We start from the raw sequence: 72,089 nt of genomic DNA on the forward strand, positions 1-72,089 counted from the left end.
GTAGCACCTTAGAGACCAACTAAGTTTGTCATTGGTATGAGCTTTCATGTGCATTCACATACCAATGACAAACTTAGTTGGTCTCTATGGTGCTACTGGAAGGATTTTTTAAAATTCTGTTTCAAAAGGAGCAGGAGTTAACATCTGAGATTAGGATTCACTGACCTCTTGCAAGCTTCCATTTAAACACAGCTTTGTCCATCAAAAGTAATCATCACATTGTACCTCATCCTTTAATCCTACAACAGCATCAAAACTGCAGACATACTCTTTTAAAGTGTCATTCTGGGCACCACACAGGAATATAATCTTTCCACAGTCTCAGCTGAATACATTTTTCAAATGCGTAGCCTAGAGATTTAACATAATAGAAGTTCTTAAAAAATATGTTATATTGTTAGAAGCTAAAATCTTAAGTAGCAACAGCAATTAAGACAAAGGTATGCAATAATTTGCATAACATTTACAAAATATACTGAAGTATTTAAAAAAATACCTTAAAGATTTTAAATATATAATACCTTTTTGGTGTCTCATCGTGTCTCTGTATAAGGTAAAAACTATCCAAACCCTGTTTTCTTGTGCACAATCAAAAATAAAAGAAAACATTTTAAGAACTTGTTTGCACTGTCTCAGCCTTTTCCAAGCTTCTCCTTTGTTGGCATCCTATGTATGGAACTTTGGTGTTGAAAATAAAATCTGAAGCCAAGTGCCTGCCTTCACATGGAAAAAAAATAAATGAAATGGCAGATGACAACCAGTTCAGGCACCTAGCATGTTAGTGATGAATGGGCATATTTACAACAACAAGCATAATATAAACTATGGTCACCAGACTAGTCTGTCTAAGTGACAATCTGCATTTATATTCATTAAACAATATACATCAGCAAAAGTATTTAAGTGAATATGAACCTAAGTTAGTAGATGGATTAATTTTGCTGAAAGGGAAAAGTTACTATGAACACTGGAAGAAAAAGAAACATGATTGTAAAACATAAATAAACCCACTTATAAATAACATTGATTTTTAAGAACTGACAATAATTTTAGGTTCACAAGCTATTTGGTGAATAACACAAGGACCCATCACGTCATATTTCATAACACACATAATCACTCATAATATTCTGGCGTAAAATAAAAGCGCATCACAGAACAATATAGGAATACAGGGCAAAGTCATTGTAAAGGAGCAGGTTCTGTTATTTTAAAGCAATGGTTTTTCACAAGTGAGAACAAACATCCTACATGCTGAGCCTCACTGTAAGGTTCTGTGTTGTAAGGCTCTCTTAGGCTATTTCACCATGATCCCAAACACAATGAATCACATTACATAACTCAGACAGTAATACTTGTTTCTAATGGGTAGAAATGTTGGCTCACCAAAGCAGCCTCCTAGGGAAAGTTCAAGGTATTGCTTTTACTTTCGGTAAAAAGATATACAGGGAAGTCTACAGTACATCTGCCTAAGACAAGACAACTGCAAAACATGTCTATAAACATTAAGCAAAAAGGTGTCAGTAACATGGCTCAGTGCTGGTTGCTTAAGTATTGAAAATTCTGATCACGTCAAGGAGAGATACATGTTTATTAGGATAAGGATTAGTGTCTTCTTCTAAATAAGAAAAAACCAGCCAGATAAACACTTGATTTAAACAGAGTTTTACAAAACAACAATATTTTTTCAAGTATTTTTCTCCTTATCACAGTGAAAATGTAAGACCAGATGTAGAAGTGAATGTTCCTTAGATGAGTAAAAGGCAAAGTAGTAAATCAAAACATTTATAAAAATGCTTCAACGCATTTCCTTCATGTGGTATGAATAGAAAGATTTGTAAAAAGTTAGAAAAATTAAAATAAATTACATATTAAGTACACTTTCCCTTCAATATATTGTATAAAAACTTGGAATAGCATACCATTATCTAAATATACACAGATTACAAATGCATCAGGTGCTGTTAGTGACTGGCACCTCTGTACAATATGTTATCGGTATAATGTTTATGATGTGCAGAAACCCCAGTTAGGTGCTTACACCAGTCTTCAAAAAGAACTGTCAGTATACCCAGCTAATTGGAACCCACTGTGGTTCCGTCCTCAGCTTCTCTGTAGCGGTTTGCAACTTTTCAAAGGCTTTGTCTAGATTGTCATTCACAATGATCAGATCAAAATAGTGGCTGTAAGCTCTCTGGATCCGTGCACTCTCATCAACTGTTTTCTTCAAATCAGTGTCCTGTTTGAAGATTGAAACAAATAAAAACATGATCTTAAAAGCAAAGGGAACTATAAATTCTGCTTTTGTTTTTGTTCAGTTAAGGTTTTAAAACTGGCAGCCAGATTTTAAACATAATTTATTCAGAAGACATTCTTGAGGATCTCAGTGGGAATGCTTCTTAGCAAAATGTGGTAGAGACAGGCTTAGAAATGCAATGATATCCTAAAGAGTACAAGTTTTATTCAATGCATGAATATACTATATTTATTATATGAAGGTCTAAAATCCTCTTGATGTCCATAATTACATATAAATACTCTAGAATAGTATTTGCACGTTAGTAAGTTGACTATAGCTCTGAATCAGCCAACTCTGAAAATATTTTTTTAAGCAGCACTCTTGCCTCCAGATCAGATTACAGCAATACAATGCATGTGCACTTGAAAAAGCCCCAGAAAACTTTAGTTAGTAACACAGTGAAGCAGCTGCATCTGTACCAACATATCTCACCGCTAACCCTACAAATGATGCCAGTTTGTTGCCAAATACATTTCAAAGAGCTAGTGATTATATACGTATAATGCTCTAAAAAGCCTGGGACCCAAGTACCTGAAGGACAGCATTCTACCACACAAAGCTGCTCAAATTCTGGGATCATCATCTAAGGCCCTCCTCTATCTGAATTTATATATGAGTGGTGACTTGGGAGATGCCCCACCTGAGAAATATACTTCCCAGGGAGCCTTTACTCTTCAAGTTCTTTTTATGTAATTTTAGCACCAGGGAAATGCCTTTTAATTTGCCTAGCTGTTTTTAACATGTAAAGCAAGTCATCCTGATTATGGTTTTACTCATACAGTACTGGTGAATTTATGGGTTGATTTCATTGTTCTTCCTGATGTTTCATTGCGCAGCTTTCATATACTTTCTATTTTCATTGTTTTAATGCATTCTACCCCAAGTGATTTTATTGAGGGATGGAAGAAAAAAACCCAGGTGCCATGCTAAGATAAGTAGATAATATAATGCATCTTTAAGATCACATCCTTTCACAAAAATAAGGTGTATGGCCATCTTTCAATTAAACAGCCACATTTCGTGGAAATGCTGCATTAACTTTACTTGCTGCATTAACCTTATCCACACACCCCAATCCTTGTGTATTGGGAGGTTTTTAAAAACCCATTATGAACATCACTCAGGAAAGCCATGAACCTACCTAGACCTTCTGGAAGGCAGCAGTTATCAGGGGGAAGGAAAAGTACCACCTGCAGCAATTCATGGAAGCATTCATGGTGTAAAAACCCAGGAAAGGTAAGAAACACAGGGATTGAAGGTGCCCACCAAGTACACAAGGCATAGAAATGTTAGTTTGTTCATATATACATTTTTAAAAGTTAGATTTGCCTTACTGTAAGCAGTTTGGTTGTAATCCCTGCATCTACCACGGCTTTGTGCATGGCACGCAATGTCTCAAGTTCTGGAGCAGCAATGAACACTACGTAGGGCATAAACTCTGAAGTCCGCAATATTTTAAGCGCCTAGAGAAAGAGAGCACCAGCTAGATCACACAACATTCTGAGATTAATTAGAAAGGAGCATTAGTGCAAACAACTTCATACACTAAAAGCAGGAAACTTTAAGATGATGGCAGTGTGCAAAAGTGCTACCTTACTAATACATAATATCCACCTCTCCCATTTAAAATATTAAAATTCAGCCTTGCATGGTTCAAATAAATTAGCAAATAGTGAGAAGAAATTATGTAACGTCATAACTGAGTGTTACTTGCTTCTCTAATGATGGCCAAAGGCTGCGGCCCTGGAGTACAGTATCTTTAGCTGCACTTTTAATGAGAAGGGTTCTGCTATGCTTTGGCATCTGTAAATCAAATGTTCCCTTCACTGCTTAGTTAATGGGATTATAGTCACTATCTGTAATGCAGAGGCTCTCTTAAGGTTAAAATTGCCTTCATATGGTCAGCTATACAATCTCTCCTTTTGCTTCTCTATTTGAATATAGTATTACTCCGGCATACCTGTGGATTTACATCCAAGATGCATGTCCTTCCAGTCTGAACCACTTCAAGGATAGAATCTATTTTGGTGCCATAAAGGTTTCCTTCATATTCTCCATGTTCCAAGTATCTTCCAGCTTTAACATCTGCCTCCATTTCAACTCGGGACACAAACCTGTAGGCTTGACCATCTTTTTCATCGTCCCTTGGCTTTCGTGATGTAACTAGATAAGTTTGACAAATGCACAACACATCAAAAGTTAGACTGACATCGCCACTTGTGTATTCATGCAATTGGATCTTACAGGGCTCAGATCCAAAACGTGTCCTACATGAGCGGAATGGCATTTCATCCAAGGGTGGGGTCCCCATTTTTACCAATTTGTATTCTCAAATGTTGGCACCAAAAATCTGAGAAGTTCCTGAACAGAAACATCAAATGTCACTTATTATAAACAAAATTGTCAAGGTATTTTTAAACCAGAACTGCAGACATTCTTACATAACATACAGCCCAAAGTTTAATCAGAAATAAATCCAAGCTCCATGCAGCTTATTCTCCCCAAGCGAGTGTGTTTTGGTATGCAGTTTGCTGGCACTCAATTACTGCTAGTCAGACAAAGCTACACCACCACCCCAAAAGCACTGTAAAAATGTTTACTTACAAAATATAAGCCAAGTTTATTTCTAGTGTTCTAATCTGCAGTTACTCTAGCTTTCTTCTTGCATCACAATATATAATACCAGCCTGAATCTAACAGCATCCAAGAGAAAGAAGGGAAAGATCAGAATCAAGGGTGACGGTACATACAACTTACATGGCACTGTGGTTCCAAACTTTGTGGGATTTAGTACAATAAACCTGTTTTTCAAACTTCTTCGGCCCACTCCCTGGGCTCCTATTAACACCAATGTCTTTCTTTGAAACGGAGGCATTTTGGCTACTTCCTCATATATCTGAATTTCATGGCGGTCAAATTCTGGACACATTTAACATAATAAAAACAAGACAGTGGAACATTATACAGTTTCGACACTGTTCAGCACTCTTGCTATACCTTAGGATACAGACAATTTCCTCCAAGACAGAACTTTCCCAAGGATTCTAACATCCTTGCTGGGCTTTTTGTGGTCTACATACACATACTGAATCATAACATCCATGCATTGTGAAAGGGGTTCATTCCTTCACACCAATTGGGAATAATAAAGACCCCATGGTTCCCAATAGAATGGAGGAACCTATGCACACGGGACTCCTTGCCCACTAGTGCTGAATGCAGACACAGAGCAGAGCCAGTGGGTATCCTCCCACTCCCTACACCACAACACTAAACAATATGGGGAAAACACTTTGGAGTTTATTATTTTTATTATGGGTTCTGCATTTCATTTGTTATGTCCTGTACTTTAATACTACATAGAAGCCATTGGGAAGGCAGCTATCATAAAAAGCAGCAAAGAAATATTGTAAATTTCAAGATTAATATAAAATATTCCAAATATGATTTGGAAAACACGACACTAGATTGCAAGAATATACCAATGGAAATAGAGAAAAGCTAAATTTCGCCAGGAGCCATTTTCTGGACTGGCATGGATAAGAACAGGTGATCAATATATAAGTATCATAACAGGAGGAAATGAAGATAAAAGTGCCTTTTTCCAAATTAATATTCTCCTTATGTTGAAAATTATAAATTAAGAAACAAAACACAAATCAAGCATGATTCAAAATGTTCCTGCTGGGTTTGTTCTGTTGTGATGCTAAAATTTCATATACCTGCATTTCTAGTTGTGAGATACATCATCTTTTTCTTCTTTTTACTACTTATTGTTCCACAAAAAGGACCTGAAAATTAATGGGGAAAAGTAAAAACAGAAAGTTTTAAATACTCCATTGCAACTCAGAATAAACCTTCTGCTAGGAAAGATTGGAATGATCTTTTACAAGCAAAAGCTATGCTACCCTTGAGTAAACTGGGTTTGTGCAGCTGTAGCAGACAAATTCTTGTGTTTATAAAGTGAGTTTGCTTTCTACTTAATATTGCCTGTGTACCAGCAGGTGGCAGAAAGGTCTCAAATTTGCAAGGGAGTGAATGTTTTAATTCTTGCTTTTTATTTTATCTTGGGTCAAATAATTTGTAATTGCCAAAACCACTGATGCACTTCCATTATTCATACCTTCTTGATCGTGCAGATTCAGAAATGATGCAAAGAACTACACTGCTGTGCTCCTTACCTGAATTGTCCCAATCCCGTCGAACAAATGCTTTCCTCTTTTCTTCCAAGAACTGGCTAGGAATAAGTCCTGCACTTCCTCCTTCTTTGACATGACTAGCCTGGAATCAAATTAAACATATTTTGGCACCAACCCATAGTAAAACAACAATAACAACTAATAATGTTACAAAGATCTTACTTAATATGCTGCAGTTTTGCTACATCAACATGTTTGGATTTAAAGCAACACCACATACTGCTACTAGTAGTTCAACATTTAGTTCAATGTGGGTGTCAGAATAGATGGATCTTCTGAAACAGTGATTTGAATTTTCTCCCCTGCACTCCACCCAAAAAACCCAACTACAACTTACTCTTCATTGAACATCCCTAGAGTGTAGTTCTACTGGTTTATTACCAGTTAAATGTTTAAGCATTCATTTCATAGTCTTATTTCTAGTATGAAAAGTTGACTCAAGTGGTTCATAAACAATTTCAAACATTTTATAGCCAGATTTAGACTGAGGTCTACATGAATCTTCCGATTTCTTCAGAAATCTCCCAAGAACTTCATTTGTTGTTATTTTGCAAACCAAAATGTCATCCCAACACAAGGAAGAGCTTTGCAGAATCAGATCAAAGATCCATTTATTACAGCATCCTGCTTTTTGCTGTGACCCAGGAGATGCATTTGAAAGCCCACAAGCAAGAAATGAGAGCCACAGCCTTCTGCTGCTGTCAAAATCAGCTGCTGTGGCATATTGTCTCTGATCCTGGAAATTGCATCATGACAAGTACTCCATACTAGACTTATCCTCCATGAATTTGTCTATTCTCTAAGAAGCTAGAGGCCATCTATCTAGAGGTCATCTCCAGAACTTGTGGCAGCAAATTTCACAATTTAACTGAGCACTGTATGGAGTCCTTCCTTTTTCCTTTTTCCCTTTTTTGTCTCTCCTTTATCTCTTTTCAATCAGCTTCATTAAATTACTTCAGAGTACAAGTATTACGGGAGAGAGAGAGAAACCTTTGACCATTTCCCCCCCACCTTAGACATAATGTTCCTTTGTTCATCTTCCCCCCTCACCTTACTCACCCTTTTTCTAAACTAAAAAGCCCCAGATGTTGGAGCCTTTTCTTGCAAGTTACATCCAATCCCTGTTCATTTTGACTGGCTTTTTCTACACCTTTTCCAGCTGTGGGGTATCCTTTTCTGAGATGCAGCATCCAGAACTACACAAAAGATTCCAAGTATAGGTGGACCAACAGAGCACACCATAGATTTGTATAAAGGCACTACAATGCTGGAGGTTTATTTCGGACCTCTTTCCTAATCATTCGTAGCATGGAATTCACTTTTTTTACAGCTGCTGCACACCACAGCTTCTTTAGGAGCTATCCACCATAACAAAGATGTCTTTCCCGATTAGCCACCACCAGTTCAGACCCCAATGTGAAGGTATGATTTTCTGCCTCATGTGCATCGCAGGAGAGACAACACAGAAGCCTACAGGATCTGATAGCATTAGTGACAAGGAGTCAGACAGTAACTACCATAGCCCCCTTCTTGAACCATTGCAAAACCCTCTTATTGCCTACATCATAAAGCCTATACAGAAAGAAACCATGGTCAACAGTTATCAAAAGCCACTGAGAGGTCTAGAATGGTTTGCTCTCCTTCTGTTTTTCTCCCAGCCTAGGAAGGACAAAGCAGTCTCAATAGCTTGCCCATGCTTCAAAAGCCAGACCTGAACCCTGACTGAAGAAGATCTAGAAACTGTGCCTGACCCATGTGCCTGAAGTTCTATAGCAACTTTGTGCTTGAATATTCAGCCCGGACAGGAATATCAGCAACCAAGCAATAATTAAGAACTTCTGGGCCCAGAGTAGGCTTATTCAGTAGTAGTCAAGCCACTGTCTCTTTTAAAAGTGGGCCACTTTGACTATCAAGCAGATGTTTAACACCTTCCTGGACACAGCTGATGAATCCCTGGCTGTTTGTAATGAATCAAGATGGGCAAGGGTTGAAAAGACACAAAGTGGGCTGTACTCGTCCAAGTAGCTAGTCCACATTCCTCAACCTCAAAAACTGAATCCAACTGAATCAAGACCACAGGACCAAGTAATGTTCTTATCACTTCATAGACTGACATGATTAAAATTGTTGCATCTGATAGACAGCAGACACAAGTGCCTTTATCCTTGAAGTGCTTTGCATACAAGTCCCATTGGATTCCTTATCATCACCATATGGGCCAAATTGCAGGCCCTGAACCACACAGAAAAGTTCCATTGGAAAGCACTCCAAAGCTTTCTACCAATTTATTTAGAACAGAAAGCAACACAAACCACAACTATTTCCTCTAATTTCAGTAGATTGTGCTCTTAGAAAGATAAACAAGCTTGACTTTTGTAACCCAACCATAAGTGTTGAAGATAGCAGGTGTCGTTCTTTCTCCTTATACTTATTCTTTATACTGGTGTATAAACTTAAATCCAGTTCAAATTCAAAAACTTGCATATGTTGCCAACAGCCCATAAATAATGTCAGAAAATGCAAACCAATGTAATCCAAACAACTTGAATAAAACCACAATATTCACATGAAATTCATATTCTGGCAAGGGGTGGGAGAGTGAGGAAAAATGGAGCAAAAACAGAGCAAAGCTGCTTATTGTACTAAGCTATATGGAAATAAGGCAAATAATTCCATAGGAAGTGTTTCTTCCATCTCCATTTCTCTTGAAATATCTGGGCTGATCTCCACTTACACAGCAGGATCCCCAGTCACGCTCTGGAAAGAAAGCTAGAAAAAAAAATAGAATGTACTGGACAGAATGCTAGGATGAACCACAGCTACTAGAGCATGGCCAGCAGTGAGCCTAGTGAAATGAGATGGTTTGAATCACAGAGCCAAGGGAATATCAAAGTTCTATCACATCCTTTTTTGCTCACTAAAATACACAAAATCTGCCAACCTCACTAGCCTAAATTTATATAAGAAACCTACCACCTCACACATTGTTCCTCACTAGGTTTTCTATGAAACATTCATGCTATATTCAGATTGAATAAAGCAGCCTCAGGTAACCTGTCTCCCTAGAAATCAGCCGTGGACCAATTTAAATCATTCCTGTATCTCTCATTCCATTATTTTTCTTGATATAAAAATTCATTGCAACCATTTGAAATGAATGGTCTAATTCTGACCATGAGGGGATGTACGGTGCATTAAAAATAGCTGCCTACAATTGAAGTTTGAAAGCAATCCCTTAAGACACTGAATCATAGGCAGATCAGTCTTGGATAGGAAGACTTTGCAAAACGATAAGTTATGCAATAAATGAATGAATAAAGCTTAGGAATTGACAAGTCTAGAGAAGATTGAATTAAACTTATTGTCTTCTAACCTGCCACCAGTTTGGGTCTTCACGATTCACAATTTGAAGAATTTCTCCTTTAGAAAACTTGAGCCCTGCTTCTTTGCATGGAATCAGGTTGTCGTTATATGGATTATAATCAAAGTGACACTTAACAAATACCTGTAATGAATAATGAAAGGGCTTAGCAAGTTCACATGATGCTTACTGCTTAACTCCAGACAATGCACAGAGAAACAATTAGGTTTCTAGCAAGTATAAAAGCAGTTAGCACAAATGGGCACAAATTGCTGACATTGGCCTGCTTTTCACACCACTTACCCCGACCATGGCTAATCATGGCTTAGCCCAAATGAGTAAGTGTGTGGGCTCCCAGAGAGCAGAGCACAGCCAGCTTGGTCCTCCCTGGTTGTTTTGTTGTTGTGCTTTGCTAAGCCATTGTTTTGCTGAACTTGTTGTCTGAACCCAGACCTGTGCTTTATCTCACTCCAGACAAATCACAAGCTGTACACCATAGGGTAAACAGTGGTTAAAGATTGTGGCTTGTCTAGAGAGAGCTGACGCACAAGCCTGGGCTCAAACACACTAAGCCAAACCATGAACTTGTCTTAGCAAAGCACAGTAATGAAACTGGAGAGCAGCACAGCAGCTCCAATTTCCCCTCTGAGTGCCTACACATTCACTCATGCACATTTGACTTGTGTGATGTATGAATGAGGGCATTAAACTTAGTGACTGCATTAACTATGTTTTAAGTGTTTAAAATATTTCCCAAACATTCGCTAACAATAATCAGAGGAGGTGAGAGCAGTGATTAATTTTTAATTAAGAAGGGTGCACGACTGAAACTTGTGTCTCAATCCCTGCTATCTACCATGAAAAGAAACCTGCTCCTTAGTTCCAAGTGAAGAAAGGCTGCAGATGACCAACGGAATGAAGAAATGTACTCTTTACATGCTCAGCTAATATGCCCTCCTTGCTCCTCCTACTACAACCACCTCAGTTATCAATGGAATAGTAAGCCTTAAGAGACTTCTTTTTGAATGCATTTAAAGTTTACATTTATGTGGTGTGTTTTATTCCAGTTTTTCTGCAGGTTAGCAGAGCATACATAGGTGGTTCTATACGTTATGCTGCATATTGCTTTATTTTATTTTTTTATAAAATGCAAACTGCCAAGAGCCTTTTTGGGAGAAAATACTAGGGGAAAATCAAAACAAAAATGTAAACGCTAGTCAGATACACATTACCGAAGAAATGAGAACACTTTGAATGTCTACCAACAACTTACATTTGATGACAAAACTAATACTTTCCAAACATTTCATCAGTATAGTTTGTTCTGTGCTTTTCAAAGAAAAATATCCCTTTTGACATAACAAATTGATCCAGCAAATCCTTCTTCTGTAAAGATGGGCTCACTTCTTATGCAATGAGGTTTTCTTTTCTACTCTGCCTATTTGAGAACTGGATCAGAGCCCAGCCAGCCAAATGTAGCTTCCCAACATGTTAGTACTGTGTAGACTTAATATTTTTCATAAATATGAAAAAATATATTTTAAATATAGAAAGTTGTAATCTTGAGCAAAAACAAAATGCTAACCTAAGAATTTATAAAAGACTAAATGTAGCTCATTTTTTTGTTTTAGCTATAAACTGTATATAGTTTAAGCATATGTTGGACACAAAGGTATCCAAGTAAATGATATACTTTTTCTCATTTAAGAGGAATTCACAAAAATAGAACTCCTTCAGGAAAGTAACGTAAAGCCCTTTTGTAGACAGTAATGAGTAGCTTCAAAGGTAATCTCCTGCTCTGTTGATACATTGATGAGTTGTGGCAACGTATGTATTCTAAGTGAAATAAAACCTCGTGCAATTATGGCACATTATAATCTAACAAGAGAGTCGTATTAATCCTGCATAGTATACATTCTACATAAGGATTTTATATTCCATCAAGTGGCCATTGGTGATCCACTGACTGTAGACAACTGATTACTATAGTTATGAGAATATGCACACACACAAACACAAATATAAAGAAAATAAAATAAAACATATAACCAAATTTATCCCCTGCAATAGTTGATTTAATTAACATTAGAGTAAAGGAAAGAAAACAAATGAAGTGCCTTCAAGTGAAACATAGTACTACTCACCTGTTGGGGAATAATATTATCTCTGTAGCTAGGAAGGATCTTTAGAGTGACACTCCCACTAATACTCTTCAGAAGTTCTTGCAACTCTTTTGGATTGTTTCCAACTTCATGACCATTAACCTCCTTAATAATATCGCCCACATGTAGAAGACCTTGTCGATCTATCATTCCTCCATGAAGGATTCTTGCAATTACCAGATCGTTATTCTCCACCCTAAATGTCACACCCTAAATGAACAGTAGAAGGGCATCAGTTTATCTCTGCAACATATATCCAGATTTTAAAACTAGACTCTTAATACTGTGATTGGTTATCACATGAGACTTGTTAAAACTTGTACATTTTTATGTCCCTGAAATCAAAAAAAATGAAAAGTAATTCAAATAAGAACTGACTAACAAAAATCTATTTGTCAGGCTTTCATCTAACTGACAGCAATGATTCCAGACAATTCTGAGTTCATTAAGGTTTATTCAATGGTGTAGATAGCAAGAATGTATGCTACCCAGTTAACATATATATATATAATCAAGCTTGCTGTTACCAAGGCCCCTGAGGAGTTTCTGGTAAATGGCATTATTTTACCCCACACAGCTAAAGGTTTGAACAGCTCTTGAAAACTCTGAACTACTCAGATACACTTAAGAAGCTTTCCCTTCCCTACTTCTGTTCCACCTTAGGCTATAGCTTCAGTTCAGAATGCATTTATCTTCTTACAACATAGGTTAAGAGAAGCAAGAAAGTCAGTATACACAGACATGTCAAATATTCCTCCCCTCTGTATGTAGGGAAGATGGGAAAACTGAATGTTCTTTCACAATTTACTTACCAGTGGCTCCCCTGCTCTTTTGTGAATGCCAAGTATACGGATGGCATCCACGGGCACTATCTGATTGTTCACTGAAGAATTATTGATTTCTGGGCTAGAGGGAGGAGATTCATAACACTTTGATGCCACAATATCATGGGCTTCCAAGAGTGACTGCAAAAAAACAAAAAAAACATATGTAGCAGTGTAGTTACTAAAGTTACATTTGTTTCTATCTAAGTGATAATTGCCCCAACAGTCAGAAAAGGAGAAATGTGATAACTCTTCAACATTTCTGTGAACAAGTAGACACTGCAAAATTTCATAAGCTCACCTCACATGTCAAAAGAGCAAGACAGTGAGCTTCTAGTTAACCCCTTTTTACTAGTTTCCATTTTAAGGTCATTCTTCCTATGCATGTGCTGCAATTTAGAAAGTGGTGCTTAAATTTCATTTAAACTAGAGCAACAAATTGTTTAAGCTTAACAGAGGTTTCTTCCATTTCAGCAGGACGCAAAGCATAACTAACTCTCTCTGAATAAAGGACACAGTGTTTTATCTTTAATTAGATGAAAATTGATTCTGATAATTATAGTAAGTGAACGGAAGTATTTCTATTGTTAAGAATGAAGTAATCTTACCAAAAAGTGTGGCTCCTTCAGTATACCAACCAACTCTGCAATGTTTTCATCTTTGTTTATTAATGGACTGATGTCTTCAAGAATCTCATTTACCAATTCCAGATTGTTGTCACTTACAGCTTCAAGCTTAGAATCTTCCAGTCGTTCATGAGCCTGTGAAGATTGGAAAATAGACCTTACACTGACTGGAAAAATTTTGATTAACAACTCTGCTTCTCCAACTGTATTGCCTCTGAGTTGCTTGTTCAGATAGTCTAGCATACAACTCTATCTTCTGAATAGTTATTTGGTTCCCCTATCTCTAGCTATACAAACAAGATACTATGCCTAGCATACAGTTCTGTGGGACCAATGAAATGTATCCAGCCACAGAAACAAGGTTAGCAGGTTTTTTCCTCACCTTGGCAACTGTTATGGTGACTAGTGTTCACTTCCAAAAAATTCTGTACACAATCACCATACATGCTAAACTGATTTCTTAAAGCATAAATAGGCCAACAAAGTTGGCAACTGTGGGTGATATATGATTAGTGAAAGCACCTTTTACCCAGAATCACAGAATTGTAGAGCTGGAAGGGACTCTGAGGATCATTCTAGTCCAACCCTCTGCAATGCAGGAATATGCTGCTGTCTCATCTGGGGATCGAACCTGAGACCTTGATGTTATCAGCACCATGCTCTACCCAACTGAGCTATCATAAATTCTCATTGGGAAGGCTTTTCTCTGGCCTTCCTGAATTGTGATGTTGCTGTCTTGTATACTGTTTTGCTCACTGATCTTTTTATGGCACTTTATTACTTTAGTCTGCTCTTCACTGCTATGAGTGCCTTTGAGCTAAAAAAACCAGCATACAAATAAATTGTAATCACAGTCCTTGCGATCTTGATGCAAGGAAGATGTTGCTAGCAAACTGTAATCTGGATATCCAGATTTCCAGCATAAACACATTTTATCTTTAAAAGTCTGTTAACAGTGCATTCAAGAATTCTGATATGGAAACTTTAAACTCATGTATTTTGTTTCTCTCATTAAGCAGCCATCAGATTCTCTACTTGATTCATTTTTTTGGCACAAGTATAGATTTATCCTCAACAATTATAAATTTTAGAAAAACAGATCAGTGTTCCTTTACTGAAATTATGTATACAATTTTGTGAACTTAACTGTCTATAATATGGGACACTGCCTGAAGTAATAGTTGCCAGTGAACTCAGAGTCACCAGAAACATATCTAGTGTGTCTGTGGGAAGAGTAGAACACCGGGTTGAAAGGAGCAGACGACCCCCCCCCCCGAAATGCTCGTGCCTTTCAAAAGGCTTATAATTATAATTCATTTCATTTCTATATCACTTAGTATTATTAAGGAAAAATAATCTGAAATCAGTTTTCAACACATTATAACATCAAATACAACAATCCAGTTCTAAAACATTACAATCCCCTTTCCATGCTGGATGACATCACTTTGTACACAGGGACTTGAAGCATATTCAGCTGTGAGTGTGAGGCAAGTTCTTCACACTCATTGCCCTGTAGAATGTTGCTGGTCCATACCAAGAGGGTTATAGACACAGAAATCTAGGCCCCACTGCACACATGATAAAGTCCAGCAACTCTCCATATACTGAGTTCTTTCCAGCCCCACCTTCATGCTAAATTCTGAAGGTGAATATTAATTTATATATATATATTTTTAAACAACACTGTCACCTTAGCAAGAGATCTTACAATAGGATTCTCCATAATTCCTTTCAAGAAAATAAGGTCTATTTCTTCAGCTCCTGCTGATGGAGGCAAGTCCGTAAGGTTGTCCAAAACTTGCTGCATTGCTGCTGAAAACAAAGAGGAAAAGGTAGAAGTTGAGTAAGAGCTCATTTTTTAAAAAGTCAGGTTTAATCGAATAAATTTAGCATGCCAATATTTCTTTTAAAACTGTCATTAAACTATTTAAGGCTCAAGCACACTGTTTTCACGTCATCTGATCATCTATTTTTTAAAGAAGCATTTCAACAGTCTACATGTAAGTGTGTAAAAACTAAGTCATTATTAGTGCCTATGGTACAGATGAAACCCAGAACAAGAGATATAAAAGACATGGTCAGTAGTGCTGAACCTAAATGGATGTACCAGTAATTACTGGCCCGCAATTGTATTTGAAGGCACAAGTATACACTCACAGTTGCATTAAATTTTAGCTTATCAAAATAATCCCATCACCATTAAACAAAACATCTTAAGTGCATAATATTGAGAAAGGGGGTATCGCAGTGTTCAAAAATAAGCTGAGAAGAGAAAGAAGCTACCCCTTTCAAAAACACAAGCAACAAGACTGTTAAGAACACATCTTAATAAAGGCAATATGGATTACAACAGTGCAGAACCTACTGGAATTTTCTCAAATGAGATTTGTGTTCTTGACAGTCTTGTTGCTTGTGTTTTTGAAAGGGGTAGCTTCTTTTTCTTCTCAGCTTATTGTTTTGTTTAATGGTGATGGGATTATTTTGATAAGCTAAAATTTAATGCAACTGTGAGTGTATACTTGTGCCTTAAACATTAAAATCGCAGACCTATCCACACACTAAATTATTCTTTTATATAATCCAAATGACAGTGTGTTAAAATAAAGGACAAATGCCTGTTGAGCAAATGAGTTTTGAAAAGCCAGCCAATCTACACACAACAGAGAAAGTCAAAATAACTCTAGAGATACCATGGTGTCCTTCCTTGTCCCAGCTTTTTCTGGCCAGTTGTACTGCCATAAGTACAATTTTTCAGCCATATACTGCGTTTCTCACATTTTAAGACGTGCCTATAAAATAAGCCATGGCACGATTTTCTGGAGGCAATAAAATATAAGGCATCCCCCCAAAATAAGACGTACTGGGGTATTGTTACGGTAGTGGTGGGAGCAGGTCTGCATGGCGCTTCTGCAGTGCGCGCCTCGCCGAGCCCCGCTGTCCTTGCCGGCTGTGCCGAGCCTCGACTGAGTGGGGCCCGGCAAGGACAGCAGCGCGCGCCGCACCGAGCCCCGACCCAGCAAAACTCTCTGAAAGCTTAATACCGGTAAAAAATAAAAAAGCTTATCAAAAAAAAAAGACATCCCCTGAAAATAAGCCGTGGTGTGTTTTTTGGAGGAAAAATAAATATAAGACGGTGTCTTATTTTGTGAGAAACACGGTAGTACCAATCTCAAAGTAAAATGGAGTTGGGTTTTAAGGAATAGCTGCTATATCCACACTTTCTAATAAATGCATCCCATTTCTTCCTAGCAAACAAGTTCTCACTGAAAGCATGTGTAGGAGGCTAATGACAGTCACATTATGCTTTCAGAAATTCTGATAGCAAAGGGAGTTTTTTTCTTTAGTGGATAAACCAAGGTTGTTGCCAATCACTCTTAAGGTTTCTGAAACATAATGCAGTTGTGCTAGTTAACAAAGATCAGGGGGAGCAACGCAGGCATGGCAGAAAATTCAAGTTAATATTCGAGGCTGTTCTGGAACTTGAAGAAACAGATAGTAGCACCTAGCCGTCTAAAATATTTTTCCAGTTCTGCCTAAAGAAACCAAGACAACCAGTGTAAGCTGCCACTATGTTTAAACTCAATGACCTTGAAAGATGCACAGAATTTTTTTTTCACATCTAATATGTCTGTGTACACCCACAGGTTTTCTACAAGCTTGAGACAAATGTATAAGCTACACTGTGTTCAGTTCTGGTCTCTACACCTCAGAAAAAGGTATTAAACATCTGGAAAAGGACAACCAAATGATCCACTCCCCTATGATGAAAGGTTACAATATCAGGAGCTTTTCAGGTTAGATAAAAGAAGAAGAAAAAGTAAGGGCAGGACATGACAGATGTGTGTAAAATTATGCATGGTGTGAACAAAAACAGACACACTAGAACAGGGGCCATTCAGTGAAGCTGAATATTGCAAGATTCAGGACAGACAAAAGAAAGTACTTCTTTACAGGGCACACAGTTAAAATTGTCTCTCAATGGCTATGTTTCACCAAGTAACTGAAGTTGCCATTGTCTTAGGGAGTAATGTGGTAGAGACAAATGATGTTTGTATAATACCTATTACTGGAACCAGTTTTGTATAATAATTGAGAATATACCCGGGGGGGGGGGGGGTTACAAAAAAAAATCTACTTCACTAAACCCAAGGCTCACTTCCTAATCAATATGTATAGTAGCTCTTGAAAAATTATATTGTGCCAATTGTACAAAACACAATCAGTCTTGCTGTTGTAATTTATTTGATATGGGCCATTTCAGGTACACATCTTGCAACATGAGCCCACATTATGACTGTTAATTGTTATAAAAGCAAATGAATTATTATTAGAAAATGAATAATATGCTATTTCATAAAATGTAACAAGGCTGCTTACAACATAATAGTAGCAATGAAATCAGTCTTTAACTATGTTTTATAGATACTTATAGACCAAATAAAGCATCAGTAGATACTGGTTTAAAGAAAAACTCATATTGTGAAAGCCTATCTAAACAGTTTAGTTTTTAGAAGATGACTGAAAGTGGGCTGGGACAACTTCCCTCTAATAAATTTGGGAGCATGTGCATGACACTGTCTCTCTATCCGAATTATTTAATCCAAACAACCCTGTAAGGTAGAGGCTATTCTGAGAAATGAGACTGGCCCAAGATGACCCAATTAATGCCATGGCTAGAACATAACCTATTACAGTGTGACTGGCAGTGAATCACCACGGCTTCTCTTCCCAACATCCCATCCCATCCCACCCCATTCCGGGGACAGATCCACAAATTTTGCATTCATACCACTACCACCAGGCTTGCTCATATCTTGCCTCATATCCTTGCCACTCCACTGGAAGTTTGAGGAGCAATGGCTTCTCATTCTGGCTCAGTCCAGTTGCTATAACTGGGACAAGGAAGGACACCATGGTATCTCTAGAGTTTTTTTGACTTTCTCTGTTGTGTGTAGATTGGCTGGCTCTTCAAAACTCATTTGCTCAACAGGCATTTGTCCTTTATTTTAACACACTGTCATTTGGATTATATAAAAGAATAATTTAGTGTGTGGATAGGTCTGCAATTTTAATGAATGTTTATTCTCTTTATTCAAAATCCAGAGATAGATGGCAACCAGCCCAATCCATTAAGTTCATGTCCACCATTCTAAAAAACAACTTCATATCAGACTTCTATCAACAGTTGTTCATATAAAGCTCCACATACAGGCAATTAAGACTATCTCAACCATTTTCAAGCAGTGGCAGTGTATCCAACAATAATATCAGTCTTGTATAAATTATATTAATCTATACTATTAAAATGCAGTGGCTGACATTTATCTTTGTGAGGAAGCAAAGGCTTCCTCAGCAGGATATAAATGATCTTAACATGTTAGGTTAATGTCCGTCCAGCCCAGAATGTAATATTCAACTGTGGTGGCCAGTATAATTTCTTTCTAAGGGCATGTATTACAAGAAAAGTTATATGGAACTGTAATTCACTCTAAGCTTAAGGAAGACAATGTTTTAATGGCATCTTACAAATGAGCGTCATCATACTGGTTAATAGCTATAAATCAGGACTACCAGTTTAGATATGTCTAATCTTTTTCTGAACCCAGTCATGTTATTGGCTTTGGTAATATCCTTCAGCAATTAATCAATAGCTCCTTAGTACCATGCATGAAGGCCTTTTCTTTAAAGTAAACATACAAATTATACAGTTCTCTTGAAACAAGTTATCTTTAAAGAAACCAAATACTTATCATGAATTATGCCCATCATATTCCACATGAACACCAATTCACATTTATCGAGGTTATAAACCCTAAGTCTTTACATGTGAATGTATAAGATACTATAACATCTAATCTGAAAGCTACACACGTCTTAGGAAAATGGCCCTGGTCTATCTATCACAATACAGTACTGACTGGCAGCAGCTCGCCAGGATTTCAGAGAGGAGTCTTTCCTGTTCCTACCTGGATATGCCAGGAATTGAACCTGGGACTTACAGCATTCAAAGCAGACGTGGTACCACTGAGGTATGGCCCTTCCCCACATATTTTAGAGGCACAGCAAAACATAGGATATTTCAAACATTCTTCATCTTAAGGTACAATGTAAAAGGTTGAAGGCAACTGTTTCTCATTTCAGGGTCTCTTTCTCTTTCTCTTTCTCTCTCTCTCTCTCTCTCTCTCACACACACACACACACAGAGAGAGAGAGAGAGAGAGAGAGAGAAAATTCTATTACTCTACAATTTTGAAGGAAATGATACATTTTTCCCCTTCAAGAGTAGCTTCAATTCAGCGCTTCCAGCAGAATTGTGTAAAGAACGGTGGATACATTAAAGTCTTAAATATTGTTTCTTACACAATACAAGTATGCCATTAAAAAAATGCTTTCCAAAATTAGGCCACTCCTTTGCTTATTCCAGGCTTGCATAGTTACCTATTCATAATCCACAGCAGCTATGTAGTGTCAAAAATTCCCAGTGCAATTCTAGGCATGCTTACTCCAAAATCCTGCTGAGTATAATGAGAATTGCTTCTAAGTAAGTGCACTTAGGAATGAAGCTTTAAACAGATTACATCTCTCTATTTTCCTGCTCTGGCCACAAAACTATGTTCTATATAGATTAGGACTCCATGATATTTAGAATATGCTTGCCATTAGTAATCTGCCAGTACTATTTATCACGTATATAGTTCTCCCAAGCTGAACAGTTGTTATCACAGCCACAATTCTACATTAACTGTGACATCTATGACTTTTGCAAGCTACTGGAGAAAACTGAACATCTGAAGGACAGAAAACAATCTTATAATTCAATACAAGCAGTGACTCCCATCAGAAAACAACACAGATGCGGTAACATTATTTGTTTTCTGCTAGATTTCCAATTGGGTCCCTAACTGGGTTACAACAGCTCCTACCATACAAAATACAAGCCCTCGGTTTGAAAATGTCACAAATGTTAAAATGGTTTTCCAGGCTTGTTCCCACCTGCCACACTGTTTCACAGCAGTTCACACATTAGTGTGGCATGCAAACATGTTAATGTGCCACATCAGGTTTGACAGGCAGAAAAGCAGGCAAATAAGTTGACTGGACACATGTATGCACAGCATAAATCCACATCCAAACTTGGAGAGTAGGGCAAATCTGACTTGCTCCTGGCACCCTACTATGAAAATAGAGCACATGCTGCGCCAGAGTGCAAGTCGACCCTTGATCTCATGCAAGATTCACAGTTTATTGATCATTCAAAACCAGGGCTTCGGTCTAAGTGGCATCAACTCAAGTATTATAGTTTGATTCAGTTAATGAAGAACACAGGAAGTTGCCTTATACCAAGTTGCCACAGGCCAATCTAGTTCAGTGTTTGCACTGACTGGCATCAGCGCTCCAGGGTTTCAGACTATGCTTCCCTATAGGCCAGCCTTTTCCAGCCCTTTCTATAGTACATGAGTGCTATTGCATTCATTTTCTGTTTGTGGGCTTCCCATAGGTATTTGGTTGGCCACTGTGGGAACAGAATACTGGACCTTTGGTCTGACCCAGCAGGTCTCTTTATGTTCTTAGCCTTGAGACGCCAGGTTGCACCTAGGACCTTTTCATGCCAAGCATGTGTTCTACAACTCAGCTATATTGATTCTCCTAAGGCAGGGATTACCAACACAGTGCCTGCAGGGCCCTCCCCCATTATATATAAACTTGAAAGCAGAATCCTATTGTAGCCAATTGACTAGGTTATGTGTTACCCACAACTATTTCTCTATTTTGCAACTGTACCCAAGAGGACTGGGTGAGTTAAGGTTTAGTTCCCTATATTTCAGATAATGTTACATCATTGTTAGAGCCTCTAGTAATTTTGAGGAATATATAGCAGCTATGTGGAGATCCTAGGGATTAATATATGGATACAAACAACCATCAAAGGGATTGTTTTTCCATGAAAGATGCAAAGCTGATACTAGCTGATGCCTTTTGGGGGTTACAAAAACGTTAAGTAATTGCCTCAAGTGTTTTAGATGACTCCTGTGAACATTTAATGATTCTTCTGGCACCTTCAAGACAAACATTTGTGGTAGCATAAGGTTTCATGGATCAGAGCCGACTTTGTCAGATGCATGCCATGAAGTGTTCTCAGGACGCAGATGTATCTGCACACATGGGTACAAAGGGTGCAAAGAGTAGAGCCAAAAGGACCTGTCATGTAAGAAAAATCATTGTCAGAGACAGAAATTATCAGCTTATACAGAATGCAAACTGGGGTCCTCCCCGAGCAAACTGCTTACTATCTAGGCAATCCCTTATCCATGCTATCATTATGAAAGGCTCTGGAATTAAGTGTGTATGTCCAACTAAGTGTGTGTGTTCCTTATTAAGTGTGTGTATTCCTTATTTGATACATTCACAAGCTGAGCAATAGCTAAAAATCCATGACAACATTTTTAAGTTTTCTGAATTGTCCTCCGAGGAAAGATTTAAGCCTTGCTTTCAGTGTTTAAATGGCTATTTTTACCATTTAACTTTCAGCATCTGCTTTGCCATCACCCACTGCCATAGTTTTTCTTTCCTCCTGCTTCTCAGACTATTGATTTAATGCATGCTCCAATAATACATTAAAGTGTTAAAAACTGCCTGAACCTGTAAAAGTTTTTCTATGGCTTGTGAAATGGAAGGGGTATGATCACAGCAATAGGAGTAATCAAAGGGCCATAGGCGATTTCTATCGCTATATAACTGCATGTATAAGATGAAAGGACCGCAGAAGTAGGCTGCACTGCTACCAGAACTCTACCTTTAGTCACTTGAAGCCAAACCTACTGAAAGTTGCTAAAAATATATCAAAGCTGTACCACTATCCCAAAAGAAATCTAACAGGGCACCAAGTTCATTTAGTTCTAAATAATTCAACAAACATAATTAGAAAAATATTAGTTTGCACTCTGGTTGCCCGTGTGCCTTATTAGCAACTGATATGGAGCGCACAATTACAGTGACAGGAGAGGAAGTAAAGCTGCATCTGGGCATCTTGAGTGATTTTGCCCTCATGATAAAGAGCCTACATAACAAAGATTGAGAATCCCAAAGGTACGTATGCAGGAAAGAATTCTCTCTCTCTCTGTGTGTGTGTATATGTATATATGTATATATATATATATATATATATATATATATATATATATATATATATGAGAGAATGGCCGGGCTTTCTAATTTAACAGCCAAAACTTTAACAATATTCTTGCTTATGTTGTGTGTGACTAAGTAATTGCTAATGTCTGAAGGAAAAGATGGGTCCAACCAAAAATGTGACTACAATCTTTCAGATGAGCAGCACAACATATTTTCAATATGTACAGATGTAAGTGGTATGTCATCATCAGTGGCTAAACTTGGGTGTCTAAATACTTGGCTATCTCCATCCTTTTTCAGGGGGGGGGGACTTTTTTCCTTCCAAATTTCAAACTGAGAGCTGCAAATGCATGTACTATTTTGATTATTATTAAAGAAATTTTATTGGAAAGAACAATAGCAGTGCTTGCTTCCAAGAGACTGCCAACTGAGGAAGTGAACATACTGAAAAAAGTTGAAGTGCTTCTGAAAAGGAAGACATTTTGTCAACTTTTCAATGAATTTCCTTTAAAATTAATTTTCTCATCTCAATCTACCACTGTAAGAAGTGGGGTTCGTGTCTTTTGATGTCTTGGTATCATACACAATGGGACATCAGACATGAGTACTGTAATTTTTTAAAACAAAAACAAACATGCTGTTTCTTATATTTAGCCACATCAATTAACTTACAATCCTCAAAAACTGCTGATGAGGGGAGTGGTCTAAAGTTTACTCTATACTGTAAATCAAACTGTTTGGGCTTTTTCAGTATTAAAAAGTGATTATATATCTAAAGCTTCCCCTGTGCTGGAAAACAGATATCCACATTTAGTTTGTTAAAACAATTATCTGAAAGTCAGATTAGAGTGTGTCAGACAATTTGTACATTTAATTTGTATCAAACTCAGATTTCTCAGGTGGTGGGAAACAGCCAGCCTTGTATAGTCATCAGATAGCTGATGAGCCACTGTTCAGCTAAGAAGTTCAATTAATACACTGGACAAGTCTGGCTTTAACACTGTCGTAAGCTCCTCAGAGGAAAGAATCCAGCAAGAGCTACAGCTGAAGCTTGTGTCATCCTACATAGGATGGCTTTTCTGCCAAACCCTGCCTACACAGGTTGATGAAAGTGTGTCATGTGGCAACTGTTGGCTGAGCTACTATGTAAAACTGATTAGCAGCATCCTGTTTTGTGTTAGTTCACAATCTTAAATATTTTCATATTTCTTGTCTAATTACATTCCAAACAATCTAAAGCTGCATTCCTAACACCAATTACCTGGTAGCCTCATTAACTCAATGGGACTTAACTTCTGAGTAAACAATGTCATTCATACAAAGCCATTAAATAAGTTGGAGCACTTGGTTGATTTCCTGCATTCTCCCTAGTTCTGTTCCAGGCTTTCTGCCTTCACTCTAGCACAGGCATGTCAAACCTGCGGCCCTCCAGATGTTTTGGCCTACAACTCCCATGATCCCTAGCTAGCAGGACCAGTGGTTGGGGAAGATGGGAATTGTAGTCAAAACATCTGGAGGGCCGCAGGTTTGACATGCCTGCTCTAGCAGTTAAGTCTGCTTGCTTAAATCACTTGCTTTTCAAGCTTCTAGAAACTGGTGTCTTGCTCACTTGTACTTGTGGGGCAGCTGTTAACCTACACCAATTTTTTGACAAGAGTATCTGATGTAGTTGAGGTCTGAACAAGGAGCACACATCACACAAATGTAAACATTTATTTTACCTTCAAATCGTTTGGGCTCTCGTTTCCAGAACCAGGCAGAAATAAAATACATGCCTGCCCAACATGGTGCAAACATCAGACCCCATTAACTAAGAAAATTGTGTGAATGAACTAAGAAAAGGGGGCTAAGGGGATCCTGCCAAGGGTTCAGGGAAGATGATATTCTGGTCATATTTCAAAATGCTAGTGTAGAAGAGGAAAGTTAAGGGAACTTCAGAGGCTGGGTCATTTGGAAGAGCAGGAGGAGACAATTTTTTTATCATAAACAGAAAGGTCTGGGTTCAATCTTCTAACCAATTCAGTAATGGATCTAGTGAACTGAAATGGAAGAAATCAGAAATGCTACAAAAACAAGAGAATGACTTAACACATTCATATGGCAACTCCTGAAAGGCACAAATAGAAAGTCAAATAACTCAAATAGTGCAGAGAATCTAAAAAATAGTCCAATCCTAATCATGTTTACTCAGAAATATTTCAATGGTAAAAAAGGTAAAGGTAAAGGACCCCTGACAGTTAAGTCCAGTCACGAACGACTCTGGGATTGCGGCGCTCATCTCGCGTTATTGGCCGAGGGAGCCGGTGTACAGCTTCCAGGTCATGTGGCCAGCATGACTAAGCTGCTTCTGGCAAAACCAGAGCAGCGCACAGAAATGCCGTTTACTTTCCCACCGGAGCGGTACCTATTTAGCTACTTGCACTTGACGTGCTTTCGAACTGCTAGGTTGGCAGGAGCTGGGACAGAGCAACAGGAGCTCACCCCATCGCGGGGATTCGAACTGCTGACCTTCCGATTGGCAAGCCCAAGGCTCAGTAGTTTACACCACAGCTCCAAGTAAGTTTAGGATTGCAGCTTAAGTATCCTAGCAACAACAATAATACTATTTAGTTCAACATGTATGTGGGCAGGGTATCAGTCATTCAATTTCAAGGAGAACAGCACCAGAAAGAAAGAGAATTGGCTAAAAAACAACAACCAAATACACGCAGCTGAAAATCAGATTACTGCAGAGAGCATGCAAATTACTAAAGGATCAAATAGGAGGCCCTTCTTCATGTGTCTTCTCCATGAGAGGTATGGGGGGAGGCAATGCGAGAAAAGGCCTTTTCTGCAGTGGTTTCCCATTTGTGGAATGCTCTTCCCAGGGATGTTTGGCTGGCACCTTCATTATACAGCTCTTCAACCATAAGATGATTAACATCTTATGTCCTTTTAGTGGTTTGTTTTGTTCTTGTTATTATGTATTTTGGAGTTTTATCTTGTATTTTTATGCTGTGAAGGGCGGTATACGAATTTAATAAATAAATACTGTAATAATAAAACTGAAGATTGATTCAAAGGAAAAGAAATACACGTATACAATCAAATTATGAAGATCCATATTCACTTGCTAGACCAGGTAACCCAGGGAAACCTACATCTGTATCACTGGTGCAAATATCATGCATTTTGAAAAATCAAAACCTCAGTTGACAAAGGACAAATGCCAGAAAATACCAATATAATTAAACAGAGCCAAGGAAGAGCTACAAAGCAAAGGAAGACTTTATAGAAGGAAAAGCCTTCTCCAAATTGATGAAACGGAAGAACACAACTCTAGCAAGGTAACTGTATTTTAAAGGGCACCAAGATGTCTGTTTAAGAACACTCAGTAGCAGCACTAACTCAGGACATGGAAAGGATTAGATGAAGGTCATAAAAGCAACCCTGAAAAACCTTAATTTAAAAATTCTATTTGCTTCATCACAGACACTACTGAAGAAAAATAACCACCTAAGCTACAACTTTGTCAATACAACAGAATCATACATTCATGTAGAGGGAATAAATGAAAAGTAAAAGAAAATCAATTAAACAGTAAGAAAGCATAAGAACCAGGTGTCACTTAAAATCTGAAATGGCAAGGCAATTTAACCTTTAACAAAACGTTAGCCCCTATCAGACAATGGAAGGTAGCCAGCAAAAAACTGACTTTTCAAAAAAGGACCCAGGGAGTTATCAGTACACAGGACATCAACCAAACATTTGACAAGCATTATGGTAGAAACCACCAAGGCTAGAATTGTTAAACATAGATGTACATGCCATGCATAGAAGTGTCAGCACAGCTTCAGCAAAGTAAGTAACATCCCACCAAACTATCTGAGTTCTCCAAGGCTTTCAGCAAAATGAACTCCATATACTGGGTTTTTCAGAATATTTTTTATGAAAAGTCCTTCCAACAAACGATTTCTAGTGTAATTTGGGTGTAGCCAAAAGCATTTTAATCATAACCCATAACATTTTACTCTAACATTGTTTTTTCTGCATGTTTTGGAGGCCTTGTACAATTCCTTTGTTCACAGTACATGCATAACTCCTCTAAGTTTGACTGAATTATTATTTGCATTTGGGGAATATGTGAGCCCCATCAGATGCTGCTGACTCTGCTTGGTATGCAAAATAATTAAGAGGAAGAGAAAAATAAAACAGAGGCCAAGAGCCAAAGACCATTTATGGGTGTAGTTTTCCAGCACCTGTAAGTGGTTAAGAGCAGTGGACTCGTAATCTGGTGAACCAGGTTCGATTCTGTGCTCCTCCACATGCAACTGCTGAGTGACCTTGGGCTAGTCACACTTCTCTGAAGTCTCTCAGCCTCACTCACCTCACAGAGTGTTTGTTGTGGGGGAGGAAGGGAAAGGAGATAGTTAGCCGCTTTGAGACTCCTTAGGGTAGTGATAAAGCGGGATATCAAATCCAAACTCTTCTTCTCTTCTACCTTCCAATGGCATATAGTTCAGCCCTGAAAGCTGCTCCTGAAGGTTTTGCATCCTCCACAGCAAGATTTAACATGATGATAGGAAAACCTGATATCCCCCATGCCAAGTGTAATAAAGTTCTTTCAACCAAAACAATGCAGAGCAAAGGTTATCACTCCTGCTTCTAATAATAGTTTCTATGTCATTGTGCTAGGCAATAAGTCAGCTCCTAGTAATCAAGATTTTCTGTAAGACAACTCAGTACATTTGTTTCTCCGAGGTACATTTTGACCAAACTTCCCTTTGCTTTACAAGACTGATCTGTGGTACCAACTACTGAATAAGGTTGGTTTTCTATGCAAGCTTTATTGCCAGCTCTTACATCAAAGGTTCTCTTATATATACTGCGCCTTGATATCATGATGTATTTATTCATGAAAAGCCTCTCACCGAAGAACCAGCAGCCATCTGATTTTATATATATATATATATATATATATATATATATATATATATATATATATATATATGATTATCTGAGTCAGCCATATCTATATAAGATCTGTCTAACAATTAAATGCATGTCCTAAGTAGGTTTGTTAACTGCTGTTACTTACATCATTTGGACTGACTGGGTGTGTGGAGTGCCTTCAATTAGCAGAATCTTGGCTGACTGAACATTTGTAAGGGTTGTCAGTAACTAGTGTTTGGATAACCCCAGAGTAACATGTAGCCAAGCCTTCTCCAGGTGATCTCCAGTTGTAGTCCAGCAACATCTGGAAGAACACAGGTTCAGTCCCTGGCAAGTAAGGTGGGTTTATAAGAGTCGTACTGAATTAGCTAAAGTCAGTTTTTAGTTTCCTTTCTTATTTGGAATGCTGAAACTACTTCAATGCTACACTACTTGCTACTGTAATAGGAAAGGCTGTCAAGCTAATTATTGCCATTAAGAATATCTTTAGATCAGGACTTCCCAAACTTGGGTATCCAGCTGCTTTTGGATTTCAATCATCCCTGACCACTGTTCCTGCCAGCTAGGGGTGATGGGAATTGTAGTCCAACAACAACTGGAGACCCAAATTTGGGAAACCCTGCTTTAGATGTATAGTCACTTAGCATGGCCGTGAAAACAACTTCTGGTCTAACCCAATCCAGGTGAGCAATGTCAAGTTACAACTGCCTTTTCCAACCCCCCAAAAGTATTTCACTGCTTTAAATAAGGGAAGAGGACCCTGGTGACTGCCAGATAGTTGGACTATAACTCCCATCATTGCTGGTGCTGGGTGGAAATTATGTGAGTTATAGTGCAGCAACATCTGGAAGTCACCCAATTCCCAATCCTTGCTTTAAACCAGGCATCCCCAAACTTCGGCCCTCCAGATGTTTTGACTACAATTCCCATCATCCCTGACCACTGGTCCTGTTAGCTAGGGATCATGGGAGTTGTAGGCCAAAACATCTGGAGGGCCGCAGTTTGGGGGTGCCTGCTTTAAACTGATGATTAACACACAAAGAATGCCAATTTAAGATTTAATTTCAAGATATGCACCAAAGTACACATAAGAAGTTCCAGTGAAATACGCTTATTTCAAGTACATTACCGAATTTAAAGTTAATATTTTTTAAATTAATACAAAACTTTTGATGAAATTTTGTGACTTTATTATTGCATCTAACCCATTTTATTTATTAACATCAGCATTCCAATGAAATGTTTTTCAAGAGCCCTATTGATTGTCTACTATGTATAGATTCAGGCCATTGTATTACCATGTGTGTTCAAAACTCACAGGCCAGTGACGTAAGAGAAAGACTTATTCAACTGGATTTTGTGTGATGAAAGACTGAATCAGACAAACACATTACACATTTGACAAAGATATAAGATTGGCAAACACAACACAGGGCATTGTATCAATGCAGTGTCAATTTGCAGAACTACTGTACTAGTCTTTACTAACATCCACTTTCATAAGCAGTATATTGCACTATGGCTCCAGCTTTCAAGTTTAAGAAAGGAACACCATCATGAGGCAATCATTCTGGGGATAGCAACATGTTCTGGTAGCATTTCAATCCCCCGCACACACACTATTACCACACAAGTCAATATATCATTTGTCAGTTTACAACATTTAAAAGTGTTCTTACCCTTGAGACCCCCACTAGATCCCAGTATGTCTTTTTCTCAAAACTCTAAACTATGACACTGAACGGATATAATATTCCATATTTACATGTTTTTACTTATCCTACATACACAGTGCACCCTCCCCAAGTAGGCTAAAAATGATCTAGAAAGCGAACAAGACCCAAGAAGAAGTCTAAGGTCTAAAATTGGCTTATCCAACAGCCCCCTAGATACTTCAAATTCCATATTCATGCTATCTGAAAATACTTTTCTCTCCAAACATAATTTTCACTTGTCCTTTTTGTAGCAATCAACAGCTGCATACTAATAATGTGCTATGATCTACAAGTTGCTTTGATAATTTAAATCTTATCCAAATGTACCTCAGCATGCACTGAAACCTGGAAATCATTATGAAAATAAAATTCATCCTTTAGATGCACAGCTTTCCACATATGTCATTTATTTATTTCAACAGTATTTATATACGGCATAAAAAATTTTAAACCCTCTAAGCAGTTTGCATAAAATGACTTCCTCTTATCAATGTTTTCTGACAAGGAATTATTTTCAATGAGCTGTTAAATAATATCAAAAATATGTATGAATACATATCTAACACTGCAATTCATTAATAAAGCTTGCAACACACCTGCTTAGACACGTCTTCATCAGGATTTTAGGCTAATTCGTGAGACATCATTTTTTCTTCCACACAGCCATTCCCTTTAATGAAAGGGAATAGGAAGTTAATTAAAACATGATACTAATTTATTGCCATTTGTAAATACAGCTGCTTCGTTTAGAAGAAACACCATTGTACCAATTATATAAGAGCTATTCAGGCTTTTCATAAAGATTTTTGGCTTGCAAAATTTGTCCCAGTACAGCAGACAGTCACTTCCTCAGGGTTCTGTCAGTCTCCATATTAAATAATTATTGACAACATAAATATAGTCAGAATAACGATCCAGGAGTAAAACTCTAGATATGATCAAGGCTCAGATGAGACGATGGACAGTGAAATATTGAGATGCCACTGTAATATTAATACAAAAGACAGCTACTTAAAGGAACATTTCACAAAATTAAGTGGCCTATATATCCAAAAACAAACTCCATTATCATTCAGGGCACAATGCCCTGCTGCAATAAACATCTAGCTCTAATTAATAATTTTCAATAGTCCACAAACAGCAAAAAGGAGATGGTTGAACCGTCTACCGTTTTATCAGCTTATATATCAAGTACAAGATTATTAGAATGACAGAGAACAGTAGCTAGCCTTTTAGAAACAAACCCCACTAACATGATAGAAGCCATCAGCCATAAGAACATTATGACAGTCATCCAATAAACAGATACTAGTGGTTCAAATACAATATACCAGAATTTGCTCAAAGCTTCCTCTAGTCCAAAGGTCTATTTATAGTTACCCTGCCTCTGTTCAGTTTCCAAAGGCCCCTCCTCTTCCCAAAGCCAATAAAATGAAGTTTAATGGATGGATGTAATCCTGATCTCTGTGCAGCAGAATTGGAAAGGAGCTCTGCAGCACCAGTCATCCAGATCCCTGCACCTAGCTCAAACAGGTGAAAAGGAACAACATAACCAGATCACCACCACTGCTTCTACCACGAGCCAAACGTGATTATCTTATACTGCTGTGTCCTCAGAGCATTAATTTAAATGACGCCCGCCCTTCCTTCTGTCAGCAATAGCCACAACCAATTGGCGGAAAGCCAGAAGCAAGTCCACTCCATTCAGAGCCCAGCCCAAGTTACAACAAATGACACCCATGCAGGGTTTTTTCCCCCCATTCACATTTTGTGCGTTAAGTAAAACTATTTCAACTGTTGTGGTGTGAGAGGCACCCAAGGCATTTCGAGGAGTTAAAATCCAAAAAAAATGGGGGTGGGGGTGGGCTAATAGGTGGGAGAAAGCTACGCTCTACAGTTTCGTAAGGATGAAGCCGATCACACCAAGAAAGCATGATCAAGCCAACGAACCGACTGGCTGCCTTCCCCTTTCCCCCCCGTACAGCAACACCCTGGGCACTCAAGACTTGCTACCGTGGGAGGGGGGCGCCGGCACGTTGCCACCCGCAACCCCCCCACCTCGCTGCATTTGTGGCAGATTGCAACACTTACCTACCTTCTTCCCCCTCCAGCCTCCCTTCCCCCGCGGCCAATCCATGCGCTCGCCCTGCCTCCCGCCCTCCTGAGCTCCAAATCCAGCGAGGTGACAGCACCGCCGTGGCAATCGCAGCCCGCCCACCACCCCTTTTCTCCCTTTCCACCTTCAGTTTCAATGCGGACCGCAGCCACCGGTTTCCCCACCACCAATTCCCAATTTAATTCCCAAAAATGAAATTGAATTTTAAAAAAATAATAAACAGCCCAACGAAATACGTGCCTTTCACCTGATGGAAGCAGCCAAGGTTTTTGGGGAAGGGAAGGAGCGCGCGGGAGCGACTCTGGGTGGGTGGGATTTGTCCCCACGCCGCCCCGAGGATTTGCTGGAGGAGGCGGGGTGAGCGAGGAAAGGGGGGGGGCGGAGGACAGGATAATCCCGCAGAGGGCGGGGAGATAATCCCGGGCGGGAGGAAAAAGATTATCTCCCCTCCCTCCCCCTCCCCCTCGCAAGTATTTTCTCCTCCTCCACCACCACCGGGGATAATCCAGGGGGGCGCTAAGAGAGGCTGGCCAAGGAGCTGTGAGAAGAAGGGGCCATACGAGGCCCGACCAAAAGGGCTGGGGGGGGGGGCAGAAGAGAGGCGCCAGGAGCCACAACGGGGAGGAGGGGGAGGGTCGTCTCTCTACCTGAGGGAGCCCCGCCAAGCAAAAGGCAGGCGAGGCGAGGCGAGGAGGCCGCCCCATGGCTCCCTTCGCGCTGAGAGGAGAGTCACGGGGCAGCTGCTGCCGCCTCCTCCCCCTCGTCCCACATGAGCCTCTCTTTCCTCAACCCGAATAGTAGAGAAACTCCCGGCTCCACACACAAATACACACAAACACCCACCCACACACACCCGGGGCGGGGAGAGCAACAGGACCGCGCCGTCCCTCCGCGTGGAGAGGCGCGAGCGCCCGCCCGCTCGCCCGGCACAGCTCGCGCCGGACTGTTGAGGAGGCAGCAGCTGCTGCTGGGGCAGTTACCGGCGAGGCGGCCGTTGGTTGGTTGGAACGCTGGTCGGTCGGCTGCCTGGCCTCGTCTCGCTCGCTCGCTCGCGCACACCCTCCACCTCCTCCTCCTCCTCCTCCTCCTCACTCAGTGGGCGCCGCTCTGCCTCAGCCCCATCTAACGCTCTGGAAGTCTCCAGCGAGGAGCCCGCGAAACCGCCACCGCCACTACTACCGCCGGCAGCAGCAGCAGCAGGGCGCGCGCGAAGAGCGCTCCCTGCCTCTTGAGAGAGGCACTGTATCTCTCGCGTGTGTGGCTCTGTGAGCGCGTGCGCGCGCGCACTCCCACAATACACGCGCAGAGAGGAGAAAGCGGGAATCCGCCGCTCTCTCTCGCGCGCGCGCCCCGATGGAGACGCGCGCGCGAAAGTTTTCCCTCCCGTTTGGCTCCCCAATTGATCTTGCTGGGAGCGGGTGAGCGAGCGTGCGGGAAGGACGGGGAAACCCCACCCCTTTTCTTCGAAGGCTCCTCCCCCTTTTAACCCCTTATTTTTTTGGATCCAGCCTCGCTTCGCTTGGGAGCAAAGGGTTGCCCGATTGAAGAAGTAAAGCGCTGCAGCTTTTAATATCTAAGTAAACATCGCAAGAATTTCACTGTAAATATGCCTTCTTATCAGAGGCTTTTTCCCCCCCACTGCAGGGCGCGATGTGGGGGAAAGGTAGCTAGGGTTTATGTAGGCTGCGGGCACACCGTGCATTTAAAGCGCATGGCTTCTCCCAAGGAATGCTGGGGATCGTAGTTTGCCCCCCTTCACATAACTACAGTTCCCAACACCTTTAAACTACAGTTCCCAGGATTCTAAAGGGAGACACTGTGCTTTAAATGCGTGGTGTATATGCAGCCTAACCTCCCTCACAGGGCTGCTGTGAGAATAAAAGGAGGGGGAGAACAGGTTGTTAGGATATAAATGGTGTACTGTAATACTAATACTAATATAAAAAATTAAAATGATTGTTTCTTCTTTTTATCTGAGCTAAGTGAGAACGTGCTCCTGTTGTTCATGCAATACATTTTTTTACAGCCAAGACAGAACATATACTTGACAATAAACTATTGATTTCCATAAAGTTGACCTTCAAATAGATAATCACTTGTTCATAGTTTGTGTGGACTGATCTTGCAATGCAGCCTGTTTGTTTAATAATAATAATAATAATAATAGCAGCAATATTAGCATTAATAGCCATGATAATAACAATTTGTTATAATATTATAACAAACAAAATCCAAATGGAAAACCCTAGACTACATGAATTATGCATAACAAATCTGAGGCTTTGTTTCCCATGTTTAAAGATCCACGAGGATTTTCATAAGCTATGGAAATGGTATTAAAAGCAGGGAAAAGAGGCCATTCTTAAAAGCAGGAAACAACCATGAGGTAGCAGAGTACTTTTTCTGTTTTAGTACAGTATAGCTGTACTTCCTGTTCCTATATCATTGTATACTACAGACTAGCTTCAGCATGTTTTCTGACTGAAGTAAAGGCTATGAACAGTCACAAATGCATTGTTCTCCCCTTTTTTTCTTGTTCAGTGAGGTCCACACCCTAGGTCTGTGTGCCAATCTCAGATTGACACTTCTACTAAAATGGCAGACAGGTATGCTTAGTTATTGATCTGCAGTCCTTTGGGGGCCCAGTATGTGTGTTTTAGTGCATATCTTAACCTGATAACCTCAACAGAAATCTTGAGGGAAACAAAGTTAAGGGCTTAGAGGGAAATTTGATTTAAAAAAACTCTTGTGCCATGAGCCTCTGTGCATTTCTGTGTACTGAAGAAAGGATTTGGCTGCCCAGTACAACAATGTGGCTTTTTCCTGAGTGTGTGCAGGACTGTGGCATAAGGCTCATGCAAGAAACAGAATTTATTTATTTACAAAGTGCATGTAACCATCTCATCAATAAATATCCCCATAGCAACTTATGAGCAAGGCAGTGTTAAAAATACAATACAGTACATAGTAATTCCCAAACAACAATAAAAGGCAAAACCAAAATGTTCCTTGTAACAGATACAGTTTGCAACCCAGATTTAAAGCAGATGAGAGGGTGGCTGCTGTACACTGTCCAAAACAATTACTGTAGCTCTGTCTCTTGGTGTGCATCGGACCAGAGACATGGAGGGCGAGGGAGCTGCTACAGTGACCTGCAACACCGTTGCCATGTTTGCCATTCTGCCAGGAAACAAGCAACAGTACACTTGTAGCAAGTGCAAGATGGTTGGTTGTCTTGCTGGAAGAGAAGGTGCAGCAACTTGAGGCCCTGCCTAGCCACACTTCAAGCAACAGGGCAACATGCAGAGTTACTTGATAGAGCTGAGTTGATTGAGATTGAGCATCAAGATAGATGGGGTGCCCCCAGGGTGGAGAAAGATTGCCTATTGCAAGAGTCTAACCCAAGGGTAGGCAACCTAAGGCCCGTGGGCCGGATGCAGCTCAATTGCCTTCTCAATCCGGCCCACGGATGTTCCGGGAATCAGTGTGTTTTTACATTAGTATAATATGTCCTTTTATTTAAAATGCATCTCTGTGTTATTTGTGGGGCATAGGAATTCGTTCATCCCCCCCCCAAAAAAAACAGTCCGTCCCCCGAAAGTCTGGACTGGCCCACGGCTGAAAAAGGTTGCTGACCCCGGGAACCCCTTGAGGAATGTGACGCACAGAAGTAGGACAGTCACAAACCACACTTTGTCATTAGAGTTACAAAATCGCTTCCATGCTTTGGACACCAATTCTGGGCCAGAGGAGCTAGGACAGAAGTTGCCAAGGGAACTTCTATGCTCCTATGTGTGATGCAGCTACGGTACACCTATGCACATTACTTTTATTTTTGCTGCCAACCTAGCAGTTCAAAAGCACACCAGTGTAAGTAGATAGATAGGTACTGCTGCGGCGGGAAAGTAAACAGTGTTTCTATGCGCTCTGGTTTCCGTCACGGTGTCCCGTTGCTCCAGAAGCGCTTTAGTCATGCTGGCCACATGACCCAGAAAGCTGTCTGTGGACAAACAGTGGCTCCCTCGGCCTGAAAGCGAGATGAGCGCCACAACCCCATGATCACCTTTGACTAGACTCAACTGTCCAGGGATCCTCTTTTTACCTGGTATAGTGCTGTGCCTTCCTGACACAGATATTTGTGCCCAGTGGGCAGAAATTAGCTAGGGTGACACTGACCTTTGCTGAAATTAACAAAAATGATTTTCCCTACTTTTGCCTTTGGGAATGGCCATTCTGAGAGTCATTTATGTTATATAATATTTTAGCAAACTGTTTTGAAATACAGTACTAAGATGCCCATTGCATAGATGAAGTTTTTAGAAAGAACTGAGACTCAAGGACATTTGTTGTTGTTGTTGTTGTTGTTGTTGTTGTTGTGCACTCACTCTGGTATTCATTATATTTGCCTTAATAGGGCTACTCTGCAACAATTAGATTATGGACTGCAGCCAAGTGGACTCATTTGCCTTTTACTCTCTCGCATTTCTCTGCAAAATTTGGCGACATTTGAGAATAACCAAGCACAAGTGTGTGCCCCACCGCATCGTTTATGCTGACACTAACAGCAGTATCAACACACTTTACTAGAGAAAAGGCAGAGCCAGTGACCAACAGTAATGGCACCAAGGAAAGTATCCAAACAGAAGAAAGGAGCTAATCATCCAAACAAATGGCCACAGCGTAGCATTCATGGCTTGGGAACGAGTTTGATCCATCAAAAGAAAATCTAAACTGTCAAGTGAGCAAAAATAAAATCAGATGATGTTTCATGTTTCTATTTCCATGCCAAAATGCCACTGTTGTTGGCTCTTGTGATGGCATTTAGGAATGCACATAGACATGGTAATGAACTTTATTGAGAGAACGAGATCACAGTGAACATATGGGGCTAAATGCACCCAAATGTAAGCAGTTTTAACAACTCTCATTAATTTTGATAGCTGGGTTAATATAAAAAAAAACACCTGCGTGTTCTCCCACTAAAATCTATGAGACTATGGGCTGTAGTCCTAACCCTGTTTACTGGGAAGTAAGCCCCCTTAGGACTTATTTCTCAGCCAAAGAGGTGAGGATTGTGCTGTTAAATGAGCTGAACTTGAATGCATCCTTACTTAGCCTACATATTGCAGTCAAAGAGGATGATACATCATGACAGATTGGAACTCGGAAAGTGTGGTGGGGGGAAGAATAATGAGGTGCAGGAACACAGCCATTCGGGATTAAAGTTCACTTGCAAACAAAATTTATTACATATTGATTTTAATTTGCTAGGCAGCAGTAGCCCTTTCCACCTGACAACAAACAAGCTGAATTCCACATACCTGGAGGCTCAAAAGGTACAGATTTACATTTGACCTACCAGGAGAAATTGAAACGGTAACCAACCCTTAACAACCCTTTTGTAGATTTGAAAACCAGGAAAATAAAGCCTTGCTTCACGTGAGTGAGGCCTGTATCAAGGGACTGAAATATTAGATGCCGATGTGGCAATTGCTTGAATTACAGTAGCAACTGTGGCTCCGTGATCTGTGCTCTGATATTGTGACTGTACCAAATCCACTGGAAGGCTCTGCCAGCCCCGGACATCAGTGGGAACGAGGAGCATGGGATACAGACAAGGAAAAATAATGATTTCCTAGTAAAACAAGCAACGTTCTTTTCTTTTAGCCATATTTTTGTAAAAGGAAATCAAGCGCGAGTTGCTTTTTTAAAGAAATATCGAACAACTTTTCAAACTTCAATTATTTAGGGGCTTGAATCGCCTAGGGATTTTTGCCAAAAATATTATGCAGTATATAAATTTTCTAAATACAGGCGGTGACCATTTTAGGTCCATCCAATTCATGCGCAATTGCCAATGTGCAGGCCCTTTTGGACCTGGAAGAAGGCAGCCCGAGGGTGGAGTGGGGCGTAACCATTTGCCTTTCGGGTGGCTTCTTCTCAAATGGATATTGTAGAGGTGGAAAAGGTGCTGAACAGAGCAACTCCTCTATGTTCAAGCTCCTCTCTGAGGAAAGGTTACAACACTGGAGTTTCTAGCTTTGAAAAAAAGTCAATAGAGAACGTGATAGCTGTCTACAAGGCTATGCATGGTGTGGGGAAAGTGGGTAGAGAGAAGCATTTTCCCCTCCCTCATAGTGTAGAATACAGGAAAGATTTGGGACAGAAAAAAATAATGTTCTTTTCACACAGTGCATGGTTAAGTCACAGAATTTGCTCTCACTAGATGTTGTGATGCTTGCCAACTTGGATGGCTTTAAAAGGGGCAATTAAGCATATTTATGGAGGATTAAGCTATCAAGGGCCACTAGTCACAATGGCTGTACATGCCCAAATACTATCCCCACAAGTGGAGATAGTGCTATTGTGCTCGCGCCCTGCTTACGGGCTTAATAATAATTTTATTATTTATATACTACCCATCCGACTGGGTTGCCCCAGCCACCCTGGGCAGCTTCCAGCAAAATATAAAAACACAATAAACCACCAAACATTATAAACTTCCCTATACAGGGCTGCCTTCAGATGTCGTCTAAAAAGTCATATAGTTCTTTATCTGTTTGACATCGGATGGAAGGGCGTTCCCCAGGGCAGGCACCACTACTGAAAAGGCCCTCTGCCTGGTTCCCTGTAACTTTTTCTTCTTGCAGTGAGCTTCCCATAAGTATTTGGTTGGCCACTGTGAGAACAAGGTGCTGGGTCAGGTGGGCTGCTGTTCTGAACTAGCAGGATCCTTTCGATGTTCTTACACACCAGGCATATCAACAGGATTAAGTTAGCCAAAACAAACATTATAAAACACATCGATTTCTCATCTTCCTTTGTATCTTAAGGCAGTATACATAAGGTTCCAAGGCAATCACCCATCTAGGTACTGACTGGAACAAGATCTGCTTGGTTTCATCAAGGCTGCAGTATCACAGGCCTTCAGAGCATGTTCTGGGACCATGGGAATATGCCAGTGCAAAAAAGTAAAAAAGAAATGAAGACAAGTCTGATAAAGAAATTGGGGACTGAAATAAAGATGCAATACTTGGTATTTCACAATACAAGCCTGCTCAGTTGACTCAGAAGTAAACAGAGTTCGACAGAACTTACAGCCAGGTAAGTCTGTATAGGATTGCAGCCTTAATAACACCCCCATGTTTTCTCCTTTAATAACAGTTTACATGGAAGCCGATAATTTCATAAAGGCCAGTTCAGAAAATACACACAAGGGTCCCTTGCTAGGATCTAAATCTGAATGAAATTGTGTAAGTGTTATGAGCCAACAGGAGTGTCTCTGAACAGTAATCCTGCGCATATACCAAAGAAAGCTTTCACAAACCATGCTATTCATGGTTTTATAACTGTGTGGTGAGCTAAACGCCTTTCACTCATTGGGTGTGAGTCAGATATTGCCACACACAACCTAAAATGGTATTTTATCCATTGAACACCCTGCACCAAGGCCAGCTGCACACATGAGGGGCCTTTACAAAATAAAAAAATGCAAAAAAAATTCCTATGATAGACATTTTTGTAGGCATCCTGCCAAGTATTCATGCTTCACATGTCTCAAACTAACAGCACAGAAACCAGATTTTTCTTTCACACTCGGGCATTAAGATCCTGGTAGTTTGGTTTGATTTGGTTATTTTGCATTCCCCCTCCCGTACAAAGCCCTGGGAAATTGCCATCTATCGAAAACGTTCGTTTCTGTGTCAGGGAGAGTTGTACTGAGGCTGATGGAAATGGTAGCCTAAATCATCTGGAGAGCACCACTTTCACAGGAAAATTTCACAGCAACGTAGTGGGAATTTCCTCCAATGGGCACTTTCCCCATGCAGTTTGACTAATATACACATTTTTTTTTGCAAGCAATTTCTCCATGCAATATTTTTTAAACAATATTTTCCTGAATGCATTCATTTTTACGCACGCTTTCTCCAACTGCATCCCACAATTTGGAGAAGTGCAAATTTCGACAGCCAGCTGTGTTTCAGTTCTCATACTGGAGTGGGAATGAGAGTGTTGTTTCTCATTCAAGTGCAAAGAAAACTGACTCCCCCCGCCCCATCCTTACCGCTGACCCAAACGTAGCACGTCAGCAACGTGCAGCAGCAGCTTGAGGAAAGTCCAGCTTTCGGTGCCTGCATGGGGTTGTCAAAAGAGGGAGGGGGCCGTTGAGCACTCGCCATACATGGCATATGAAGCATCACACAAGGTTGGACCTCATCAGTGGCAGCCTCTCCTCCTCCTTGCCAGCTCTCCAGCAGCCTAAGGGTGGCATCCAGCAGTGGCCATGGAGAGGCCATAGGAAGCTCCCTCATAGCCACCACTGCTGGTGCAGCTCAGGACGAGCACCAGGTCCAAGTGCGACCTTGAGCTAGTCACACTTCTCTGCAGTCTCTCAGCCCCACTCACCTCACAGAGTGTTTGTTGTGGGGGAGGAAGGGAAAGGAGAATGTTAGCCGCTTTGAGTCTCCTTTGGGTAGTGATGAAGCGGGATATCAAATCCAAACTCTTCAAACTCTCCTTCTCCTCCCTGAGCTCAGTGGTGCTGGCACTGGCAGGGGGACGGGACGGGGACGGACATTCCGGTATCAAATCAGAAGCTGGGATACTTTCTTACTTCAAGGACTGTCTCTGGAAAATTGGGACACTTGGAGGGTATACAAATAAATCTGCTCTTTGTTTTTAGATGCAAGGTTGATTGGAGGGAGTGTACTTGCAGGACTGGCCCTTGGCCAAATGGTACAGCACATGATGAACAAGCCTTCTGCTCTTTTTTTTTAATTTCCCATTTCCTGAGTTTGATGCACAATTTGCTCCTGTCACCATATAAGATGATAAATGTCCTTGCGAGGATCTGATCACAATTGTTCACATGCACACTCTTCGTTGAACTGTGAATTTTCTCATGAATAAAGGGGGGGGAGGGAACCTACTGTTAACACAACACAAGTGTTGCCAGTTTTATAAAGGAAGGTGAACTGTTGGTGCTATTTGTTTCAGCAGTTGAATAGATACAGTGGTACCTCGGTTTACAAACACAATTGGTTCCAGAAGTCTGTACTTAACCTGAAGAGTACTTAACCTGAAGCGAACTTTCCCATTGAAAGTAATGGAAAGTGGATTAATCCGTTCCAGACAGGTCCGCGGAGTACTTAAACTGAAAATACTCAAACCGAGGCGTACTTAAACCGAGGTATGACTGTACACTGCTGGATTTACGTAAAAGCTAAACAAGCTATAGCTTAGGGCCCCACTCTAATGGGGGCTCAAAAAAAATTAAAGGAAAAAAACTGGATGTACATTTCCAAAACATAAGATAAAAAACAAATAAAATAAAACCTACATACAGTAACAGTGTTTTGTGTTGCATAGGCTCCTATGATGTAAGTAATGGGCCCCGCCTGCTAGCCTGCTCCCTAAAATATCACTGGTTTGCTTATTTCTATATATAGGGTGCCCACATTCTGCATGTGCAAATGGCTTTAGATACCTATTACTGTAGTTCCATAAATTACCATATAGCATATATTCAACACAAAAAAACAGTGACAAATTGTTGTTGACAAAGGACAGCTGGACATATGTTGTTGTTGTTTAGTCGTTTAGTCGTGTCCGACTCTTCGTGACCCCATGGACCATAGCACGCCAGGCACTCCTGTCTCGCACTGCCTCCCGCAGTTTGGTCAAACTCATGTTCGTAGCTTCGAGAACACTGTCCAACCATCTTGTCCTCTGTCGTCCCCTTCTCCTAGTGCCCTCAATCTTTCCCAACATCAGGGTCTTTTCCAAGGATTCTTCTCTTCTCATGAGGTGGCCAAAGTATTGGAGCCTCAGCTTCACGATCTGTCCTTCCAGGGAGCACTCAGGGCTGATTTCCTTAAGAATGGATAGGTTTGATCTTCTTGCAGTCCATGGGACTCTCAAGAGTCTCCTCCAGCACCATAATTCAAAAGCATCAATTCTTCGGCGATCAGCCTTCTTTATGGTCCAACTCTCACTTCCATACATCACTACTGGGAAAACCATAGCTTTAACTATACGGACCTTTGTCGGCAAGGTGATGTCTCTGCTTTTTAAGATGCTGTCTAGGTTTGTCATTGCTTTTCTCCCAAGAAGCAGGCGTCTTTTAATTTCGTGACTGCTGTCACCATCTGCAGTGATCAAGGAGCCCAAGAAAGTAAAATCTCTCACTGCCTCCATTTCTTCCCCTTCTATTTGCCAGGAGGTGATGGGACCAGTGGCCATGATCTTGGTTTTTTTGATGTTGAGCTTCAGACCATATTTTGCGCTCTCCTTTTTCACCCTCATTAAAAGGTTCTTTAATTCCTCCTCGCTTTCTGCCATCAAGGTTGTGTCATCTGCATATCTGAGGTTGTTGATATTTCTTCCAGCAATCTTAATTCCGGCTTGGGATTCATCTAGTCCAGCCTTTCGCATGATGAATTCTGCATATAAGTTAAATAAGCAGGGAGACAATATACAACCTTGTCGTACTCCTTTCCCAATTTTGAACCAATCAGTTGTTCCATATCCAGTTCTAACTGTAGCTTCTTGTCCCACATAGAGATTTCTCAGGAGACAGATGAGGTGATCAGGCACTCCCATTTCTTTAAGAACTTGCCATAGTTTGCTGTGGTCGACACAGTCAAAGGCTTTTGCATAGTCAATGAAGCAGAAGTAGACGTTTTTCTGGAACTCTCTAGCTTTCTCCATAATCCAGCGCATGTTTGCTATTTGGTCTCTGGTTCCTCTGCCCCTTCGAAATCCAGCTTGCACTTCTGGGAGTTCTCGGTCCACATACTGCCTAAGCCTGCCTTGTAGAATTTTAAGCATAACCTTGCTAGCGTGTGAAATGAGCGCAATTGTGCGGTAGTTGGAGCATTCTTTGGCACTGCCCTTCTTTGGAATCGGGATGTAGACTGATCTTCTCCAATCCTCTGGCCATTGCTGAGTTTTCCAAACTTGCTGGCATATTGGGTGTAGCACCTTAACAGCATCATCTTTTAAAATTTTAAACAGTTCAGCTGGAATATCATCACTTCCACTGGCCTTGTTATTAGCAATGCTTTCTAAGGCCCATTTGACTTCACTCTCCAAGATGTCTGGCTCAAGGCCAGCAACCACACTACCTGAGGTGTACGAGACCTCCATATCTTTCTGGTATAATTCCTCTGTGTATTCTTGCCACCTCTTCTTGATGTCTTCTGCTTCTGTTAGGTCCTTACCACTTTTGTCCTTGATTATGGTAATCTTTGTACAAAATGTTCCTTTCATATTTCCAATTTTCTTGAACAGATCTCTGGTTTTCCCCATTCTATTGTTTTCCTCTATTTCTTTGCATTGCTCATTTAAGAAGACCCTCTTGTCTCTCCTTGCTGTTTTTTGGAAATCTGCATTCAGTTTCCTGTATCTTTCCCTATCTCCCTTGCATTTTGCTTGCCTCCTCTCCTCCGCTGTTTGTAAGGCCTCGTTGGACAGCCATTTTGCTTTCTTGCATTTCCTTTTCCTTGGGATGGTTTTCATTGCTGCCTCCTGTATAATGTTACGAGCCTCCATCCATAGTTCTTCAGGCACTCTGTCCACCAAATCTAAATCCTTAAACCTGTTCCTCACTTCCACTGTGTATTCATAAGGGATTTGATTCAGATTGTATCTTACTGGCCCAGTGGTTTTTCCTACTTTCTTCAGTTTAAGCTGGAATTTTGCTATAAGAAGCTGATGATCTGAGTTACAGTCAGCTCCAGGTCTTGTTTTTGCTGACTGTATAGAGCTTCTCCATCTTTGGCTGCAGAGAATATAATCAATCTGATTTCGATGCTGTCCATTTGGTGATATCCATGTGTAGAGTCATCTCTTGTGTTGTTGGAATAGAGTGTTTGTGATGACCAGCTTGTTCTCTTGACAGAACTCTATTAGCCTTTGCCCTGCTTCATTTTGAACTCCAAGGCCAAACTTGCCAGTTGTTCCTTTTATCTCTTGATTCCCTACTTTAGCATTCCAGTCCCCTGTAATGAGAAGAACATCCTTCTTTGGTGTCATTTCTAGAAGGTGTTGTAGGTCTTCATAGAATTGGTCAATTTCATTTTCTTCAGCACCGGTAGTTGGTGCATAAACTTGGATTACTGTGATGTTAAAAGGTCTGCCTTGGATTCGTATCGAGATCATTCTGTCATTTTTGAGATTGCATCCCATTACAGCTTTTGCCACTCTTTTGTTGACTATGAGGGCCACTCCATTTCTGCTACAGGATTCTTGCCCACAGTAGTAGATATGATAGTCATCCGAACTGAATTCGCCCATTCCCTTCCATTTTAGTTCACTGATGCCCAGGATGTCGATATTTATTCTTGTCATCTCATTTTTGACCACATCCAGCTTACCTCCACTCATGGTTCTTACATTCCAGGTTCCTATGCAATATTTTTCTTTACAGCATCGGACTTTCCTTTCGCTTCCAGGCATATCCGCAACTGAGCGTCCTTTCGGCTTTGGCCCAGCCGCTTCATCAGCTCTGAATCTACTTGTACTTGTCCTCCGCTCTTCCTCAGTAGCATGTTGGACGCCTTCCGACCTGAGGGGCTCATCTTCCAGCGTCATAACTTTTATATGCCTGTTGTCTTTGTCCATGGAGTTTTCTTGGCAGGGATACTGGAGTGGCTTGCCAGTTCCTTCTCCAGGTGGATCACGTTTAGTCAAAACTCTCCACTATGACCTGTCCATCTTGGGTGGCCCTGCATGGCATAGCTCATAGCTTCTCTGAGTTATTCAAGCCCCTTCGCCACGACAAGGCATTGATCCATGAACATATAAAGGGCCCCAATAGCTGGACATATAAAGGGCCCCAATACCTTCAGTAGCTTAGGGCCTCATCAAACCTAAATCCAGCCCTGAATAGATAGTTGAGGAATTTGTTTGTGGTAGGCACGCCACTAAGACTGGTGTTTCTTCAAGACAAGACCTGCACACAGCATGCTTTCACCTCCATGCAAACCCAATCCTGCACACTTTGGACTTGGGCCATGTCAAAGATAATAAGATCATAGTGCACTATATATATATATATATATATATATATATATATATATATATAACAAGATCATGGTGTTTGGAGGGATTTCAAAGGCTATTTCATACAACTCCCTGATCATGCAGGAAATCCATTAGTAATTCTCCCCTTGATAGAAGTGACAATCTAGCTGCTGCCTGAAACCTAAAGAATGAGATTCCACCACCTGCCAGGGCAGTCTGTTGCACTTCGGAATAGGAGATGAATCTAGTTTGGATCACTAATTTGACTTTCCAAAAAATTACAAGAACCGAAACATGGCCATCTTTCAAAATTTGCAATTATCTGAATTTTGCAGTGTTGTTCTCCAGCCAAGTAATGTGTGCAAAAAGGCAGAAGCTAGGGTAGCGTGGCATAAAAAACACACAGATTAGTGGAAATAATGTTCAGAGATGCATTACTCAAGGGCCAATTGCAGAAATGTGAAGATTAGGCAAAAATGCATGCAAAGTTCATATTAAAATGCTGTTGAAATATCACAAGGACTTTTAAAAGATGAAAACTGATACAGATGTGGAAAATCAAACTTATGACTGGAAAAATGAGAAAACAAAATTGGCATATATCCTCATCTCTAGTTCCACTGCCAAATAGCTTGCCCCATATCAGGAAGTTCGTTCCAATGTTTAGTTGTTGGTTCGTGTCCCACCCTCTTCTCCAGGCTAAACACACCCAGCTCTTTCAACCTGCCTTTACATGAATGACTCTCAAGGCCAGTGTTTTTGTTTTGTTTTTTTAGGGGGGGGGAATGTGCCGGTACTGCATATATATATCCTCCATGGGTTCCATATTTAAAATAAAGTTTTCTGCATCTTTTACCATTATCCATCCATAGTTACTATAGTTAGTTCCACATTACAAGCGACATTACATCCCTGCCAGTGATTTTAACTGTTTACAGTGGCCTTTTAAATAAATTAAGAATTTACTCCAGTCTTTTAAGAATACTTGATCTTCCTGGTTTCTGATCTTTCCTGTCAGTTTCGCCATCTCTGCATAGTCCATCAGTTTTACCTGCCACTCTTCTCTTGTTGGTACTTCTCCTTCCCTCCATCTCTGGGCTAGAAGCATTCTCGCTGCCGTCGTTGCACACATAAAAAGTATTTTATCCTCTTTTGGTATCTCTTCTCCTATTATACCTAACAGAAAAGCTTCTCGGTACTGCATACTCTTGAGGACCCCCAGAAAAAAAGCACTCCCGGGGCCCACATGACTAACTTCCCACACAGAAAGCATTTCCATTTGGAATTTCCATGCACAACATCATGTGTGTTGTAGGATGAATACTGTATACTGCAAAGCACATTTGAAGGACGTGTCTTCCCACCAAGAATCCTGGGAGCTGCCATTTGTTAAGAGTGCGTGGAATTGTTAGCCCTGCGAGGAATAAAGAGCAGTTCCCAGGATTCTTTGGGAAGAAGTTTCATGCTTAAAATGCACTATAAATGGATGGTGTGTGAACAGCCTTATCAGTCCCAGGGCAACTGGCAGGGAGGAAAAAGCAAATTTTCCTGCAGCAACTTCTTCGTTGCTGCCAAATGCTCTTCCTGGGAAGCCGAGTGCAACCTGCCAGCAGGCCCTTGATCTCCTTGCCTGGTCTAAAACGTGCTCACTTCTGCTTGCCAGTCTCCGTTAGAAACACTGAGGATTCTTTCAAATGATTAGAGCAAAACGACATGATTCTTTTTTGAATGTTCATCTCTCACACACACCCTCCTTTCCCCCCCTTTTTGGCCTGTCACATAATTTCTTTCCCTTACCTTTTCCCATTTCCCTAATGATGGACACACACACACACACACACACACACACACACACACACACAAGCACTGTAATTTTTAAAAAACAAAAATGTTAAAATGCATTTTACCAACAACCGAGGCACTTTTAAACCTTTGGGTGAAACATAAAAGACAACTTGTGGGAGGTGTTTAAAGCTTAAGGGGCTGGTTTCTTTTTAGAAAATCAAAAAGCAGGAAAGTTGCCGACTAGAGTCAAGGTAGGAGAATATTGTCTGAAAGCCACAGTTGACCTCCTACCTTCAAAAGGTAGGATGAAAGTCTTTTTTAATATATATAAAAAGAGAGAAAACAAAGAGAGAGAGACTGCCGGTGGCTTTTTAGCTGTGTGCCATTCATCTGTGGCTATGTCAAGCAGGATTTTTATTCTTGCTGGAGACGAGCTACTGTAAATCTAACAAATTAAACACTTCTTTAATTGAATGATTTTTCGCAAGGAATTGAAAGTGAACAGCAGTGCCTTGTTATAAGTGACCCAAAAGCTAAGCCAGATCATGCGAATAATGACTCACAACATGGAAGGAGTTCATTGTGTGTATCATAGTAGACTAGAGTCTCTGGATCAGGAGAAATATATATGCATGGGAAGCTAAAAAGGATCAGACAGAATTCCTAATTAGGCCAGCATCCTGTTTCTCGCAGTGGACTTATGGGGAGCCCACAGGCAGGACCTAAGCACAACAGCACTCATCTTCCCACTCACAATTCCCAACAACTGGTATTCAGAGGTATATTGCCTTCAACACTGGCAGTGCATAACCACCAGGGGTGGTAGCCTCATCCTACATGAATTTGCCAAATCTCCCTTCAGAGCCTTTGATTGACCAGATCCTCCAAGAATTCCTATTTTCCAGGGACAGTCTTAGATTTACAGGAGCCACCCTGGTTTCTGATTTCATAGAATCATAGAATTGTAGAGTTGGAAGGGACCCCAAGGGCCATCAAATTCAGCCTCCTGCAATGCAGGAATCTCAGCTAAAGCAACCATGACAGATGGCCATCCAACCTCTGTTTAGAAACCTCCAAGGAGACCACAATCTCCTGAGGGAGACAGTTCCTAGGATTTGATCCTGGAATGCCCCACTTTTCCTTAGGATGTCCCTGTTTTCATCAGAGGAATATTGGAGGGTATGGAGTTACTCAGGAACCACCAGAGGCATTTTACGAGATATGAGGTACCACTTATGAGTGATCTGTAAATACAATTCTGTGGTGTTGGCAGACATAACCTAAAAAAGAGGGTTGGACAACACTGGAATCATAGAATTGCCGAGTTGGAAGGGAACCTGACGATCATGTAGTCCAACCCATTGCAATGAAGGGATATGCAGCTGTCTCATATGGGGATCAAACCTGCAACCTTGGCATTATCAGCACAGCACCAAAGACATGTTCCCACATAGGAGACCATATAACACTGGCGTGCTCTGGTCCATGGGGTCACGAAGAGTCGGACACGACTAAACGACTAAACAACAACAACAACATGGAGTTACGTGACCCATGAGCCAAGGAGATAAGTTACCATTCAACCTTTAGAAGACACCTGAAGGCTGCCCTGTAGGGGGAAGTTTTTTTTTAAAAAAAATGCTTAATTATATTTTTATATTGTTGGAAGCCATCCAGAGTGACTGGGACAGCTCAGTCAGATGGGCAGGGTTGTTGTTGTTGTTGTTGTTGTTGTTGTTGTTGTTGTTGTTGTGGAATAGGACATTCCTATTTTCATCGGAGGAATGTTGGAGTGTGTGAGATTTCACAGTTAGCTGAGCACTGGTTGAGGATTTATTTTTTGCCTGTCCTGAATCTTGCAACATTCAGTTTCAATGGATGGCCCTAAATTCTAGCATGGTAAAAGAGGGAGAAGAACTACCCTCTTTGTCCACATTCATTTTATACACCTCTACCATGTCCCCTCTTACTCACTTTTTAAAAATAAACCAAAAAGTCCCAAACTCAAACTTTCTTCAGAGGGGAGTAGCTTCACTCCCTTGATCATTTCGATTGCTCTTTCCTGCAACTCTTCCATCTCTACAATATCCTGTTTGAGGTACACAGTATTTTGAGTGCAGTTGAATAACTGCTGAAAACTGCATTCGCAGATCTTCCCTTAGTCCTCTAGAGAGTTCTAAAAGTATGAGTAACTTACTCTGAAATATGGTAGGGCCGTATCATCTAACACAAGTGATCCCCAGAGTGCTTCTACATTAGGAAGTCAGTGTGGGAACTATCTGCTTATTTTTCTATGTGGGCTCAATTTTTGGTCTAAGGAATGCGCCTGCAGACACACGAGCCATGGAAAGTTTAAAAATAACAAATGCAACAGCATTCATATTACAATTATTTCTGATGGCAACCGGTGTGTGTGTGAGAGAGAGAAATCGATACTTTTTCTTACCGTTGGTAACGAGCTAGCTATGGCTGCGCCTTCTGATCCATCGTTCTGGTGTGGTAGGAAACAGATGTAGCAGGATATTATTAGCAGGTTATTCTTTTGATAAAGTTTCATCAAAATACATACACAAACAGTTTAAATGAGCTACATGGAGAGGAGGAGGGAATGCATACAAACATATTCCTCAGTCATGTTTCTGTTATATTCATATTCAATTACAAAAAGAAGAAATCAACCATACTTCACTACCAGGTCCATAAATGGTCATACTCTGGAAAAGGACCACTTCTACTGGTACATTTAGTAAAATCCAAGCAGGTTCTAACAAAAATATATTGTTTACTTTGGCCATTTTAATATTTTCATTTTGTTGGTAGGTTTTTCCAGAAGTACTACTGTACCTGCTAGACCTTTGGAAACAAGATTTCAACATAGTAACGCTGATGTTCTTCATAAGTCTGGCAACAATAGCTATTGCTGCAAGTAACAAGTGGTTTTGAAATCAGCATATTGTTCCAAAAAGGGGGGGGGAGAGTTCAGCAATGCCAATTGTGGAGAGGGCAAGATTGACAGTTTCACAATTCATCCAATTTCTCTGAATACTAGTTCCCATAAACTTTGCACTATGCCATATGCATATATGAACCAATAAGATGGCATCCTCTCCAATCTAGTGGGGACTCAGGAACCACCAGAGGCATTTTACGAGATATGAGGTACCACTTATGAGTGATCTGTAAACACAATTCTGTGGTGTTGGCAGACATAACCTAAAAAAGAGGGTTGGACAACACTGGAATCATAGAATTGCCGAGTTGGAAGGGAACCTGACGATCATCTAGTCCAACCCCTTGCAATGAAGGGATATGCAGCTGTCTCATATGGGGATCAAACCTGCAACCTTGGCATTATCAGCACAGCACCAAAGACATGTTCCCACATAGGAGACCATATAACACTGGCCCTGAAAGACCTTCATTGGCTCCCAGAACGTTTCTGAGCACAATTCAAAGTGCTCGGAAGCCCTAAACAGCCTCAGCCTGAAGGAGCGTCTCTACCTCCATCATTCAGCCTGGATACTGAGGTCCAGCACCGAGGGCCTTCTGGCAGTTCCCTCCATGCGAGAAGTGAGGTCACAGGGAACCAGGCAGAGGGCCTTCTTGGTAGTGGCACCCGCCCTGTGAATAGGGAAGTTGGAAGCTTACCTTCTGACATTTTCATCCCCAAAATCGGGACAACAGGAGGCACATCCCTTCCAGCCTGGCCCTCTGGCCCTCGTCCCTTTTCTCCGAGATTTGGAGAAGCCATCTCAGTTTCTGATTTGATCCCAGAATGTCCCGCTTTTCCATTGGAGAAATGTTGGAGGGCGACTCCCAAGCTGTCTGAAGGCAATCCTGTATAGGGAAGTTTTCAACGTTTAATGTTTTACTATAATAAATAACAAGATGAAAGATGAAAAAATATTTTTTAAATAATTCCAGTGGCACCTTTAAGATCAACTAAATATAAGCTTTCAAGGTATGAGCTTTCGTGTGTATACACACTTTGTCAGATACTCTGAAGCAGAGGTCACTTCAGCCTTATAACTGTTGATGACTGTTATGGCTGTTGGTTCCACAGGGAAGGGCAAGGGATTTTTAAAGGGATAGATGACCAAAATTAGCTTTAGTATGTATAATGGGACATGAATCCAATATCTCTATTCAGACCAGGTCTCTCCATAGTTTTTAATTTGGAAATGAGTTGTAATTCAGCAACATATTTTACTACGTTTTTATATATTTTGGAAGCCTCCCAGACTGGCGTGGGCAACCTGGTAAGATGTGTGGGGTATAAACAGTAAAATTATCATTATAAATGGGACGTTCCTATTTTCATTGCAGAAATGTCAGAGGGTGTGAGAGCTACAATTCCCAAAGCGCTTCAATCAACCCTACTCAAAGGGAACTCTGAGAACTATAGCTCTGGGAAGAGAAGAAGGGTCTTCTGACCACTCTCAGCACCCTTAACAAACTACAGCTCCCAGAATTCTTTGGGGAAAGCCATGACTGTTTAAAGGGGCATCATGGTGCTTTAAATGTATGGTATGAATGTGGCCATGCTCTCTGGAACTCCCTGCACATTGGTTTTAGGCAGTCACTTTGCTGTATTGTTGTTGTTTTTTTTGAGACCTAATAAAGATATTTTTTTTAGGCAGGCCTACCCAGACATGTACTTTTATTATGCACATTAAAAAAAACACCTGTTAATTTTATTGATTTTGAAATCATTTTTGTTATGCCTACTGTGTTGAAAGTCTGCTTTTATTGCTATTTTTAATGAATATTTTATACGATTTTCTGTCAACTGCTTACATTTTTTAAAATTTAGTGGCATATACATTTGGTTAAACAAACAAATAAATAATTCAGTCCTAGCCTCAGCTGAACATACGTTTCATGATAGGACTCAGATGTTGCACCTACTGTGGCTCCAGAGGTTTCAGCTGTAAATGGAAATATCCCCCGAATGGCTTTTCCCTTTAGAGTTTGCAAAGTCTTGAGTGCTTTTCAGAAAGAAAGTAAAAAGTTTTCATTCGTATGGGTCTCTCTGCCTCTGTGAAAATGGGATAGAAAAGAAATACCCAGCAGAGTGTTGGTAAGAGGTTTAGCAGTGAACACTCTCAGCAAAATAATGATAGTAAAAAAGGATGGATTATACACATTGCCCCACTTCTGTGAACAGCAAAGAAGTTCCAGTATGGCTATTGCAACACTTAGTTTCCTTTGGAAACTATACCTCCAGATAGAAACTCTCTGCTCCTGCTGTCTCTAGGCCAGGGGTTGGCAAGATCGTCCGTGGGCCAGACTGGCACAGCGCAATGCTGGAAATTGCATCTGCAGATGTCTGCGGCACCGGAAATAGCTTCTGTGGATGCCCAGATGCCGAAAATCGTGCCTGCGCAGACGTGTGCATCTGTGTGTGTGCAGTATCTGGTTTAGCGCAGTGCGCGGGGGACCTGCCGAGCAGGTGGCTCGGTTCAGGGGCGGCTCGTGGGCCAGTAAAAGTGTCTTCGTGGTCCGCATCTGGCCCATGGGCCGCACGTTGCTGACCTCTGCTCTAGGCCAAGGATCTCTTCAAAGCAGATGCTGTTATCATATATGTTTTTCCTATTAGGACAAACACCAGTTTCAGAGGGGGTATGTAAGTTAGTAAATAAAGAAAACACATCACTTTTTCTGTCTCTGCCCACTTTTAAACTTTGATCTGCCCGCTTCTCACAGACCCTATTTTCCACAATTTACAGAAGCTGTCCCAGTTTCTGATTTGATCCTGGAATGATTCACAAATAGGGTCCTTTCACAGGTAGGTAGCCGTGTTGGTCTGACGTAGTCGAAACAAAATTTTTAAAAAATCCTTCCAGTAGCACCTTAGAGACCAACTAAGTTTGTCACTGGTATGAGCTTTCATGTGCATGTACACGTCTTCAGATACTTTAAAGGTCCTTTCAGACGTCTTTTTATTATTATTGTGCATTCATGATTATTTGTGCCGGCGATGATGGTATACCGCAAAAGTTATGGGGTGGATGTTCTGCTTTGCTCGCAATCAGTGCATGTCTGGTAACATACTAGACAACTCTTATGTCACAGTGCCCCTCAGTAACTTATAACTGCTCCTACATGTTCCAATAATCATAATCATAATATAATATTACTTATACCCCATCCATCTGGCTGGGCCTCCCCAGCTACTTAGGAGGCTCCCAACAGAATATTTAAAAAGTGATAAAATATCAAACATTAAAATAGGGCTGCATTCAGATGTTTTCTAAAAGTCAGGTACAGTAGTTGTTTATTGCCTTGACATCTGATGGGAGGGCGTTCCACAGGGTGGGCGCCACTACCGAGAAGGCCCTCTGCCTGGTTCCCTGTAACCTTACTTCTCGCATGGAGGGAAACTGCCAGAAGGCCCTCGGAGCTGGACCTCAGTGTCCGGGCTGAATGGTGAGGGTGGAGACACTCCTTCAGGTATATTGGGCCGAGGCCGTTTAGGGCTTTAAAGGTCAGCACCAACACTTTGAATTGTGCTCGGAAACGTACTGGGAAACGTACTTTATGTACCACCCTTCATCATAAGATCCCAGGGTTGTTCACAGAATGAAATACAGGATAAAAACGAAATAAAATGAAACAGCAAAACAATAATCTCCCCCTTCCCACAGACACATTTCATAGGCCGTAGGATATTAATCAGCCAATGACCTGGCTGAAAAGGAACGTTTTCACCTGGAACCTAAAATATATATAATGAAGGTGCCCGGTCAACCTCTCTGGGGAGAGCTTTCCACAAATGATGTAGATGTATCTGCACACACATGACATTAAACAGTTAGTTTCACATGCAAGCCCTGATCAGCATCATGTGTGTGACTCCTGCCGCTGTCCTGATGACGACCGAGAAGTCCCTCTGCCTGGTTCCCTGTAACCTCACTTCTTGCAGTGATGGAACCTCCATTTAGGGCTTTAAAGGTCAGCACCAACACTGAATTGTGCTCGGAAATGTACTGGGAGCCAATGAAGATCTTTCAGGACCGGTGTAATATGGTCTCGGCGGCTGCTCCCAGTCATCAGTCTGGCTGCCGCATTGTGGATTAGTGGTAGTTCACCTTTGTAGAATTCGTACACCTGGAACCTATTGCACCTTTGCCTATGAACATAGGATTGAGCTGGAGGTGTCACTTGGTTTGCTTCCTAAATGGTCTTGGCACATTTTGCAGTACATTACTTCTGCCATGAAGCTCAACAGGACATACATTAATGGCCTATTAACATGCGATTTCTGTGTGCGGAGTACATCGCTTCAGCCCTCTGAGTGGTGTACTAATTGCCTATTTGCATATGCCCAGCCGTGCTATGAAAATTCAGGCCCTTTTACATCCCCCCCCCAAATGTCAATGCTGACTTTAGCAAATTGTACGTATCCTTTGGTTGCCCTTTCAACATGAGCAATCCATGTTAAGAAGTGGGATTTTATTTACCTGTTGGGACAGTGATTTAAATCAGACAGCTTTGCATATCCTTCTGAGTCATGCCGTCTTGCTGGCTCAGTATTCAAACAAATCCCCTCCCCCATGTTGATATATATACACGCTCATAGAGCCATGCAAAGCAAAACGGAAGATGCCAAGGGTTTTTTTAACACACACTTTGGCTACTGTTGATTCTTTCACTGTCAACAGGAAAGGACAGCGGGACCATAGATGGATGTGTGTCAAGCCACGCGCTCTTCTTAGCCGCTCCAAATGGAAGAGAGGAAACTGCTGACCCAAGCAAGGGAATAGATGCTGGCAGCAGGCTGAGGAAGGGACGCTAGCAGGAGAACTCTGTCGCTGTAATGTTACAAGTGCACTTTCCCAACATTGTCGGCATTAATTTATACCAGTTCCACCTTAGTGGGACTGCCTCTCCTCAGTAGGGTTTCAAGGACAGCAGCAGATGGACAACAACTGGTTCTGCTTACTTTGCAGTATGGAAGACAAGCACCTCCATCGACCACATTGGACATTGGGTGGCAGAGTTTTCCAAGCCAGCCCTCCCACACACACACACTCTCCTGTGTAAGAATTAGAAATCCCAAAGACCCTCCAAGTGTCCCTATTTCCCAGGGACAGTCCCAGATTTACAGAAGCCGTCCCAGTTTCTGATTTGATCCCGGAATGTCCCGCTTTTCCTTAGGATGTCCCTATTTTCATCGGAGAAATGTTGGAGGGTATGGAGTTCTGCGACCCCCTGAGGCAAGGAGTTAAGTTGATATACAAACTTTAGAAGGCATCTGTAGAAATGGATAATCCAATAACGAGATGGGAGACAAGGCTGAGTTCCCCAAAGGCCAACCCCGGGTGGAGCTCGGGAGCCTGTATTTATTGACAACAACTTTGACAGCTAATGATTAACTTGTAATGCAACTTCCAACCAATTACAGAGTATAACCTCATGCATAGTAATGTTCAGGTACATGTCACTTCCTGCCAACACCCCAAACTTTCCACCATGAAGGAAGTGGTGAACTGCACATCCCACACATCATGTACCTGTCACATGCCCTGCTCTTTAAACATCCCCCTCCTCTCAATCTTGTGACACTCAGTACTTTTCCAAGGCTCTACCTGCTTCCATTGATTCTCCCCTAACCCAAGTTTGACCCATCCTGGTCTTCTCCTGTCAAACCTGCTTCAGCCAGATCTATCCCAAACTTTCCAGATCCACCAAGCCTCACCCAGTACAACTGACCTATGCCTTCACCTCCTGACCTGCCATTGTACTGGCTTGCCAGTATTACTCTTCCTAATCCTAGAGGACCAGCGGGTGTGCCACGCCATTTTCTAAATCAACCCCACAGGCATCTGAAGGCAGCCCTGTATAGGGAAGGTTTTAATGTAAAATGTTGTGTTATGTTTTTATATTTGTTGGAAGCTGCCCAGAGTGGCTGGGACTACCCAGACAGGTGGGCGGGGTATTATTATTATTAAGTAGCTGGCCCGGGCACACGTTGCTGTGCCTGACTCAGGGTCCTTGTCTCCCAGGAAAGGGGGAGGATGTGTCCCCCCCCCGTGGACTATGTGTCCCCCCCCGTTGTTGTGTCTCATCCCTGTGATTCCTCTCATCCTGTCGCAACCCATGAGGTATCCCATCCCCCCGTCCCCCCACCCCGTGTCATCCCTGTGACTCCCCCCACCCTGGCTCAACCCATGACCTATTCAGGCCCCTCCTCCCCCCACCCACCACTCAGGGCTCCACTCAGCCTAGTCTGTAAAGTAGAGCCGAGGCCTAGTCTGTAGGCTGTAAAGTAGAGCCAAGGCCTAGTCTGTAGGCCTTGGCTTAGCCTAGTATGTAATTGCGAGCCGAGGCCTCCACCCTGTATCTCTATTCCTTGGCCCCCACCCTTGGAAAAGGAACTGTCAGCTTCCGGGCTCTATTTCCCAGCATGCACTTTGGGGTGAGTTGTGTGTTCTGAAACATGGTGTTTGGGGTTTTTTACATGGCCCAGGTGTGACATCTGTGTACGGAAAGTGTCTTAGGTTACTCTCTTATTCGCATGTGGCATTGTGTCCAAATTTCAACACTATCGGTCAAGCGGTTTCGTTGAACATTAGAGAGGAATGGACATGCCCAGTTTACATTTATATATATATAGATATTATCATGAAATGGGATGTCCCCATTTTCATCGGAGAAATGTTGGAAGGTATGTAGACACACCCATGAGACATTCATTTCAGACCCTGCCCCTGCAGCTGGAAAGCCCGGAGGAAGTCATTCACAGATTAACATTGCTTAGTCAAGTCCGTGACTACTGATTCACAAGAATCAAGAGTACAGGAGGAGTCGAAGCACTCTTTTCCTTCTAACAAACCTCCTGCTTCTTTGCAGTATTGCGGACTTGGCGCTACATCCCAGTCCAAGTCTACAGACTCCATTGTGTTGCCTCTGGCAGACATTTCAGCCCGTTTACAGTCCTCAGAATAGCTATGCTTTCCAATTGCAATTTTGGCTTTTCTCAGAAAGTAAGACGGAGGCCAAATTAAGGTGATTCATGCTTAGGAATGAACCTGAGGTCATTTTGTTTCTTAGAATTGCTATTTCTGCTCCAATGAGCTTACACGGCTCCTTGGGCAATGCTTTGTTTATCTTGTTTAGCTGGGAGTCATGCTCCACCCTCTTTCGTTGAAGGGTCAGGTGTGACATCAAGATACCAAAAAGAGTCCATAGTATCTTTCAGCCACAGCTTAGTATTGCCCTGGAATCGTTTTTCAATGCCGGGGGGGGGGGGGCTGAGGATATTTCTATAAGAAACCGATTGCCCTTCGACATCTTAGCACTCAACCTAGCATGCCAATCATCTTCCATTTCTTGTTACTTCCATTCTGTTGTTTCCATTGCACTTAAGTTATAGTGTGGCTGTTTCTAAAAGCTGGCCCAATGAGCTCATTGTAGAGACTTTCTTTTGCAACATAAGGTTGGGGAGCTTAAGATTTGTAGGGTCAGAAACAGAGGGGAGGTATAACCAGTGCTTCTTTTCTGGGGGCACATAATAATAATAATAATAATAATAATAATAATAATAATAATAATAATAATTTATTACTTATAACCTGCCCATCAGGCTGAGTTTCCCTAGCCACTCTGCGCGGCTCCCGACAGAATATCAATAATAATAATAATGACGATAATAATAATAAAGCGATAAAATATCAAACATTAAAAACTTTCCTAAGTTTTTTTCCTAAGCTACAGTACTTTTTTCTAGAAGTAAAGTACTGATTTAAAACTGTGGTACTTACTGTAACAACTTCATGGTGAGTACTGGCACATTTGTTCTAGAAAGGAAACACTGCGGCTAAGGAACAGCATCTGTGCTGCCTAAAATTTAGGAAGCAGGAGTGGGGTGGGGGGCTGTGGTACATCAATTGCTGGTGAACTCCAACTCCCATCACCCTTTATGAAGGTTAATTTCAGCATCTTTTGTACTTCACAGTCAGTATTTCAAAACACGGATAGCCTGCCTCTCTTCTTCCTCTATTTATTTCTATTGCATACAGAGGGAACTATTGCAGTTCCCTTATGGATATGGTAAAGGTAAAGGACCCCTGACCATTAGGTCCAGTCGTGACCGACTCTGGGGTTGCCACACTCATCTCGCGTTATTGGCTGAGGGAGCCGGCGTACAGCTTCCAGGTCATGTGGCCAGCATGACAAAGCCGCTTCTGGAGAACCAGAGCAGCGCACATCTATTTGCACTTTGATGTGCTTTCGAACTGCTAGGTTGGCAGGAGCTGGGACCGGGCAACGGGAGCTCACCCCGTTGTGGGGATTTGAACCGCCGACCTTCTGATCAGTAAGCCCTAGGCTCTGTGGTTTAACCCACAGCGTCACCCACATCCATATTCTCTTGCATCATCACACACAAGAAAACATACTTAAAACACATTTCAAACGTATTGAATTAAAATACAGTCGACGTGTGATTTGTTAGATGTACTGTATTTATATTTTCTTTTAAAATTATATATATATAATATTATTAATTATGTGTGTGTGTATGTGTGTGTGTATGTATGAACATTTTGTTTGCCTCTCTAAGTGGCTTCATTGTCAGTTTCTCTTCCCATAGAGGTGGAAAGCTTTAATTACTCATTCCAACTTTTCTATTCACCATTAAAAAAAACATGTCAGGATATCAGTTATTACATTATTACGATTTTCCCCCTACACCCCAGCAGAAACTGACATTGAGGGAATTGCAGCACACTATTATGCCTGACAGATCAGAAGTGTGTCTTCTATGCAGGGCATCTCAGTTCTGGCACCTCTCAGGTGGGCACCCCGACATGGTAAGAGAACAAGAGAGGTGTTTGTGGTGAGTTCTGGCACCTCTGTTTCTAGAAAAATAGTATTGCTTCTATGGAACAAATGTTCCATAGAAGTCCTGTTGGAACAAATGGATCTTGTGGATATGTCTGACCAAGAAGCCTTAGATGTCTTCCTTAATTCAGGAGGAGAGGACAGTACTATGCCATCTCCTATGATAGGATCAGACTGGTAGTACTGGTCAAAATGAAATCAGCCTTCAAGTTCCTACTCAATCAGCATTGAGAGAGTTGTCTTCCACAACATCAGCCTGGACTGATTCTGCCAGCCAAGATGCCAGTGAAGGAGAATCACCTGTGGTCCAGTCAGATGAGGAAGATGTGCAAGTAGGCACTGCCCTTGTTGCTATAAATGCGGAACTGAAAGGCCCTTCTGATGTTAGTGATGAGAGTGATTTGCAAACAAACTGAGTTGTCATTATGCTCTAAAGGAAACAGGACCCTAGAATGAATGAGTAAATAAATGTTTGAGCTTGCTTTTGTTAATCTGAATTATTATTATTTTTGAATTGGTTTCTATTGAGGCTTTCCTTGTGCAATAAGCAAACAAAGAAAGAAAAGTAAAAAAAAATCAGAAATATTTGATTTTAGTGTGGATATAGCACGACAGACTTAGGCTCTGCAAGGGGCAAAGCAGCAGATATTCCTCACTAATCCCCTAGGCTGGTTCAACAAGAATCAATAAAACAAACAGAATCTGCAAATTGGGAGCTTTCAGTCAGCTTTAGAAAGGATCTTTGCTAAACGGAATTTACACGTGAATAGACCTTATTGAAGGGACCCAGGTGGCGCTGTGGTTAAACCACTGAGCCTAGGGCTTGCTGATCAGAAGGTTGGCAGTTCGAATCCCTGTGACGGGGTGAGCTCCCGTTGCTTGGTCCCAGCTCCTGCCAACCTAGCAGTTCGAAAGCACGTCAAAATGCGAGTAGATAAATAGGAACTGCTACAGCGGAAAGGTAAACGGCGTTTCCATGTGCTGCTCTGGTTTCTCAGAAGCGGCTTTGTCATGCTGGCCACATGACCTGGAAGCTATACGCCGGCTCCCTCGGCCAATAATGCAAGATGAGCGCGCAACCCCAGAGTCGGTCACGACTGGACCTAATGGTCAGGGGTCCCTTTACCTTTAGACCTTATTGAAGGATCTTGACTGTTGAGATAATTCAGTGCTTTGTAGAAGCTCTAATTCCACTTTCAGCTAATTGCAGAAAGACAGTAACCCAGTGCTTAACAGTGCAATCCTAGGTCTTTCTACTTCTACTCAGAAGTAAATCTTACTGAGTTCGATGGGACCTACTCCCAGGTAAATCTAGATCAGAAGCCTAGATCTGAATCAATGAGACTGAAAAGTGCTCAACTTTGGGTGGAACTTGTCCTGTAATCCCCACCCCCACCCCCACCTTAATACTTTTAATTGATTGATGTTTTAAAACTTGCCCACAAGGCAAAGTGACAGCATGGTCGCTGACCTGCAAGATCAGAGGACATACTCAGCAGCCCATCAAATTGGAATATAATTTCCATTGCTGCGCTTTCACATTTGTATGTATAACAGTTGGAATAGCCTGGAGTGAGCAATGTGGCTCTATGGGACTTCTAATGTTTTTCAAAGGCAATACAACCTACATTTCTCTGAACCAAGTATTCTGATTTTAGCAGCATCCTTCCTGCTGCACGCAGTATTTTGGACCCTCTGAAGAAATGACAAAACATCTTTCAAAATGCAATCATTCATAAAGAAACATTTTTCATGGAAGGTGTGAGAAGCACAACCAATTCTATTAACGCTCAATTCATAAGCTAAAGGCTACTTGTTGGCATGCTGTACAGTCAATCCTGTGCTACTTCGGGTTGCAGGTAGGAGGGGACATATTTTTGAACATGACCTTGCAATAGAACACTTTCTTCCTATTATATCAAGGAGAGGGCTATGCGAAACTTCTCTCTTTAATATATCAGTTTATGACATGGATGCATGAAATTTATATACCGTGTTTCTCCTAAAATAAGACACGTCATATATTAATTTTTCCTCCAAAAAACACACCACGGCTTATTTTCAGGGGATGTCTTATTTTTTTATTACCTAAGCAGGGTACAGCATTATTAAGTATGGTACAGGGCTTTCTTGCACCACCCGCTGAGCCTGCTGCCGGGTCCCAGGGCTTCACGTGGCGTGGCTGAGGCTGCTGCCAGGTGCTGCCGGCTCCTGCAGCTTCGCGCACCGCCTGCTGCGGGGTCCTGTGGCTTCGTGCGGGTCCCAGGGCTTCACGCGGCACGGCTGAGGCTGCTGCCGGCTCCTGCGGCTTCGCGCGCCGCCCGCTGCCGGGTCCCGGGCTTCACGCAGCCGGCTGAGGCTGCTGCTGGGTCCTGCGGCTTCGCGCGATGCGGCGCGGCTGAAGCTCCTGCCGGCTCCTGCAGCTTCGCACGCCGCCCACCGCCGGGTCCCAGGCTTCACACAGCCGGCTGAGGCTGCTGCTGGGTCCTGCGGCTTCACGCAATGCGGCGCGGCTGAAGCTGCTGCCGGCTCCTGCCAGGTCCTGCGGCTTTGCGCGCCGCCCGCTGAGCCTGCTGCCAGGTCCTCCCGGGTCCTGAGGCTTCGCACAGCGCGCGCCAAAGCTCCTGCTGGGGCTTCGCGTGGCGCGCGTCGAGGCTCTTGCCGGGTCCCAGGGCTTCACCTCTCTCTGGGTCCTGCTGGGTCGGGGCTTCGCGCTGCACCGACAGGCACCGTCCTTTTCCTCTTTCTACCGTAACGGAAGCACCACCCAGACCTGATCCCAACACTACCCGGTATGGCTTATTTTCGGGGTATGTCTTATATTTATTCTACTCATGAAAAGCCTGCCATGGCTTATTTTTAAGGCCCGTCTTATTTTAGGAGAAACACGGTATTATGAAGCGTTGAAAAATGAAAAACAAACAAACAAACAAGAACCTGAAGTGGTACAATGCAGTCCTTGGTCATAACCACACTATACATTTTAAGCAAATGGGTTGCTCCAAAGAATTCTGGGAACTGTCATTTGTTAAGAGTGCTGAGAATTGTATCTCAGAATCCAAGAGGCAAGGATATTCCGAAAGCAGGGAGAAGATGCAGGAATTAGGGATTTTATCATAGTCCATAGGCTACAGCTGACTCCATCTAAGCAATCTAATGGACAAAGATGCCCTAGATAATGAACTTAACTTAAAAAACCAGAACCCCTTTAATAGGCTATAAAGATTTAATTCAATGTTATTAATCATCATCATTATTCTTAGGCTTCCACCCTTGAGCTTAAAAATTGGTCTCTGCCAGAGCCTTTAACTGTCGCTTCTCCCACAAAATTTGCAGAGGTTGTTAATTCCTCAGATCGCACTCTGATCATATTTTATAGTGCTAGGAACTTGCCTTTAAGAAAATTAAATGGATTTCTAGTGCTTACCAGGGCCACATTTAGATGAAGAGAGGCCCCAGGCTACTCCACTTGTGAGGCCCCTCCTCACCCCAATCTTAGGATTCCCCCCCCCGTGTTGCAGTCATGGGATTGGTTATATCACATGACGGTGTATGTTTTCATGCCTGTGATGTAGGGCATTTGGCCTTTGCTCTTTCTCTTTGCTGTCTGATGCTAAAGAGGAAGGAGCTGAGTTACGTATATGTAAATAAATGTAGTTTAGCCAAATCGCTGCGCTACTGAGTCTGAACGCTGACTGCCTATACTCTGCTGATCCTGAAGTGTGCTGATGCCTCTTGTTATCAGTCGCTGTGATGTTGACCTGCCCTTGCATGGAGTCTTGGATTTGCAATTTTGGGAGAGGGGAGACTGCCCACTGGGGAGCGGGTGGGCTGGTGAGGCCCTAGGCTTTAGCCTACTTAAAGGGTAAAGGGACCCCTGACCATTAGGTCCAGTCGTGACCGACTCTGGGATTGCGGCACTCATCTTGCATTATTGGCCAAGGGAGCCGGCGTACAGCTTCCAGGTCATGTGGCCAGCATGACAAGGCCGCTTCTGGCGAACCAGAGCAGTGCACGGAAACGCTGTTTACCTTCCCGCTGTAACAGTACCTATTTATCTACTTGCACTTTGACGTGCGCTTTTGAACTGCTAGGTTGGCAGGAGCTGGGACCGAGCAATGATAGCTCACCCCGTCGCGGGGATTCGAACCGCCGACCTTCTGATCAGCGAGCCCTAGGCTCTGTGGTTTAACCCACAGCGCCACCCATGTCCCTTAGCCTACTTACCCTATACATAAATCCGGCACTGGGGCTTACTTACAAGGCTCTTCCTGTGGCAGCACCAGGAAGGGGGAAAAGGGGTGTGACAAGAGGAACAAACACAGCACAATGCATTTCTGGAGAGGGACAAACTATGCCCCATTTGGTTTCTGTAAGCGGGTGGAGAAATAGGAACATAGAAAGTGGCTTGTGCTTATTCACGCTATTGGTTCATCTAACTGCATTGTACACAGTGGTGTAGTAGCAAATTCAGAAGGCTCTCTTCATGATAGTCACAACCATGCCCCCTTATAGCCATGTCACTTCTAAAAACCATGCCACTTCTAAGATTATACAATAATTTTATACTGGTAAGGGACACATAATGCTCCTGCTGGGGTCGTTTACCCACCTTTGGTTCCCACCCTGCACTCAGCTCTCACCTGTGGTAAAATATGGAGTGGACGAGGTAACTGTTAGGTGGATTTGTAACTGGTTGACTGGCTGAACCCAAAGAGTGCTCATTAGTGGTTCCTTATTATCCTGGGGGAAAATTGACCATTGGAATGCTACAGGGTTCTACCTTGGGCCCACTGTTGTTCAGCATGCTTCTAAATGACTTGAAGGAATTGAAGGGATGCTCGTCAAATTTGCAGATGACGCCAAACTCCAAATGATTTGACAGAATTGAGGAGATGCTCATCAAATTTGCAGATGCTGCCAAATTGGGAAGGGTAGTTACAGTATTGCTGCAGAAGACAGAATCAGGACTCTCCTTCATTGGAGGTTTTTAAGCAGAGGTTGGATGGCCATCAGTCATGAATGCTTTAGTTGCGATATGGATACATGCATTGCAGGGGGGTGGAGGTTGGACTCTGTGTTGGACTGATGTCAGCAAAGAGGAAGGATAGTTACAGGGTACACAAGTCATTTCTTTTGTTGTCATGGTGTTTGAAAATAATTACTTGACTACCCTTGGCTCTGTAATTCATATAGATTGTTCTCTCATATTTTACATGATTTAATTTACTTTTTAAAAATGTAATCTAGGCACACCGGGAAGCCTTCTCAGAACTATTCAGATGGGCACAACGCAACAAAAATGTATCATTATCCTCATTAAACACATAATCTCCCTTGGTTCATCTGCTAAAGAGGCTGTTGTTCGCCAAAGGCATTTCTGGCAGTCGCTGAGTGCTGAAACTCCTTAGAATGAACCTCTCCAGGACAGAGCGGAGGTGTTGCTTCCAATTTTTATTTACAAGAGTTTGAGCAATAACATAATGGATTTTGCATGTAGAAATGTGTACTTCATTTGCAGAAAAGTTTGACTTTTACTTAAATTATATACCAATACTAGCCATGTTTTAAATGCTGCATTACAATCATGCGCCGCAGGCAGGTGTATTTTGGAAAGCATATCCAGTGGTACCTCGCTAGACGAATGCCCTGCTAGACGAATTTTTCGCAAGACGAATGGGTTTTGCGACCGGAGGTTGCCTCGCAAGACAAATTCATTTTGTGAAAAATTCATCTAGCGAATCGTGGTTTCCCATAGGAATGCATTGAAATTCAATTAATGTGTTCCTATGGGCAAATAAAAATAAAAATCAATGCATTCCTATGGGATTCGCAAGACGAATTTTTCAAAAAATGAATTGACTCACAGAACAAATTAAATTCGTCTTGTGAGGCACCACTGTACCGGTAAGACAAGGTAGAATCTTTTGGTGCAGCAATTTTACCTACTCCCCTGCCCTGCATGTTCATCAAACTATTGGAGCCTCCACTGTGTTTCTGAAAACAGACTCTGAAATCTGTGATTATGCATTATCCACATAATGGTAACCATAGTTTAACATTATATGGATGAGCTGGGGAAGTGCGGGGAGGCACTCTGTAAAATTAATTTCCCCCTTTCCATTTTCTCCTGTGGGTTGGATTTATTTACACCTGCCCTTTTTGAATGGCCTTTTGGAAGTCCTGCCAGGTTCTGAGGAAGCAGTAACTACTTGACAAGATTTGGCTGTAGCAGATCTGTGCCTATTAGCTTTGACCGTGCCCACTCCCAACCCTCAGTAATCCCATTTGTAGGATTTCAGCCTCATGTTTGAATCTAATTAGTGCATGAAGGGGTTAAGCCATAGAGTAGGCTGTCCTGCCAGGCTTCGCCTATGTCACTGTTTCCCACCTTGAGAAGAAACGAGTCATCAAGGCTTTGATCTCTTTCTCTCTCTCTCTCCCTCTCTCTCCATGTGGATTTCAATATGGAATGAGCTCTGAGCATGGCTTTAACCAGCCTCTTTGGTTTCAGTCCAGAACAGAGTCCAGAACCAGTGGGGGTTTTCAATACCAATAGTTTAGCATTTTTTACATTTTGTAACTAAGCAACATTTTGACTGCCTGTGCATCTTTTCTGACTGCTGTATGGAAAAGCCCATGAATCTGATCTTTGAAAAGTCTTGTAGGTATTTAATCACTTACCAAACATGTGATCTCTTTCTGTGCTAGGGAAGTGGGATAGCTTGGAAAGAGCCTTTTAAAGGGGATGTTTTGGGACTAATGGGAAGGACACATTTTAAAGGTTCTACAGCCTATATTTCTACAATTTTCTTTGGTGCATGTTTTGCAATGTTAAATCTCTGCTGGGGTTCTCTCACGAAAGAGTACTTGGGACTTGGGGTCCAAGATTCAACACTATTTTTGACCTTCCCATTGATGTGGCTCCCACTAGGCAAAATTTTCACATGCCATGCTCTCCCTTGGTAGGCAGATCTGATTCCATTGGTGTGTGGGTTTAATACTTTAATACTTAATACAACTCTTTTAATACTTTTATGGCTGCTCACTGTGGCTAAACAAATCTGTCAGTTTCTCCTTATCTCCAATCTTGAATTTATTTCCCTTTACAGTATTTCTGCAACAATATGCAAGTGCAAATTTCTTCTAACAGAGATATGTTTGTAAGCAATTTTGACCAATATACATACTTTTGCAAGTAATTCCCCCTTATATAACGTATTTTTGTATTTCAAACGTTAGTTTCACCAGTACATGCAATGCAAAATTCTCAGGAGTGCGAATTTTGAAGAATGGTTTTGCTTTGCTTTGTGTATTGTTTCAAAAAGTGTGAATTTGGTAGATTCGCCTTTAAATGCAAACTGAATCAAATTTCTCCCCCATCTCTACTATTTTAGCACCTCTTTTTAACAAAATGCTTTAATAATAAAACGCTGCATTCAGCTTCCCCACATTTTCCCCCCTGCTTCCCTTCATTTCAACAAAGAAACATTGTAGAAATGTGATATTAAAAAGATGGAATGCAGATCTGTAAGCAGTCAGCATAAAAAGAGTCGCTTATTCTTATCATTTATTGCTGTGGGTAGTTATTCTTGGTTTGACAATATAATTATAAACACTTCTTTAGCCTATTCCAGAAACTTTCTTATTTTTTCTCTGCACATGTCTTTTTTCTGCTCACATTTATGCCAGTCTCTTTTGTGCTATTATTAATTTATAAAAAAAAAAACCATGAATGCAGCTTAAATTGAATCCTATGATTCCTCCACTTATTTTTATTGCCTCTATATCTTCCTGCCTTTGGAAGGAATGAAGTATATGAACACCCTGGTTATTTTATTTTATTTTAAATACAATTTCCCCCCACACTGAGTTAACCTTCTAAACAGTTGGGTGCTCCTTTTCTTCCACAAAGTAGTTCCTCCCCCCTCACACACAGGATTTCAATTTTAGCAGCCACATTTACATTTCTCCTCCTTGTTTAAGCTCCTATAATTTATTTCCTAACTTTTTATAATTGCTTCTTTCCTAACACGGCTATCTTATCTATGGTTTTATAACTGCCAGACCCTTGTGTTTCCATATCTATTTCTCTCTATAATTTTGCTAGCTTTCTCTTTCTCTTTGTGTAATTCTTTCATTCCCTATGGAGTGTTATCTGTCTTATATCATTTTGCTATATTATTTCCTCCAGGGTGTGTGGGGTGTTAAGAGAGGGGGGAGAAGGAATACACCTTTGGTCCCCAACCTGCACTCTGCTTCCACCTGTGGCTCCTAGAAGGTGTCAGCATGAGACAGCGGGGTTGCACCCCGGAAACGACTTCCATTGGTCAGCCAAACCAGGTGAGGGTAGCTGGCGGATCTCAAACCCTCAGTCAGTTAGGGACTCCCCCTGCATGTGAAGACCAATAGTGGGTCCAATGGTCAAGAAGGTGGTTTCTGCACATGCTGTAGAGCAGGGGTCCCCAAACTAAGGCCCGGGGGCCGGATGCGGCCCAATCACCTTCTAAATCTGGCCCGCAGACAGTCCGGGAATCAGCATGTTTTTACATTAGTAGAATGTGTCTGGGTTATTTGTGGGGCATAGGAATTCATTCATATTTACCCCGCAAAATATAGTCCGGCCCCCTACAAGGTCTGAGGGAACTTCCTACTGAAAAAGTTTGCTGAACCCTGCTGTAGAGAGAAGTGTGGGATAGATGGGGCTCATTGTGTGTGTGTGTGTGTGTGTGTGTGTGTAGGGTTTTGATAATTATATACATATAAAACACAACCATTTCAAACATTAAAATACAAGGTGCTTTTGAACCTTCAGACCTCCTTGCCTCCCTCTATGGGTTTCATATTTAAGTTTAAATTTGCTGCATCTTTTACCATTATCCATCTGTTATATAACCATAATTATCATAAATATTTTTTCTATTTTTTAAATTCATTTTATAACAACACATAATAGAACAATAAACACAATACAATACAATACACACATCAAGACCAAACAAAACAAGGAAAAACTATATTATCATAAATAATTGCACATTACAAGTGTCATTACATCCCTGCCAAAGATTTTAACTGTTTACAGTGGTCTTTTAAATAAGTTACATATTTACTCCAGTCTTTAGAAAATGCTTGATCTTCCTGGTTCTGCATCTTCCCCGTCAGTTTCGCCATCTCTGCGTACTCCATCAGTTTCATCTGCCATTCTTCTTTAGTTGGTACTTCTCCTTCTTTCCATCTCTGGGCTAGCAGCATTCTCACTACCATTGTTGCATACATAAAAAGTCTTTTGCCTTCCCTTGGTAGTTCTTCTCCTATTATACAGTACCTAGTAAAAAGGCTTCTGGTTTTTTAACAAAAGTATTTTAAAAACATTTTCTTTTATTCATTATATATCATTTCACAGAAAGCCTTTACCAATGCACATGTCCACCACATATGATAAAAAGTACCCTCCTTCTCTTTACATTTCCAACACAATTTTGAACTTGTTTCTATACATTTTAGCAATTTTACTTGGTGTTGTCTTTGTCTTTGTCCATAGAGTTTTCTTGGGAAAGATTGAGGGCACAAGGAGAAGGGGACGACAGAGGACGAGATAGTTGGACAGTGTTCTCAAAGCTACCAACATGAGTTTGACCAAACTGCGGGAGGCAGTGGAAGACAGGAGTGCCTGGCGTGCTCTGGTCCATGGGGTCACGAAGAGTTGGACACAACTAAACGACTAAACAACAACAACACTTGGTGTTAGATACCAACGGTACATCACAGTTGGGGCTCATCAACCTGGGAAGAAAACTCTGATCCTAAACCTCTGCTGCCTTGTGCGATCTCTTCGGGAGAAGAAAAGGCTATGGAGTAAACCCTGCACAAATCTAGAGTGGAGTCCCTAAGGCAGCGTCTTGTATGCCTCCTTCCAGCAACTCCTGCAACCAAGATGGTGTCAAACATGTTGCTCTGCTTTCCTTTGCCCAAACCTCCTGCCCTTGTTTTTCTTTCTTGTGTGTACTCCTATCTCCCTTTTCTATTCCTAATATGGCAACTTCATTTATCCCTCTGCCCATGCTCAGAAATTCCCACACTCCCAATGTTCTGCTAGTACTGTCTATTTTGTGGTCTGCCTTGAACTCTTTTTCGATCTCTTCTAAACTGATTATTCTTTTGGTTTAATTGTATTCAACTGTCTAAGAAGCAGATGGTCCTTCTTATTCAGTGCCTTTGACACAGTCGATCATTCTTTTCTTTTCTTTTTTGTATACTCTAGTTTTAGTACTTCTGTGAAATTCTTATTCTCACATCATATTTCTACCATAGTTACCATGCTTTCCCACCACCAATAATTCATTCTCCTTTTCCTTTCTTCTGTCCGTCAGGGCTCCTTGAGGGTCAGCTTCTAGGCTTTTTATTCTCTGATCCTTTAGATCAGGGGTTGCCCACTGTCTGGATTAGGTCCTGCAAGCCATTTGAAGTAGGTAGTTCATCTGCCCCCCCCCCCATCTTCTTCCCTCCAACTGCATTGCAAACCTGAGACAAAAGTGCTACTAATGTGTCTTCAAATCTGAACGGAATCGAATCTTCACCTCCCTCCAATTTCTTCGCATCTCTATCTGGGAGCGGTTCTTCTTTGAACATGGTGGGATTTCCTTCTGAGTTACCACATATAGGATTGCATGGCCTGTGCAATCTTGCACTCCAGAGCTTCTCCCACCCTGCCCTCCCTCAGTTAAGCCTTCCTTTGAAGTTTAACCTCTTCTCCACAGGTGCGTGGGCGCTGCTACATCATGGTCGCTGTTGAAGGGCTGGAAGGGAATTTTCCTGCATTGGCAGGTTTTGCCTTCCCTGTAGCAAAATGTCACAACTTTGGCTGTTTCAGGCATTGGGCGGATTCCTTTAGTCTTAATGGGGGGCGTGAAGTGGTGACCCACGCGCCCCCCTGTGGCGGTGATCCCAGGGTTCCCCGTTAAAGGGGTTGTTGTGAGGAGAGACATTGGCCATACGCCAATTGGATGTCACTGCTCTCCCCTGCAACGGCGGCAAAACGGGGTGGGGTGGGGCTCTCTGCTTGAACATATGTTCTCCAGAGCCAGCTCAATCCCCACACACTCTGGATAACCTTGATGTTCCCCAGATCCCCAGCCAGGGACTGGGAGGGATAAATGCCCAATGCCTGAGCCAAGGTCTCCCTACAACTGAAACTTTAATAAAGTTGTGGCCAATTTTAATCCCATAGCATGTTGTCTTGAGTCGTTATTCCACTCGGGAGCTACCTGGGGTTGGGGGGGGGGACTCCGCCTGTCCATGCAATTATCCTTACTACAGATCACAGATTAAAAAGGTATGCTGTCATGGGTGGCTCGGCTCCATCAGCAGGATTTGGCTGGAAGAGGAAGAGGAAGAGGAAGGAAGAACAGATGGGCTGGAAGGCTGGCACTCAGGGATGGAGAGAACCCCCTTGTGGCTCTGGATTTCAGAGAGAGGGAAGCAGATCGGCCGGTTCTCTCCAACGCCCCTTCTGTGGAGTGTAGAGCCTCATCTGGGGGCAACACATTGTGGCCGGGCCAGCTCTGTTCCTGAACAACTGCCAGAGCCTGTCGAGTGGCTGCCATCCATCATCCCTCCAAAGGATTTAGTATGCCAGGCAGATAGGCAAGATAAAGAAAATGTATTATTATAGTCATCCATATCATAGCTATGAAAGCAGAGGCGCAATAGGATGAACATCTGTCATGATGATTGCCTTCCACGAGTGTTCAGCAGTTCTTGAAAAAAAACAGGCCAGGAAGGCACCGTTATTTTTCTTCCTTTGACTTGTAGGTGTTTCACTCAAGGAGTCTTTTCAGCCACCTGAACCAATAATTTTCAGACGAGGCAAAGCTGTGTACACACTACATTTTAAAGTGAGCTCAATGCAGTTTGTACTTTGTTGTTCTTACTATCGTCGGCCCGGAGATATCCCAAAGTTTCTTCTGATTTTAATGTGCTCACTTGGGTTTTCAATGCAAAAAGAAAAAGTTTGAATTAATTAATTAATTTGCAGTGTGGTCATTTGAAAACACCCAGTTTGAAAGTGCACATTTGCATCTGAACCTACCCTTTATGTTGTCAGTGGACATAAAAGGTAAAGGTAAAGGGACCCCTGACCATTAGGTCCAGTCGCGGATGACTCTGGGGTTGCGCCGGCGCTCATCTCGCTTTACTGTTACACCCCCCCCCTTCCTTTTGTGTGTGTTCCTGTTCAGACTGCCATTCATTTTTATTTCTGGTACCCAGTCTGACAGAGCAATGCAAAGTATAGGAAGTTAGTGGAACTTAACACTAGCGTACGTTAAGCCCGTTTAAGTTACCACATTTCTGAACTCCATTCAGGAGCAGGACTGCTGCCGTCTGAGCCAGCCTGTGTGGCAGAGGGAAAACAAGCCTTTGAAACAGAGCTAGGCTTATGCCATCTGTTTTGCTTGTGCAGGTTCTGCAGGGCTGCCCTCCTTGACCCATTTTGCTTCTGCCATACACCTCAGATGCCCCATTTCTTGAGACTTAGGCCAGTGTAAGCCCCACTGGCATAGCCCTGGCTAAGCCAGGTTGAATGAGTTATGCTAGCTTAGCCAGAACAGCCCACTCGCTCATCCTCCCAGATGCTCTTGGATTTTGATCGTGCTGTTAACCTGTTTGCAAAGGTTAATGGATGAACCTGCATCCCTTTCTAATTACTCTTTACCAAATCTCAAAGCAACTCCAGGGGAGGGAACCCTAAAAAATGCCTCTTGCATAATAAAACCAAACTCACGGCACCATCCGTTTTTCTGCACCCCACCTCTACATGCTCTGCCTATAGTACGTTGAACATTCGATGCTTCTGACAGCGTGAAAGGAACACATTAATGCCCATAGCTTTTTATTAGCTGAGCCAAAGTTGTTTTAATTTTCTGCTGGCAACTGCTGTAGTTCCATCAGACTGCACACCTGAGTTGAATCCAGAACAGGATGCCTTCCTCTTTCTAGTTAGGGGAGTTTTTAACGCTTTAGCAGCGTATGGGAAAGGAAGACCCAGAGTGGCACAGTACATGATGCTGAATGATATTCACCTCACATCCAGCAGACTTTCTCAAGTCAAGGACAGCCTGTATTTCATGTAATGCAAATATAAGCCACCTGGGCACATTTATTACCCAAAGTCTATCTCTGTGGCAGAAAACTGTCTTTTTAAATGATTCCAAACAACAGGCATATCTTCCCAGCTTCCCAGCATAGATCTGGCTTTATGAAACCACATGCCAATAAAGAAACCAAGAGCATCACAGACAAATAATGTGGTTTTGACTGAGCATCTCCCTACCCATATGATTGATTGATTGATTTGTACCCTGAAGGTAGATATTTAAGGCAGTGTGCCAATAGCCTGGGCTCATTAAATCATTCAACCTGTTATTCTAGCCATCAATTTCACCTTGAATTGGCATTTTAAAAAATGAGTTAATGCCAAGCATAACTATCTAATCGGCTTCCTTTCTCTCTCTCGTGTCTTCCAGGACTCATGTGCCTTTAATAACTGCACAATGCATAGGAATTCAGCATGCAACTTTCCCCAGCATGGAAATGAACTGAATGAGAAAATAAACTGCCTGAGTTAAATTTCTGCCTGTTGTGCAGGAAGGGCAACTCAGCACTTCCAGATGTCAAACTCCCCCCCCCCTTCCCCACAATTGCTTTCTCCTTGCTTGGTTTGGATTGATTTTGTTTATAAGCTGACCAGACGTTTTATGAACAGCTGAGCTTTTCATTTCTTTTTCATACCAACCTATTAGGGTTGTCGGTGCCTAAAGGATATATAGCCAAACACGGCTGGTTGTTATCTTTTGACAGGACTGTCATGAGAGAGGCTCCATCCGAGCACATTCGTCGACAGTTGTGGCAGCCATCGCAGTTGGCCTGAGCTCTGTGCAGCCTCTAGAGATCTGCTGGGAAGCAATTTGGAGTCAATTGCACAGGTTGACAAAACACCCCTGCCTCGGCTCACTGGCATCAACAACAGCTTCTAATTCCAGCTAGGCTTAGAGCCAAATCA

At 41.7% G+C, this 72,089-nt stretch overlaps 1 protein-coding gene and 1 long non-coding RNA gene across 34 annotated transcripts; one reads left to right on the forward strand and one right to left on the reverse strand.

Moving 5' to 3' along the window:
* Positions 1–761: 761 nt before the first annotated feature.
* On the reverse strand, positions 762–32,779 carry PALS2 (protein associated with LIN7 2, MAGUK p55 family member). Of its 33 annotated transcripts, none has more exons than XM_088653533.1 (14): positions 32,350–32,585; positions 29,850–29,923; positions 27,684–27,842; positions 15,183–15,286; positions 13,454–13,606; positions 12,834–12,986; positions 12,004–12,231; positions 9,872–10,003; positions 6,481–6,580; positions 6,022–6,090; positions 5,057–5,218; positions 4,260–4,462; positions 3,634–3,762; positions 1,573–2,239 (listed from the first exon to the last, which is right to left on the reverse strand). In XM_088653533.1, exons 4-14 carry the CDS (start codon positions 15,279–15,281, stop codon positions 2,063–2,065), a joined length of 1,605 nt encoding a protein of 534 aa, XP_088509659.1. In that variant the 5' UTR covers positions 15,282–15,286; positions 27,684–27,842; positions 29,850–29,923; positions 32,350–32,585; the 3' UTR covers positions 1,573–2,062. The 33 variants fall into 33 exon arrangements, with proteins under 33 accessions (XP_034985084.1, XP_088509659.1, XP_060136689.1 ...); XM_060280706.2 differs by lacking the exon at positions 27,684–27,842 and adding an exon at positions 21,482–21,673 and having other exon boundaries at positions 15,165–15,283; positions 32,350–32,572; XM_035129206.3 differs by having other exon boundaries at positions 15,183–15,283; positions 32,350–32,564.
* LOC148684229 (uncharacterized) lies at positions 32,366–36,142 on the forward strand. Its single transcript, XR_015946274.1, has 2 exons — positions 32,366–32,969; positions 35,784–36,142. It is a non-coding gene; the product is annotated as an uncharacterized LOC148684229 (long non-coding RNA).
* The last annotated feature ends 35,947 nt before the right edge of the window (positions 36,143–72,089 follow it).

This window comes from Zootoca vivipara, chromosome 11, assembly GCF_965207765.1.
Source record: "Zootoca vivipara chromosome 11, rZooViv2.hap1.1, whole genome shotgun sequence".
In the NCBI taxonomy this organism is placed as follows: domain Eukaryota; kingdom Metazoa; phylum Chordata; class Lepidosauria; order Squamata; family Lacertidae; genus Zootoca; species Zootoca vivipara.

Bases quoted from the DNA above. Each gene is read 5' to 3' on its own strand.
- PALS2 (XM_088653511.1), bottom strand. From the start codon at position 21,568: ATGAAACCTTATGCTACCACAAATGTTTGTCTTGAAG. The intron at 15,284-21,531 runs GTGCCAGAAGAA...TGTTTTCAGCAG, and splicing joins CACAAATGTTTGTCTTGAAG to CAATGCAGCAAGTTTTGGAC. The intron at 4,463-5,056 runs GTAAGTTGTATG...AAACTTATCTAG, and splicing joins GTTTGGAACCACAGTGCCAT to TTACATCACGAAAGCCAAGG.